The sequence below is a fragment of the Corapipo altera genome, unplaced genomic scaffold (assembly GCF_003945725.1).
Source record: "Corapipo altera isolate COAL_440 unplaced genomic scaffold, ASM394572v1 49, whole genome shotgun sequence".
Lineage (NCBI taxonomy): Eukaryota > Metazoa > Chordata > Aves > Passeriformes > Pipridae > Corapipo > Corapipo altera.
In genome coordinates, this window is record NW_020884879.1 from 10,719,503 (window position 1) to 10,778,553 (window position 59,051).

Below are 59,051 nucleotides of genomic sequence, written 5' to 3' on the forward strand. Positions count from 1 at the left end.
ATAATAATAATAATAATAATAATAATAATAATAATAATAATAATAATTTTCTGACTCCTGCACATTGTCTTCAGTTCAATTTTTAAGTGACTTGACATTGGTTTAACTGAATGTCTGGATTAATTTTGAACTGGGCACTATAATTGCATCTGATCTGGTAAAGGCTAGAGGGGTGGTTTTTCAGGAGTAGTTTTGTTTTGTTTTGTTTCACTTTCGGTATTTATTTTAAAATCACTGAACTGTTGCTTTATATCTGGGGACTGAAGCTTGCCATAGATTATTCTGCTAGCCTTCATCAGGCTGCCATAGAGAAAGAGGGGTGTTATTTCCTCCTAAAGTGTGTGTTCCAACATGTGGCATTAGACAACCCCTCCTTGTGTCCATCCTCACAAGTGTTCAGGTCCTGCCTGTTAAGATTTATACTGCAGTGATCTCCTGAGGAAAGCTGGAATCTGCTTCTAGGCACTGAGGCTGGAGCATGGAGGGAGCAGAACTTTCTCCAGCACTGAAGCATCATCTATTCACCTGCAGGTCACTAGGTGAAAATCCCTTACAGAGCAGCCTCAGGTTTTGCAGGAGGGATAAGGAGAAGTGTTTCTATCCCGTTTTCTTAGAAATCCTACAAAATCGGAGAAGGGCCCTACACCTTTGGAGGTCAGTGGAAAAACTTGCTCCTTCTCCATGTTCTGAGGCAGTCCTGCTGCTCAGTCTGAGGTGAGCACCCAGTGCAGAGCCCTTCCTGCAGCTCTTCATGCTGATGGCACACACAAGGGGCACTACACCAGCAGCATTTTTTCTTGGCCTGTTCTTTACTGAATTAATCCTTTTTATCTTTTGTACTGCTTACTTACTAGCCTTATTAGAGAAACTTCACTGATGTGTTGCCCGTCTTCCTTGAATATTACAAATTACTTTTCAGTTCATAAGTTAGTCTCCTCTAAGAGTATAAACAACCAGTTTTCTCCAACAATGCTGAATGCTGCACTGAAAAAAAAAACCAAACAAAACCTTACAGTTTTTCCTCTTTTAAAAATACCACAAAATACAGAAAGATAAGCAAATTAAAAAGAGCAATACTTAAGAAATTAAAATATTCATTAAAGCAAAGAATGGAAAGAAAAGCAGAGCTAAATTGTAAGGAACAGGGAGTTACACAACTCTGGGGTTCCTCCATTAAAAAGTTTGTCACCCATGGACTTGGAGCTGATGCCAAAATCCTCACAGCCAAGCAAAAAGTGACAGCCAAGGTCTAAAAAATAAACAGTGCTAGTTCTCACTGAAAATTTGTACCAGCAATGAAAATGACAGAGAGAATTTTGTACTGTTTTTCAAAAAAAAAAAAGAAAATATGTAGTATTTTATTGAATATACCTTTTTTGTTCTCCCAGTGCTGTTCTTAATTGGTGATTCCAAGCGGCAGAGAAATGAACATTACCAGCTGAAATGGCATCTGTGAAACAGAATGTCTGGCACAGTGGGCAGATAAAAATGTGTTTTGTCAAACCCCATGGTTGTTTCTAACACTGCTGAAGAAAGGGCTGTGGGGAGACAACAGCATAGTAAGGGAGGTAGTTCTGAAGAGTGCTCTCAGTTACATATCCTAAACTGGAAAATTCACTTCACTGTCTTCCTTTTCTGAGTCTAAGTGATTTCCTCTGTAAATGTGGAAAAGAGAAAAGAGTTATTCTTATAGATAGCATGTTGATCCTTCTGGGAAATAGTGTGATTACTAGACAGGTTTTGCTTAACATTGAACCAAAACCTGTGCTATCGAAGGACCAGAAACTGCTAATTATTGCTAAGCTTTCTGAAATCATTTCACAAATGAAAAGTAAGTGCTGAAGTGATGAAGGGCTAAAGTGGTATGAGAAGGAACACGGTACTGTGCTGTATCATCACTGGAGCATACCAGCAAGCTTCCAAATATTTTGACCAAGCATACATACAAATGTGTCTGTTTGAAATCACTGCATTAATGAAGCCCCTGGGCAAAGGTGACAGGTAATACTGAAGCAAAAATACTAATTAGTAACACTTTTATGCAGTAAACAAATACATATAAAACATTGCTATTTCTTCCAGTTCCAGAGCCACTCTTTTGCATTCTAACAATGGCAAAGTCACCTTTCTGGTACATCTAACTTGAAAAGGTGTAATAATATATTATTTATGGTAGGTAGATTAGATACCAAGGCCATTGTTTCCAACAGACATTCCATAGTCTCACATGGTATGGCATTTTTGTTTTAAAACACCCTTTTTCTAGGTGGACCATACATCTGATATATTACTACAATTATTAGGCTTCTAAATAAATAAGAAAGTAGGTGCTGATCACTACAGAAGCCTGTGATTCTCTTTCAGTTACAGTCATTATTTATTTAGCATTTCTGGTATTAGATGTTTAGATGTGTCTCTTTTTTTATAGTAAATATGTGAATTGAAGTTTTCTTTTGTACCCAAGCAAAGGAAACTGGGGGTGGAGACTCCTTGTCTTAATCCATGTCCTCCAGGAAAGTAAACAAGCTTATAAATTTCTCAGGCTGAATAAGGAATATCTCTCAGCACAAAGGTTCCTGTGATTCTCTTCTAGAGAATATGGATGATGAAGGTTTTTCCCTTTCTCTTTAAGCAGGCAGACCTGATTCCGTAGAATTTTTCTGAATTATGGGAATATGGGCAACATACAGCTGTTGGCAGTAGTCAGGCTGTAAGGACAATTCATTCTGGTTCATTTATAATGTTACATGGGGAATTAAACGGACTCCCTGATGTTCCTGGAAGTAGCTGGAGAGGTGGCAGAGACAGCACGGGCTTGCCAGGGTGCAGGTGTGGGTATGCACACAAGTATAGAAATGGTACAAGTCCCACTGCTCTCCCTGTATAAAGACATGGTGCCTGGCAGGGAAACTCATTTTTGTGGAGCTCTCCTTGTCCACAGATGAACAATTTCTGCACCCAACGGGAGCAGCAACATCAGTGCTATAACGCACACTGCCACAGAAATCCCCTTGAGAGAGGTGTGAACATGGGCCGAATGCACTCGTTACAGTAGTGGAAAGGGAGTCAGTTAGAGAGAACAAAAAAGGCAAACTTAACATCCCTGAGGCCTAAAGGTCAGCAACTAAGATGCCCACAGGTTTTCACTGAATGCTACAGTTCCATTTCACTCTTAGGATACCCTTGGGATTACAGGAGCAGATACTGCTCCCTACATCTGAGATGGAAAACCTCAATCCTGACCAGGTGCTCAGATCTGCCATCAGACCCTGTCCTGTATCCTGGTTGGGAAAAGAATCCAGCTCAAGTCAAGCACCTGGGTGGTACAGTCCTGGGAGGCTCAAAGGCTGCAGTACAGTTCATCTGCTGTCTCACTATAGCAGATACTGTGTTCTAACTCCTTTCTACGATTTGATATCAGTCAGGAAGAAGAAACAAAGTAATTAATGCCTTACCCAGATCAACATTTGGGTTTTTCTCATTAGCCTTCACCAGACTGCAAATTATGAAACAGAAGTTTCAGATAAAGCTTTTGATGCCTATTAGCAAACCCCACAGCAGCATGCCTGAATCAGAGGACAATGTCCTGCCATGTTAACATCTGTGCAAAAACCAGTCCCTTCCACTCACTTCAGTGGGGACAGTTTTCCCAATGCGATTTTCTTTGGGCTGCAGCATGGATTGTGTTATATTTATCTGAAAGCACATGACAGTCCCTACAGAGGCAGTGGGGCTATTATTAGCTTTCCGTGTCAATATACGTGTAATTCTAAAAGAATAATAATATTAATCTGATGATGTCAGTAAATCTGATGGCATTAGTAGGACCTAATTTCCAAATTCAGCTTCCTCCTAGCAGAGACTGCTTGAAATAACTCATGCCATTTTTATCTTTTCTATTCACCTCTCCTGTCATATACATATCTGTAGTCTCCTCTTCTTTGCAAAAGGCAAACGAGCTCCATGCAAACACTTTGCAACCTTCCAGACTGTTAACATCTCCGATGATTTTCAATCTCTCTGAAGCATGCACACAAACATTAGAAAGGAAGAGCAACAAGCTCACAAGTACCTAGTACCCAACACCGTTAAATACCCTTTGCACATCACCTAAGATACAGGAACTTTCAGGTTCCTCCAATATCTCAAAGATTTCCTCAAACAAAGCTCTGCATGGAGAGAGCTTGGTCTAGGTCATGTTCACCTCTGTAGATGACTGTTCTAGAAAATACTCACTCAAAGGTCTGACTATAAAAAAACATCATGCAATAATATAGTCACAGTTGTCAGCCTGTGTGACATTAATGATGCTTCTGTAACGCTGACATTAAACTTCTGCATTTCTTGTCAGCCATTTCAGTGAAAAGACACTTGCTTAACAACCAGTCATTATGTTCTAAAATAATTGTGTTCATTTTAAGACAGAATCCTGGCATCCTACCTCAAGGCTAGGGAGGTTTTTCTGAAGTGAAACAGTATATTACAGTCCAAAAAGGGTACCAACATGTGAGCATCCTCTTTGCAGGTAGTTTGTCATCATTCACAGCAAATAATAAGGAGAGAGACATTGCAAAATTTAAGATTTACAATGCAGAAGAGCAAAAATTTTATTTTCTTTCTTCTAAATTAAAAAAAAAAAAAAAAGGTTGGTGCAGGAAGAAGTTCAAAATTTCAGCTTTTACTAAGTGTTTTATCTCCATCAGAAAGCTGGAGCTGCTGCTTGCACCAGCATGGATTTACAATGATACTCTGCTTCCCCACTGTGGCAGAGTTTGGTAGCTCACCAGTCATGCAGCAACGTAGCAAAGAACGGAGGAGGTTTGTACCTCTGCTTATTAAAGAATTTGAATGAGAAAAAGAAAAAAAAAAAGGAAATTAGGAATAATTATCAGGAACAGTTTCAATGGTGTTCATCCTTTCACTACAGTCGTTCATTTTTATTCCCATATTCCGCCTTTTTCAAAACTATTTTTGTCACCATATATTCCACTTCGAGGCATTCTTTTGAAAATCTTCCTGTTACTGTACTTCCTGACTTCAGGCTCTCAGCTGTGTGCAAGAGGAAGAATGGCGGGGAGGAGGCTTTGCCCTGCGGGTGGGGGTCTTCAGTACCCCCATCTTGCACCTGGGCACGTGTAGGTCTGAAAGGGCACCCCTGCCATTGTGGGGCTTGTTGATTTGTGCACTGCTGTAACTGTGGGGCACTGCCGCGGAGCCCAGTGCAGTACATCCGTGAGACATCCCACTGCGACATGTTGCTGTGTCAGTACGATGGGACAGCTGGACCCGCGTGGTGGGACAGGGCCACTCAGGCCTCTGTGCCCTGTGGCAGCTGAGTGCAGCATATATGCTACTCAGCTTAGCTCTGTGCCCAAGTTATAAGGAAGAAAAAGTAGTAGGCAGCCCCAGGGATCCTCTCCAGGGTCTGTGCTGAAGTGTTTAATAGGAGGTCCATCCAGGTGTGCAATTTCCTTTTCATGTAAGGAAACCAGACACCAGAATTACAAGTCAGTGGAATCCAGGGACAGAGAGTCATAGTTAAATCTTTACAACAACAATTCTTCTCTATAAGAAAAACCCCAACAATCCACAGACAGAAGGTAGAATAAAACCTTATGACTAAAACTACTCTAATTAAGCAAGACTCCAAACAAACACATTTGCAACCACTGTCTCCTTATTGTATGTTGTTGTTGGAAGACAGTGTTAAACTTTAGGTAAATAAATGTTGTATTTGTATAACCTTTATTTATTTCTTTTACAGGCAAAAAATGGTATTTTAATTTATTGCTTTTTTCTGGCTCTGACTCTGTAACTCTTTTTGGAGAGGTAGATTCTCAAAATTTATTAAATCAAATTTGTCTTACTAATCTGAAAGCATTTTATGTCTCCAGACAATGTATATGACCATAGGCTAAAAGTTAATTATTACAATATCTGTACAAACATATCAGTATTTTAATAATGAAAGTACATAATTAAAAAATAACTGTGTCAGTTTTTAAATTAATGACCAGTGAATCAATGAAATTGTATTGCCTTTATTACAGTAATTTATAGAATGGTTTTGTTGCTCTATAGACCATTTCTTAATTTCTTACTCTTCTGTATCTTCCATTTACACACTTTTTTTTTTTTGGTCTTATCTGTACTAGACTCACTATTTCCAAAGTAAGATGTGTTGTTTCAGCTGTTATTGCTCACAATTTTCATTTCTTGCTTTAACCACAATGTAGACACAGATCTGAACAGGTGAAATGATAACCTGAGAACCCAGAATGGACCAGTCAGACTGGAACGGATCATGTTTCCATTGCCATTGCAACAGGCGTGGCAGCTGTCCTACCTGGCAAAGGAAATCATTAACTGGTGTGAAAGGTAAGGGGAAGAGTTTGATTTTTATCAGTATGTGGTGGGAAATGAGCTTGAGAAAATACAGTGGACATGTTTGTATAGCCTAATCAGAAATTAACAAATCTGGGACACCAGAAATACTCCGTTTTAATGATCTCTTAAATGAAAGGTGTCATTTGTGGATATTCCTGGCTACTCTCCTATGGCAAAGTTCCTTTTTGGATCCATGTGTATGTAAAGAGTGTGTTAGGATGGTACTCTGCACATTCTCAGTACATGGATGGATTTAAAACAAGTACTTAAAATTGACTGTCACAGAACAGAGGGATAAAAATTTGAACACATCAGCAATAGTAAAATGCAGAAAATATTCTGACAAAATGTGGGCAGCCTGATTGATGCAGTGTTGGGAGAGGTGAACAGGAAACTACTACTGTTCGTACTGAGTAGCAAACTTGCCCAAAGTCCAAAGTAGAGGTAGGAGTTTGAATCTCTAGAATTGCAACTCATTGCCTTCAAGTTTTTGATTTCTCTGTGAAAGTCAGAATTTTTGTCAGTACCCAGGATCATACTAGTATTACAGTTGAAGCTGAGAGAGGGGCAGTCTAAGCTCCTTTTTCTGATCCTTCAGAGGCCAATGCTGCCAAATCACCATAAAAAACTTGAAACAACAGAATGGCATGTTCATGGAGCAGACAGCGAGCCTGGGATTTTTCAAGATGAGCACTGTGTGAGGATTGCAGAAGCTTCCTCACACGATCATCTTCCATAAGTCTTTTTATGAGACTAGTTATGAAGCTATAAAGATGATCTATGATCCTTTCCTAAGTTTAGTATATTGAACTCTGCTGTCAAGCAATATATAAAGGTGAAACATTTTCCAAGACTGACATAACATAGGTGCCAGAATATACATTGCTTCTTCACTTCACTGGAAATAGAAAAGTAATATGATTGTACAATTGCAATGTAGGAGCTGTGTGCACAAAGTGACAGTGGGTCAGAGTTGTGCAGGTAGTTTTGTGTCAAGGAAATGCAATTCAGCTGGCTGCCTCCTGTCTGCTCCTTCTGAGTGACTGCCCAGCCCTGATCCGAAATGTTTCCCTACTTTTTTGCCAGGTGAGTTGTTGTGTTGCCTGAGAGAGATTAAATAGATCTGCACAGGGGCAGACCAGTGCTCAAGGCAGCAAGAAGGCAGAGAAGGGCAGTAGCAGCAGATGCAGTCAGATTGGTTTGTTCTGCTGTGACAACAACAGCAGAATCCACAGCAGAGCAGTGTTTGATACCAAGGTTAGGGTAATGGATAGAGGTGAGAAGTTGTAATAAGTGAAAGGAAAAGGAGGGTATGAAGCATCCTTTGCTCTAAGTGGTTAGGAGTTGACCTGAATCCTTCGGAGGTATCTCTGAGGATATTTTCCTGAAGGTTTTTTCTGTTACATCTGCCTCATAGAAATGGAAAAAGAATAAACAGAGCAAAAAATCCTGTGAACATTAGCCTTGCAGCTTCTCAACTGCAGGGACAACCACATTTTCCTTCATAAGCCTGTGCCTGAACAACTGGAGCTAATTCTGCCCAGGACGTATTCTCTGTATAACTCAAAAAGGTCTCTTAAATGTCATCCTTTTCCTCTAAGAAACAGCTGAATTTGGAAGTAGTCCCAATTTTGCCTATTCTCTTTTCTCAGTAATTTGTTAGCTGTGCTTGACTTGGCTTGGCTACAGTTTATGGAAGTAACTGGTGCTACAGAGACTGTAAGTAAAGGGTCTATCTCTGTAAAAGACTGAAGTTCATCTATACTGATCCCAGTCGTGGTTTTTATGAGTGCTTTAAATAACTGATGAGAAATTTGCATCAAACAATGGAAATAATAATCTAGTGAAAAATCACTAAAAAATCCTGGAATTCAGGTCTCCTCTGATGTTTTATTTCAGACCTCTTTTTTTTTTTTTGCCTTGCATTAAGGTATATCTACTTCCACAGTCATTCTCTGTTGATCCAGGTGTATACTACCACAGTAATCCTCTGCTGATCTAACCTTGATTCTCAGAAATGCTGAATCCTTATGGCTTTAAAGAGAGCAGTGAGATCTGTGCTTTAACTACATGAAATCACGTGTAATACTAGGGGATCCAAAACCCTGCCAGAGAGCTTTCCCCACAGCTAGCTGGAACTTCTCAAGCTTAATCTCACATGCTTAAGAAATGTAGGGAGGAAGGGACTTCTAAATGTTGTTAGCTCAACCTCCTCAGAGATTGCTCAAACACCATCGTAACCAGCTCTAGATCTGATTGCTTATGGGTTTGTCTAGCCTGATGTTGAAAACCTCCAAGTCTGGAAACTCCACTACCACATCCTACTCTCATAGTGAAGGAGTTTTTGTAGAAGCCTTTTGTTACACCATCTGCCACTTTCAAGAAGGGTGTAACCCTGATATCTCTGTAGATATGCTTCAACTGCACTTCTCTATGCTATAAGCCAAGTAACAGTAATAGTAAGAAGGACAGTAATAATTTCCCTTGATCTACTGGCCATGATACACCTTGCATGTGTTTTGCCTTTTTTGCAACGAGACAGTGATCCTGGCTCATATTAAGGGGTCCACCACAAGTGTACTTTTCCATAAAAGGGATCATTCTTTCACCTTTCAAGAAAAAAAGTATTGGAACATCGATTTTTTGAAACTTCTCCTTAGCACTCATTGAGTGACTGTGTGATACTTTAGCACTCTGAAAAAGAATGAATTGCAACAGGAAAAAATGTAGGTAAAGCTTAATCTCATTGCAAGGCAGTGGAATGAGCTTAGAAAATTGATAAAGGTATAAATTCATGCTCATTTTTAAAGGTGCCATTCTACTGCATTCTAAAAGTAATTTTCTAAACATAATTCAAAATTTTTGAAATCAAAATGCAGGCAGGGAAGAACAAATTGCTGTCTGAGCTCAGAAGCCAAGTCAGTCCCAGAGTCCAGGGATATAGCCTAAAGAGGAAAAGCTGCTAATTCCCTGCAATTTAGACCTTTCAGTGCTAAGTGGAGGACACACTGTAGCCTTAGATAAATGCACTCCTGACTCTGCTTCTACTGTCTATAGCACAGAGGGAAGGAGCTGAAAGTTTATTGAACTGCTCAAGTTCACTCAACATCAGCCCACTCCTTTCTCAATTAATTTTCCCCAGCACAAGTTTCTGCTTTACTAGCATGCAGGCATATACCTTGAACTGAGAACAAAAGAGAGGAAGTGGCAATTTGGAAAGGTTCTGATTTTTAGATAAGATATAAATCATTTAATGCCTTACAACAAGACAGAAATTGAAAACAGATTTTGTCTTCAAATCGATTTCCACCATCATAGAAATTGTTCCACAGACTTGTTCCTTTTGTTTTTTATGCACAAAGTATTTGAGTCAACCAAGGCCATCTAAAGAAAACAGAAAAGCAGGATTGTCTCTGAAGTTTCAGATGTCTAACAGCTTTATTAATAAAACAGACTCAGAAATATACCTATTATACCATTCACATAAAGAAGGGAAACTCAAAAATTACTCTTGCCAAAACCAGTCATAGATCTGAGACAAAAACTGGAACTTCATGATTTAGTCTTCCTTTAAATTCCTATCCTGAATTTTCTTCTGAGGAACTTCTTTGTGAATCCACCCTGGAAGGTTTCAAAGAGCTCAAGCATTTGCAGTTCTCATTAAACACTCACAAACCCTTCCCCTGTAGCAAACACCTGAATATCACAGTTTAGATTTAAGTCAGATTCCATCATAAAATGCTTTGGAGAGTCTTCAAGACATAAAAAAAACCCCACTACTGTCACCTGCATAAACATCAAGGGTTTCCATTTCTAGATACAAGGAAGAAACAGAGTCTGAGCTAACTGCATGTCTTTACACAGAGGATCATCTGAATTTCTACCTATAGCAATATAGTTACACCCTTTGGCTAATGCTCAGAACTTTCAGCAAAATGGCTGTACTGAGACAGTGGGAAACGGATGCAATTCACCATGTCCAGAGGCTCAGATGTTATGTCCACTCTGTAACCAAGGGTACCATAATCGTGACATAGGAAAGCTCAAGTCTCTCTGTCTTTACTGTCTGGGCAGAAGATTGTCAGCATCAAGATGTTGAGTCCCTATGTTTAAAATTATTTATTGTGAAGGCAGTATTTTAAAAGGATTACTACAATGAACCACTTACAACTAGAAGGTTATGATCACATTGTTCTCAGGTCGTCCCTTGCCCATTGTCATTCCATACTTGTTGAAGGCAGGAATGTTAACAAAAGGTACAGAATATATTTTTAATATTGTTCAGATCTTTGCATTTGAAAAGGTAAAGAAAACTCAAAATCCCTTAATCGCTAAAAAAAGGGAGGACATGAGAATATCTGTAATTGTCAAGAATTTTAATATTTAATAGAGTGAAATAAAAGATTTTTCCATGAAGAGAAAAATATTTCTAGAGGTGCTGCAAAGACTGCACTGTTGATCCTAAAAATCTTTATATTATTTGTTGCATTTTTTAATAGTGCCACTCGCAAACTAGGGCACGGCAGACAAATACAGACGAGTGGGTCCTCCAACACTGAAAACATCTTTGAAGCATTAATTGTTCATTACCATTTCAAGCAAATTCCCTGTGCTTTCTCTATTATGCATTTACAATATAATACTGAAGTACTGAAGCATACAAGAATTAATTTTCTATTTTTAAATAATTTCTGCGTGGATGTTAGTTCAAGTGAAAAAAAAAAAACAATAAACCAACCAATAAAAAACACAAACCAATGAAAACCTAAGTAACTCATCTATACAATTTTTCAGTTTTGGTTTAAAAGTTATATGAAATACCAATGACAGACATTTTCTTCTGGGCTGCCAATATGTCATAAACATGATTTTTCATCTCATCTTGATATGAAATTAGTAGACTAAATATTTGATCTGAATGACCTTTGACACATATCATCCTTCTCTCTAAGCTGGAGAAGTATGGAATTGATGGGTAGACTATTCAGTAGATGAGGAATTGGCTGGATGGTCCCATCCAGAGGGTAGAGGTCAATGACTCAACGTCCAGACAGAGCTCAGTGACAAGTGATGTCCCTCAGGGGCCCACGTTGAGACCAGTGCTGTTCAATATCTTCATCAATGGCACAGTGGGATCGAGTGCACCCTCAACGAGTTTGCAGACAACACCAGGCTGAGTGGTGGGGTTGACATGTCCAAAGGACAGGATGCCACCCAGAAGGACCAACAAGTGGGTCCACATGAATGTCAAGAAGGTTCCACCACACAAAAAGGCCAAGTGCAAGGTCCTTCACCTGGGTTGGGGCAACCCCTGATGTCATGGCTTGGGGATGAACAGATTGAGAGCAGCCCTGCCAAGAGGGACTTAGGGGTGCTGGTGGATGAAAATCTGGACGTGTGCTGACAAACCATGCTTGCAGTCCAGGAAGTCAACTGTATCCTGGGGCTGCATCCAAAGAACCATGGCCAGCAGGTCGAGGGAGGTGACTATCCCTCTCTACTCCACTCTGGTGAGACCCCATCTGGAGTGCTGCAACCAGCTCTGGGGTCCTCAGCACAGGTAGTGGATCTGTTGGAGCAGGTCCAGAGAAGGACCACAGAAACAATCATAGGGATAGAGCACCTTTCCTATGAGGAATGGTTGAGAGTTGTGGTTGTTCAGCCTGGAGAACAAAAGGCTCTGGGGACACCTTATTGCAGCTTTTCAATACTTAAAGTGGGCCTACAAGAATGATGGAGACAGAATTTTTAGCAGGGCCTGGTGCAATAGAACAAGGGATGATGGTTTTAAAGTGAGAGGGTAGATTTACACTAGATACAGGGAAGAAATTTTTTCATTATGAGAGTGGTAAGACATTACCACAGGTTGTCCAGAGAGGTGGTACATTCAAGGTCAGGCTGGACAGGGCTCTGAGCAACTGGTTCTTGTTGAAGTTGTCTTGCTCATTGCAGGAGGGTTGGACTAGATGATACTTTAAAGGTCCCTTCCAACACAAACAATTTTATGATTTTGTGACATAAAGTAACCTCAGTTTCATTTCCAGTTGGATCCCCCTCTGTTTCTCTCCTTTTCCCAGTGCCCTGGACATGTGACTTGAGCCATAGAAATTCAGATCACATTCCACAAGTGATTACAGTGATAGAGTTTAGGAATTATTCATGCACTTTTCCCACCTTGACTGCAATTTTATTAAGAAGGTTGAATCTCAGTGCAATTTCAAAAATGGGTAGCAATTCTTCTTATTTTTGTTTTTCAAGTGACCTAGCAGATGTGGATTGAGGAAAATCACTCCTCCCTTTCCCACAGAAATGGTGCTAAACTGGAGGCAGCAACACGCAGCATCCTAACAGGCTCCTCGCCATTTTTTCTAGGATATTTTTTGTCCTAATTCCATTTCTGCCTGTGAAAGTGTTAAACATGGAAACAGAAATCCGGAGGCTGTTACTCAGTAAGGACTTGCCTCTGATGACCCCAAGTTAATGTGTATGATGATGAACCACCTCCCTTAGCCCAATCCCACAGTTAGAAGACAGACACACAGCAAAGCTCAGCCTAGTCCCAATGTAGACAGTCAACACTGCAGGAAGTGCTTGTGATGGACATGGACCAAGAAAGATTCAGTGACTCAAAGCATTTCAATTTATATGGAGGACAGCTGTCCAAACAGGCAATCTTTCCTTTTCTAAAAAAAACCCCAAAGTTAACACTAGCTTTCTTTTCTTAATTTCTCTTAATCTCCCAAAGTAGCTAAAGAAGTTCATTTTCATGTTATAAGTATTGCACTTAAATAGGCAGTTATATATAATTAACAGAAGGAACTACTTGCATGCATAAATAGCAACTCCCAAATTAGCTCTCTCTTTAAAACGAGGATGCCTATCTCTCTCCAGCTCTTTTTTCTGCTGCTGTAGTTAGACCTTCTGGTATCTGTAGCACCCCTCTGGCAAGCAAAGACACATTTACATTAGCTTTCACAATGGGAGGAAGAATCCCTGCAGCAGAAGACTGAAGGTTGGATCATAGCAAACAGATGTTCTTCAGAACTCCTCATTTTCATTTTGCCTCAGGTTTGACTAAAGGGAAGCGTAGGGAGGCAGAGAGCAGCACACGCTTGCTTTGTCTGTGCAGCTGGAATGTTGGGGACATGGACATTTATATTTTTTTCTCTGCTCCACAGGCAGGAAGGTGGTAGTCACTAGAAGTCCATGTGGTGCAAATTAAAGGCAGTGCAAAGAAAACAATATATTACATTTTTAATACTGTACTGGAAGACAGTTGAGGAGAAAAGCACTGCAAGTTTCCTGCAAAAGGCTGAAAGAGAAAATCACTTTTTTTTTCTCCATGTGAGAACATGGAGAACAACTGCCAGTGACAGAAATAAGAGAAATAAACCACAAACAACTTCAGTAGCAAGAAGCTGATAAAATATTAGTGTGCTCTCTGTTCTTTGTGGCCTCTGCTTCAAGAGGTCCCAACACACTGCTGCAAGATGTAATATTTCACGTGCAAGAAAAGCTAAGACAGAAACTTGTTCTTTGCTATCTTGAAGGAAGATCAAATTATATCAAAATACATGTCAACTTATATTAGCTAGAATACAAGTCTTGATATTTTAACAGGAGTGCATTTTAATTGCCTAAGCAATACTAAAGGCTTTTTGATTTGTTAAACTAAACTGATAAAAATTTGTCTGGTGGTGGATCTACACTTTAAGAAAGAAAAGAAAGGGAGAGGGGCACATAACAGAGGGTCCTCAAGTCATGCTTATGGTGGGTGAGAATAAAGATATTATTTCCATGAGACTGAAATGTACAAGCTGTTGAGCTTATAGAAGTGGAGGAGTTGCTCCTCTAACAATATCAGTCATAAGCAATTAACTTGAAGTAGCAGGTGAAGTGGTTATGTACTTAAAAGCACACAAAATTTGAATGTGCAGTTGTCACAACTGACCTTATTCACATGACTTACAGAAGCAAAACGTCCACGAAATGAACACGCACAAAGACATCGGGAAGTTCACACCATGCCTTTCCAAGCTTGTTACAGATGTCCATGAATTCATGGGATAAATTTCAAGGAGTCTGAAAAGTGCTACTTAGCAGAAAGCATATTACCAGTAGCTTAAACCCATTGCACAGAAGCATGCAGTTTGACTGCAATGTTATATAAAATTAAAAATACAAGAGAAAGTGTGCATTAAAATAATAGAATCATTTAAGGTGGAAATGACCTATAGGATTGAGTCCAAAAAATTCAAGAGTGTTATAACAAGCTGTCAAATTGCACAGGAGCAACTAAGTGCAGCCCTCCAGACCAGACCCTAGAACTCCGTGGGTGCCCTCTTAACTAAAGACATATGGCACAACTGAGGAAAAAAAACGGTGAAAGACTTTCTTTGTGAAAAATGAAACAGGCATGTAAATTCAGTCACCAAGCTCTTTTTGGTTCTTCAGGGCATTCATGAAAAGACAGAGCCCTCTACTGGCCTCTGCTTCCCCCTGCCCCAGGCCCTTTAGTACTAGAGATCCAAGTGTCAATGCTAAAAGCTTTTCTGGCATATGCAGTGTTCTTGGTATAAATCTACTAGGATGAAGTGCAATTTAGGTTCTAAAATCCATTCTTGAACATGCATAAAACTATTTCTGCAAAAGAAGATTAGGAGCTTATCAGAATAGTAAACATATCTGGGTCAGTTCAGTCCAGTAGAAAAAATATATATACATATATAAGAAATACTTTATTTTTGGAAAATAAATTAGAATCTTTACTGCTGATACAAATATTTCCAAAAGATTTAGGTATTATTCCAGAAAATTATCGGAAGCAGGTTAAAGCACTTGCCTTTCCCCTGGTACAGATTTCTTACATATTTGATCCCTTTATTTTAGTTGAACGCTATCCCTTGGCTGAAGTAGAATGTGCGCTATGCTATTTGCCCTCTCCAAATACAAACACACCATACCCACACAGCCTGGGTGGAGTTCAGATGAGAGGAGTACAAACATGACACATTCTTAACGCTATAATAAATACATTCCTTTGGAAGAAAAATGAGTGGTTTTAAAACGCAAAAGCCAAACCTGTGAAGTTTCTTCTCTGTCCATTGCCTCTAACAGAATTATTTATTAGCACAATGTTTGCTATGTTTTTCATTTAAATCATAGCATTTAATTTGGAAGAATTCCTGTAATTTGGAGTCATTTTACTTAAGGTGTATGATGAGTAAAGGACCACCAAGCTTAGGCCTACAGCAGAAGTGATGGGCACCCACTTTGCAAGATGGGAAGAATCCCTGCTCCTCTCAGATGTGTCTTCCCCAAGACACTCTTCAGAGCATCACAACAGATAGCTCTCTCTGAATTCCTTTCCTGGTTAGATTACGTATGATAAGGGGTTTCAAAACACCTCTGTACAGCTCCTGTGGCATATATTGCTTAGAGTCCATACAAGTCATACCATTCTGAATGATCCTGAAATGTCCAGCACATCAGACAGTACTATGCATGATCCCCTGCCTGTTTTTTGGCCTAAGCAAACCAGACCATCCCAAACTATTTCCCAGGCACAGTTCAGTAGTCTGCACAATCCCAGGACAATTCTCAGTGAGCAGTCCACAAGCAGCTACTGGTTTAGAGTCTGAAAGTGTTTAGTAGTAGATACAGTGTTAGTGCCAGAGCACAATTCTAGGTAAGCTAAAACGTAGCTTGTGTGAATACTGACTGGACTATACTGACACAAAAGCTGCCTGGTAACTTTGGTTCCTACCTGGGAAAAGATGAGAATCAGCAAAGCACATCAAGGCCAGCATTACCAGGATGACACATGACTTCGCTGTACATCCAGCCCTGCACATATTAAAGCATCTTTCAACTTATTCCACGGTTTCACTTATGAAGAGTGGCACATTATTAGAAAAAGGGCTCACAATGGCACAGTTAGTACCCTACCACTACTATTCTCATGGAAACATGAGACTTGAACAGAATGAATTAACATAATTAGGAAGAGACCTGGAGATGATGCCGGAAAGAAAACTTCTTCAGATCCAAGGAATAATACTATACAGGAGATTTCTAAGCACTCATTTTCACAAACTGACCAACTTTCACAGTAACACACCTACAAAACCAAAACCAGTGAGAACTTGAATTATATTTATCACCTGTCAATAATAATCCCTCAGGCAGAAACTCTCACACACATGTGGACACAGCACAGCTGAAGCAACCTGACATGCATTACTGGAAAAAGAAAAAAAAATAGCTGGTGCACAAAGAAACAATAAATACCCAACAAAAAGACAAAATACAGAAAAACACCTTCACAGACCAGTAGTTTCAGAGAGTTTATTTATAGAATTATTTCAATTTGGCACACAATTGGAAAATGCTAATACAATTTGGTGGGACAACAGGAAAAATGCTAGTGTTGCCAGTACTTTGGAGAGAAAAAATGAAATGTGAATTACAAATAAGGAAAAATTGGGTTAGGAAATAAGATTATCTAAAAGTAGGCTCTATCAATTGTAGGCCATAAAAAAACCTGAAAGACTTAGAATCTCAAGACACTGGGATGATGTTTCCAAATGTAGATTGAAGCTGCCAGCGGCAAGTTTAACACAACCCAGGTCGTCTGCTCTATTGACAGAAGTTGAGCTTTTCAGAACTTACTTTACTGTTCCTGTTGTATCTGGCTTGTTTCTGCTCACAATGAGTTCACTGGGAATGCTGCTATTGAGTTCAACAAAATCAGGCCTTTCACAAAGGGCCAATGCACCCTCTTTCACAACCAATGAAGTTCTGCACCCAGGAGGCCACAAATGTCAAATGCTTGTAAGATTTCACTGAAAAGCTGTTTTGTTTTTGTGTGTTTAACTTCCCCTTAGTCCATTTGCATCTTCTCTGCATATTCAGTACCACTAATCACAAGAACACCTCTAGGTTACCATTATTTTGTTGGCAACTATTACCCTTCTGGTACAATCAGCCCATTAGATGTTGGTCCCAAACATTAACACCTTCAGGATAAACTGGATAGTTTACTGCTGGGGCCCTCCATATTGACTAAGAAAGGAGCAAGGATCAGAAAGGAACAGAGAGGAAGAGCAAAGAGGGAAAAGTGGCCACTAATTACTGGCTCCAGAGGGAGCTCCAGTAAGAAATCAGATGAGCACTTCTGAACTTCTCTCAGAAGAGCTGAAAGAGCTGATGTGGCATCTGAAGACCATGAAGTGTAAGGCTTCAACAGCTTCTCAACATGAACTGTGAGTGGCACGACCTGCTTGTAGGGTGGGGAGACACTTGCAGCAGGTGCCAGCACTTCATTGTAAGAGCTGCCAAACAGAAGCTGTGGTTCACAAATCAAGCAATTGAGTCCTGAGAGTTACCACATTCTTGTGAGTTACATTACAGCAAAGGGGCTATAGTGCAGTTTTATCATTAAGGATAGCAGATCAGAAGATAAGACCATCAGACATATTTTGGCAGAGTCAAATCTGTAACTGTTTGTGTGAAAGGGCCTAAACATCTAAAACAAAGCATTGAAGAAAGGCTCAGCATGAATGGCCTGACAGAAAATCATCCATTCAGGCTCACCTTGATTACGGGCAGTCCTTTGCACTCTCATCAAGCTTGGGTTTAACATCTCACAGGCATTTATTTGTGGTTCATTGAATCTTAACTGTATTATTATCTAACCCCTGAAAGACGAGGGAAATTAAATGATCAACGTAATTAAAAAATCAAGAAATAGAAATAAGTGTTTTGTGTTATAATTTCTTCAGCACAGTCATCTGCTTCTTTCCTCTCCACTTCTCTAGTTTGTTCAGGAAACAGATCTACGCAGAGGTTGGGCATAACTGGGGAGACAGTAGCCTAGAAAAGCAGTTTTGCTATGAGACAAACTGCAACTGGAATGACATCTTTGAGACAATGAAGCAGCCAGTCTCTCCTGGCATAACACAGCAGAAGTGCAGCACAACACTCAGTCACTTCTCACTGCACTGTTCTTGAGGGATATAGATTCCTGGTTTTACACTGCTAATCCAAGAGTACACAAAATTGCACCACTGTTGTACAACTCCAACAGACAACAGGATGCTACAAAGATGTTGGAATACACTTGTTTATGAACAAAGCAGCAGAGATAAATTCCAATGCTGACTCCGCTCTCCCCGCCCCTGAGCTCCAGCCACTCGTTATTTAAAAAAAATCAAAACTCTTCTCCACATCTGAAGCCAACTAGAAAATCTTCCTCCTCTAACAACCACGAAGTAAATGTACGAACCAACATCACTAGATGACTGCAGCTTCACCTATATGGTTAATTCACTATCCAAGTAAGCCATCTCTGCTAAGTATTTTCATTATTATTATGTGCTTTGTAGATTGGAACAGCTCTTATATAAGTCCAGCTGTAAAAGTCTGCCAAACAGGTTAATCTCAAAACCAGTTAAGTACAATATTCAACCCTTTTATTTCTATGTCCATTTATTTAGAAAACATTCATTCAAGGAGTGAAAGCTAGGACTCTTGGTACAGTATTAGGTATCATTTATCTACTGTACGCTCTTTTTAGCAGAATGAAAAAGAGAAAATACGTATGGTTTTAGAATAATTTCACTTTCAATTACTTTAACCATAATAGCCACTCAAAAAATCCATCACTGGAAAACCAGTACGAAAATAATACATTCTCTTACTTCTCTTATTTGGAACTAGGATGATACCATGATTTTTAGAAAATATATACTTGCGTAGGACCGACCTACACCATGCAATTGTTTTAAGTAGCATCCCTAAAAATGGTATGAGAGCTTTACGTGGAAAAGGTTAGGATGCAAAGAACAATGTTCTAGCCTAGCAGTGAAATACAGGTATGGTACGATTTCCTATCCCTCTGGGCGTAAGCTTACATCCACACTGCTGAGACTGAACAAATATTTAAGCTAAAACAGAAAAATGATTTAGAATGGAGTGTAAACATAGTCAAAGAAATAGGATATACTGAGCATTAACATCGTACAAACAACGCAGTGCACTGGCACACGTGCACTAAGCCAGCACTTTTGAGTATTTGCTGGTCTGTGTAACAGTTACATTTATTGCAAAATGACATCAGAAACTGATATTCATCAGCTGCTTACCTATTCTCATACCAAAGCAGCTACTTTTTAAACTAGAGTGGGAGACCCCAAGCACCATCTTAAGCCGCAGCTGTGAGAAAACTCTTTGAGCTCAGGCTCTGCTAGAAGTAATCAACTGGGCATTGCACTCTCACCTTTCCTTCTAGTTCACAGGAAGTGAGATTAGGCCAATAAGGGTCTCCTGTGACAGGTACTGAACACTGTGATCCATTGCAACAAAGCAATTCAGGATATAAATGGGTTCAAACAAGCACAAGTCTTACTAATGGAAGACTAGGCTCTTTAGCCAGCACATGGAGGGAAGGAGAGGGCTTTTTCTAAGGTATTTTGCTTTTCCCTCAACTAAGATGCAAGTAAGCCCTGATACATTACATAACACCTTACTTTTCATACAGAAGCTAAGTCTGATTACAGCTTATGCAAGGAAGTGACAGAAGCATACCCAAAATAAAAGCAGTCACATTTTCACAAGGTAAGTTTACACATGATTTCAGGCTGAATCTAAAATCACAACCTGCCACAGCCTTTGTCTTAATTGCCTATTTAAATGTTGTGCATTCAATCCCTGTGACACAATTGGGTTTTTACACTAGGCTAACTAGGGCTATTTCTCATATTTAAATTTTAATCTGTCTTCTTTAACAAATAAACAGAACAGCTGGGTTTTTTTTATTAGACTCTAAGACATTTAAATCAGCCTTAAAAAGCTGCAGTCTTCTTGTATATTACTAAAACCTTGATAAATATCTGGCTTTTTATTCTTCACTGTGGTTTAGAAACTAAACAAGTTTTTTGAAATAGATCAGATCCTTTTCAAAAGGGCATAATTGCTTATTTATCATAGCATATAGGAGTTTATTAAATTTAAGAACTGGAAGTAAAGTTGCTTTGTGTATTATCTACATACATAAAAGCTATTTTCAAAGAGCAGCAACAGTGTTAACGTTGGAAAAAACGCTCCCTAAACAAAACTACCCGTACCAAAAGGCTAGCAGGACTAAGCTTCAGTCTACTTTGCCAGTAAGACTGAGGAATAAGAGGCTGTATCCATAGTTCTGCAACATATGAAAAGATCTTCTGGAAATGTGAACTTCAGCTAGAAGTTAAAATCGATATCTAGCCATGCTCCACTACTGATCTAGGAAGAAAAACCTCTTTTGACCCAGAACTGCAGTTCTGATTAATAGCATGAAAGAAGTTAAAGTCACTAAGAACAAGGTTTAAACAACCTAAGCCTATACTGATTAAACTTCAAACAGAAAACACTTGTATTAACTATAAATTTTAGCTTTCCTGAGGAGAGAGGGGAAGCTTCTTTACGATAATTCAAACAACAGGTATATTTTAACCTTCTGAAACCCTTGAGGGGGTGCAGAGAACAACAGTGCAGATGGTTACATTTTTGCAGATAGAAGTCCACACATTTTAGAGGTACAACAAATTGTCATTTGATATGAAAGAACCCACATTCTGTTGTGTATATACTGGATTGGAAAGAACATTTTTCAGTAAAGTTTTGGAGACCCTGTTGTACTTCAAGTGCCACATGTTCTTCAAATTTGCTTAAACGATTGAAGTTCAAATGGTCTCTCTCTTTCTATGTACATTACCACAACCCACAAGCTGTTTGGGACGGCTCAAGAGCTTTCTGGAGAAAAGAGTGCACCTTAAGATAAAAAGACAAAGTTATTTCAAGGGCTGCAGAAAAATTGCTGGTTTATATCTCATGTTGTAAATGAAAATAACCAGTCAACTTACTGTTTCTGTTAAACCCATTCCCTATGACTCCGTTCAAACAAAAAAAAACCCGAAACAAACAAAATAACAGGTACTGAAGGAAGAGGCTGCTTCTATCGGCACTAACACCAAATGATGAACAAGTCCTACCTTAGAGAAAAATCTAGCATGCATCTTCAACACTGTACACAGAAAACAAGGACAAGAAGTAACTGCTAAAAACTATACAAGGAAACACTGCCTTCTTTTAAAAAGGTATATGGAAATAATTACACTGATTAATAAAACACCGATATTCACAACCCACCTGAACTAAAACTGGTTTACATCTTCAGAAAAGAAGTTAAAATAGTACAGAACATTTCTTCTCTTAAAAAGCAGGAGTGCCACCCTGTCAAAGGTAAACTGTTGCTGCATATAGATTTGAATCAACCTTTTTGTGCTTTCCATTCAGGGGATACAGAACATTAGGTCACGTTTCCTGACAAAACTGTTCACAGTTATCAGATGCCTATTCAAATCAAATTTTTTTAGTACCTAATTCATTATGGAGTTGCTACAACTACAGTAAGATGTAAAAGGTTTCAAGAAATTCCTGTGAGAAATACTTAAGTTATTTTATGAAAAAATTTGGATTTTTCTTTAGTTCACCTACAATCACTAATATATAGGGTATATGCACCTTAAGTATGAGAACTGCATGAAAATAGTTTGAAAAAAATAAAACATAGAAATTGATGTGTGAGGCCATCGGTCCCCTTCCTACTTCTGATTATTATTATTTTATTCTCTTTTAAATACCACCACTGACGAAAACCCAATGCAGGATATAGTCCTCAAACCCACACCAAACTGCTTTGCTTTGCTGTGCATCTTTCCCAGCAGGTTTTTCATACCTGCTTCTTCAGACAGAGCATCTGGAGGCTACAAAAGCACAACTTGTACTTCTCCATCAGTCATGTTTATTTGTGTGATGTTTTTTCCAGATCTGGAAGTTTTTCAATTAGTGCTTTATGGTTCATGTTGATACTGGCTATAAGTCCTCCCTCATTGCCATCTGAGCCAGTATAACTGATTTCTTCACCAGTCAGGGTAGTCATATGGCCACCCAATGCTCTCAACACTGCATTTCCAGCACATATGTCCCACTTCTTAATGTAGGTGACATGGATATACACGTCAGCTTCTTCTTGATTCTTCTCAGGCACATCAAGGAGGGCCAACACTTTATAACCTAGAAGAAATAGGCAGAAGTAAAAAAGAAAAAAAAAATAAACCAGGTTTTCCTGTAGAGACATATTAAAAGAACAAGACCAGAAACTCAAATATAGTTCTGCTCTTACATTTATACCCGTATGTCTCAATCCCTGTATCATGCTGAAGTCTACCTTTTTCTTCCTGGCTTTTTATTACAATTGAAATAATATGCATACACCACTCTAATAAAGCAACTTAGCACAGGGCATTCCCCTTTATCATTCATTATGCAGTACAAAGTCATTGTTCAAAACAGTACTCTTTCTTTTATGGAATTTTTTTAGTTTTTCAACTCTTTGACCGATATTCTTGTTTCATTAAACTGTTTCTTTCTTTATCTTATACAGAGTCAAACCCTGGAGAAGATTGGCTATGATCAAATACACTTACACTTTCCTTGTCATAAGAAGTTCAGATTAAGTATCAAGGACCAAGGCAGGATATTCTTGACTAAACAATCTCTAGGGCAGCTATGGCTTTCCACATTAAAGACACAGAAAGATACATTTCTGTAAAATTCAAACTTTGCATGGCTTTTCTCAGACTTTAAAACTGCTAATGCCTCACACTAGTGCCTCACATATTTGCATTCTGTGAGTAACATGCACAAGGATATTGTATAAGTAAAAAGTATGCTAAAAACCTCTTTGAATTGAGTATGAGGCAGATAAAAATGGACTATAGTGACACTAGTTTTCTCTTTTGACATAAATGCAAGAAACAGTACCAAACTTTCACAGCTTTTTTCTTAATACTTTTTTAATCAAATATACAGTTAACTAACAACCAACAGATTCTCCTCCATGATTCTGTCTGTGGTCACACAACCCTTTTTCTCCCATTGAGGCATCATTGACTTCAAAGAACACACATTAGTCTGTTCAATGAAAGGACCACAACAACATTGCTGGTCCAGCCTAAGAGTCACTAACATACTGACTTGTGAATAGCCTGAAGCCTGAACTAAGGTTGCATCTACGTCCCTAGACACAGCAAAAACTGTGTTCCTATTGTCAAGTGCTTGCTTTTAAGGATGTGAAGATCAAAAAGCAAGAGGAAAAAGAGAAGATGCCACAGATACATTCTTTTGTCTGATAAAAGCTACACTGTTAAAACATTCAAAAGCAATAAAATGGACAGGATGCCTAAAGAACCAAACCTGCTCCACCAGCGGGGATTATCACAGTTTTATTTCCAAATGTCTGCCGTGCAACCTGTTCAACTTTTCCTGCATGGGAGCGGGATACAATAATCCTTGGAGTTTTCTCATTGTAGGAGGAACGAGCTTTTATGTTCGACCCACCATCCACCATTGCCCAAGCTACAAAAGAAACACAAATTCTGCTAAGATTTACAAAAGAGAATCTCTGTTAGGTGTGGAGATAAAAGGATACTTATCCAAAAAAATGTAATTGATACCTCTGACTTAGTATCTCTCCCTACTGTAAAAGAGAAAGTTAGGGCTGACAGAGGAAGGGGTACATACCCACATTTGCACACAGGTAGAAGAGAAACAGACTTCCCCCACATTTATGCATATGACACTACACCATGTCTGCTTTTCTTATGTGATACTTTCAAAAAAACAGACTAAGATGGAAAAATCACAAGTAGTAATATTTAGAACTTGCAATTGGAAAGCCATAGAAGTTAAAAGGATGGCCCCTAGTCAGAAATAGTTCCAATATTTCCTCAAATAACATTTTTATACAAGAAAAAAAAGCCCCACTACCCTTCAAAGTAGATACCAAAAATGTTATTGAGTCGTTCTGCTCAGAAGGATAGTGATGCTAAGGAAGGAAACAGCTCAGGAGGATAGCAATACAAAGAAAAGCATTCAGTGTTGTGTTTCAGAGAACTGAATTTAGAATACACAACTTCCCACGTGTTTCACTGTGAGGTTCAAAGCCAAGCCTGGTAGGTGGCCTCCCCTAACCATTAATCTGACACTTACTCAGCAAAGTAACCAGCAATTTCATCTCATTAGAGGATGAGATTGTATGGCAACAGACTGAGCTATGTGTGATAACAATGCCGACTGCCCTTTATCACTTTGTATTTGTGTGGTACTATTAGGAACAATCCTACGCATAACATATTGGTATTTCCAGCTTGGAAAATGAATACTTGTCACACAGAATGACAGAATTCATTGCATCTCATCTGGTGCTGTGTCTGAGTATTTCACACTTCACTATTTTTAAAGGAGATAAATTTTTAACATTACAATGCTAAACCCCCATTTCTTCAGATAGATATTGATACACAGAAAAATGTTCCAAACCCTCTATGATTCTTGAAGCATACTGGAATATAGCACATACGTTAAAGACTAGAAATTAATTTCATATTTAAAGACAGTAAAATATTAGGACAAAATATTGAGTGTTCAGTAGGCCCAAAAAAGAAAACAAATATAAAATACATTTATTTATTTAGTTTTTATGCTAGACCTACTGCATAACTTCAGAACTCTAGAGGTCAGTATTGTCTAAGGGAAATTGTAAACAGAACTTCTTGTTCCAAAGACATAGTAAGACATGAATACTTAAACTACTTTGAAGCCTTCAGAAGTGCACACACATTGCCAAACTTGCAGCAATGCTCGCTGATACATCATTAATACTAAAGAATTAATTACTTCACAGTTGTGATATTAAAAGCATGGCAGATAATCAATAAGGCTATGCTAGACAGTCTTGCCTGTAACATACAAACAGTTGCCATTAAGATCTTTAATCAATCTTTGTTATTCACACTGAATAAACATCAACTCCTGGGTATAATATTACAGACCCAAGTTATTCTGCTGAATGAACAAAGAACTCTTTTCTGCTAAAGACTAAAAGCAAACATAAGACTGGTCAGTATTTGTAGGTTTAACTTTTTTTGGTTTGCTATAAGCACTCTGAAGGGCTCTTAATTCCTAAACATATTTTCAGTTAGTATGTATTAAATGCATCATTTTTTTGTTAAACAAGGACAGCCATTTCATTTGTTCTGGGCACAGAACACATCTGCAGCCCTGATTGTGAGGTCTGCAGCAGTGATCTTTTACCCCAGGTACTATTTTCTCACTGATACCTAGAGATGTTGTCTGAGACATCACATTTTAATTAACACTATGACTGATGATGATGGAAATATGTGAAGGTATGAAAGTACCTGTATATGATGAGAATGGCTTGTGTATCACTCCTATTACTGGTTTACCATTTACTGCCACACAAACCATTGTGGTGACATACTGTCGAAGATCCTCTGTGGGGAAAACAAGAAAGTGAGCAAGTTTACAATCAGATGCCAAGAACAGAAAAAGAAAAAAGACATGAAATGTTCTCTGAAGACTAGTCTACATTCTGCCTCTTGCAATTAAGTAACTGATGTATTTTCAAATAACCTTGCAGTTTTCAAAAGACTTTAAAGGCTGTTCAGTTTACCAGTAATTTTTCCTGTTCAGTAGAAGTAACCTATACTACCAGATCTAATACTAACAGCTGTGTCTTATGCAGCACGTATTTTCATGGAAATCTGTGCCCCTACATTCTCCTTTCTCTGCCTCACCTCCTATCATCTATTGGTTCAAAAGTGATATTCAAATACCAAGGAACATTCACAGGAAAAGATGATTGCATCAATGAAATATTCACAAAAAAATTCTATTTTTTCTGCAGTACTTATCGGCATGAATTTTAGTTTAGATTACCTTGAACTTCTTACATGACATCCTAAGACTGAATTATGCATGCCTTTTTTTTAAAAAAGTATAACAAAAATTTTCTTTTATCAAGTTAAATGGAGTATTCACTTAGTATTCCCCTTAAATAAACAAAACCCAAAGTCTGATATACTTAGTGTTGCCACAGTAATAACTGAAATAAAGAAATGTGTAATTCCAGTAGAATCCATAACTGAGTTACCATTTATTATAGCAATTACTTAGTTGTGAGAAATACCAAAGTAATTTCAGAGCTGGAATATATAAAAGTAAACGCTGTGATCTGGGAACTATAGAAATTTCATTATGCAATTTGTTCAATTAAAATCACACTAGCTTTGACATAACACAATTTAACAAGAGATGTCATTTTAAATACTTACTATTTTGTTTCCAGTATAAAAGGTAGACATCAGAATTACACACATGATTTGTCAACAAGAATCAGCTACCTGTGTATTCTTGTGTAGCATCTAACGGATCGATCCAGACAGTAACACTTTCTGCTGGAACCTCTTTAGACTGTATTTTTTGCTTTATTTCTTCAGGAATACTGCGATCCCAAGGGACTGTCTCCTGATCAGCTGTATCAACACGCTCCTCAGAATTTATCTGTGATAAGACAACAAAAGTAGTTGCATTAACTTATCAGACACGGTAACTGTAGTACTTGGGAAAATTACAGGTTTGCTCACATTTTCTCCTTCTTCCTTCACCTCTAGCTCAAAGTGCATGAATTACTCATTTTTTCAGCAACTCACAAGCTATTACCATCATGTTGCAAGCAATGGAAAACCACAATCGAGAATTTTACTATGAACCAGACCACAGCTAGACACTGCTGCTTTGGCTGCAACTCTCCCTACTGAAAACTCTCACAGTATGAATTGCATTTTTTAAAAAAATCAATATTTAAATGCAGTTGCTTCAAAGACTACCAGCAGAACATTTGACTATGGAGAATCATACAGTATTCAGACAGTAGGGGTATAATATTCAATTTATACAGATCAGTAGCTGCATATTGAAATGTGCAGATACACAGGTATTTTGCAGACTGTGTATGACTTGGACAAGTAGGTATCTTAGTATATATTTATTCCTGCTGCCAGCATTGAGTTACAACCAAAAATCTAAGCAGCTCAACTGAATTGTAACCATTACACAAACACAAATTAGTAACATCCCATATTTGTCTTTAGGGCAGGTTGGGATAAGGTCCTAAGATGGTCCATGAAGAACAGTTATAAACAACAGTCAAAGGTCACATTTAAGCCTATTGTCACCTGCTGCCTAGCTTAATGAATTTTATTCCACACCAGAAGGCATTTCAGTATGCCAAATAGAGTTTAGTCCAGTAGTGGAGCACACAGCATCAACTTGTTGAATAGAATAATGTTCTGTAAAACCCAATATAATGTCATTGTGACTAGAGCAGCACTACATTTTTGGATCACAAGAGATGTAGTTGTCACAAAATATTGTATGTAATGATCTCTCATGTTACCAAAATATGGCATAACCTGGCAGGAAGAACCACCATTCCACTAATTACTCAGCAGGATGATGACGCTTATGGCTTAGATGTACAGGTTAGATGTCTGAAGCCGAGTGTAACCAATTTGGACTTTTAGGCTATTTTAGAATATGAGAACACAAGCTTTTTTATTCTTGCTAAATTTAAAGGTGTCTTCCTCTAATATAATTCTAAAGGGTTGCCAAACTGATTAGTTCCCAAGTCCAGTCAAGGCAAAATAGTAGGTGCACATAGTATGCAATGTATCTACAACCTGGAACCACCAATTTCCCTTTACTTGCTACAGACAGTCAAGATGATAGTTCAGATTCAAGTATCTGACTGCAGGAGCAGATAAGTCCCTTCCGACTAAAACAGCTTATTACAGATGTTGTAGGCAAGTGACACTGAAAGACAATTAAAATGAAGCAGCTACAAGACTACGTTTGAATGTCACAGACTTTGTAAGAGCAAGATTTTTACATAATTCACATCATGACAAGAAAAGATATCACACACACCTCAACTGTAACAGATATTTAGCAAAGAGTTTAGTCACCTTCTCCAAAAGAATTCAAAAGAAAAAGCAAGCAGGACTGCAGCTACTGCAGCCATACATCATAGCTGTCTTCTCACATAAAACCAGTATCTGAAGCATTGTATGCCAGACACACAGCCCTTGAAGTTGCCATGACATTTACAAATTAAACATCTGTCACTGTACAATAAACCTGATGATTGTGTTTTCCCCTAGGGAAAATGGTGCTGCAAAGTCAAGATGAGTAGTTTCACAGACTTGGCAGTCTCAACACAGCCCCTGGGCAGTTTAGGTTCCACTACAGAACATTACATACCACTATAAAAGAAACATTTCCTCAACAGAAGAAAGAGGCCTCCAAAAAGTTAAAGGGTTGAAACCAATGCTCAAAAGGAAAAGTATCTTGTTAAACCTGTTGTTACAGTACACTAAAAGTCAGAAACTATCTGAAAGGTATTGTTTTCAGAGAAAGATCTCCTAAGTAGTCTAAATTTTGCAGTGGTGGCCATGACACTGTAGTATTTATAATGCTTGTGAGGAGTCTCTTTCAACAGCCATAATTATTCTGTCAGGAAAAAAACAACGGGGAAATACTGATAAGGTTGCAGAGCCATCTGGAGAAAATAAATTAAAAAAAATAATCAACTGGGTCACTAGTTCTTCCATTCATATGACTATTTACTCTGTAGCTGTGGCTAAATGCTCCACAAATAACAGATCAAATAGAAATGCGCAGCCATTCCAAAATATGCAGCTATTAAAATTATTGTTAGAAAGTTACAAGTATAGGTTTTGCAAGACATGGTCACCTGAGAGAAAATCACCAACCCTTAACACTGGGAACTTCTTTAATTTTTTTTTTTCCCAATATTTTTTTTTTAATGCAGGAGAATATACCCAGAAACATGTCTTTATGTTATACGATGTCCCTTCTTACATGTCATTCTCATTTGCTGGATGCCTCCAGAAGCCATGACCTTATACTTGAAACTTTTCTGAAGTGATATGAATATGTAGTTGACTGCATTCCCAAATCTTCACTCACAAATTAGGAGCAGCTATGGTAGAAAGAAAATCAAAACACCAAACATTTTAGACAACAGAGCTTGTTTCAGCCAGATGCTCTGAGTCAATTAACCTGATACACTAGTGTAAATAAAGTTTACATGCATGCTATCGTACAGAGAACTTTGCCTACTCCTAAGAGTCACATTTAGACAGTAACCCATCATGCAAGAACTTGAGATAGCAAGCACAAGACAGGAACAAATTGTTATTTGGAGTTACCCACCTAACAGCTGTAATGTGTAAAAGCCCATTTTGGCAAGTTCTGGAAGCTGCCCACTGACATCAAGCTTAACTACATTTCAGCAATCTTCCCCAGTTATGCTTAAAGCAAAAGCCCTCCTCACAAAGAACTGCATCAAACCCAGAGGTTTAATATAATATATGTAAATCAGTGCATGGAATACTGCCAAAAAGTTAAAAAAAAAATTCATAAACAAGGCAGTCTGGTTGCACCTTGACAGCACAGAGCTTCCTCAAACTGAGCCTGTGAGGTGCAGGAATTCCATAAGGAACAAGAGATGCCGCTTATGGGAGCCAGCAGCTGATGTCCAATGGCAACACCAGGATCAGCCCACAGTGCATCTTCCAAAACATCCAGGTGTTTCCAGCCTTCAGGAAACTCTTGCACAGAGAACACTCCCCTCCAGCACATTGGTGGCTGGAATATAGACCTGCTCAGGGACACAGGAAGCAACTCCAGTGTACTATGAACCTGTCTGGATAAATGCAGTACTCTTAATAAAGAGCCAACAGTCCTGACCACGTAAAGACTTCAGAGAACCTCACAGTGGCTCTTTGTCCTGTGTGGGGATACTCCCTACCAGCACTTCATGATGTCTTTGTGGCAGCTCATCACCCAAAAAGCCTGCTTGAATACTAGCTAGGTGTCCGTGGCATGGTGCACAACCTCAGGCTTTTTCCTCGTTTAAAAGAGGAGGACACAACTGCAGTTTTGCCTTTGAATTCACCCATTAAAGATAAATTAAACTGAAAAAATATATGCTAAAAAAATAAATAGAAGCTTCTTTCAAATACATAGGTGATTTTTTAAAAACATGCATAAGTACATGAAAATGCAACGCTTTTCTTAGAAAGTGTTTGGTGGTACGTGAATTTGTTTTAAATTTAGTACTCCCCCTTCTTCCCCACATACTTTATACAGCCCAACATTCATTTTGTATTTTAATATACAAATAATCCAGCATCTTGAAAAAGCTACCCAGTCCTGAGAGCGTCAACATCCCCATTTGACAATTAAGTCCTCTCAAATCCAAATCTTAGTGCTGTTTTATTAGAAAATAAAACAACACAAATACTATCACACCTCTATTATAAAGAAGAAATACTCATTAAGATACTTAAACTAACAAAAATAAAACAGACACAAAACAACACCCCCCCAAACAGAGTACAGGTAACAACAAAAGACAACATTCACCTGTCAGAATATTGTAAGAGTATTCCAGGTATTACGCTTCAATAACAGAGACTGAAACCTGTTGCCTAGAGAGGTAGTAGATGCCCCATTCCTGAAAGAGTTCAAGGTCAGGTTGGACAGGGCTCTGAGCAACCCGATCGAGTTGAAGATGTCCCAGTTTTTCTTCTGGGACAGAGTGCCAGGAGGTTGGACTAGATGGCCTTTTAAGGTCTCTTCCAACCCCAAATTTTCTATGATTCAATAGATAAGTCTATTGATTTGAATGCGACCACGAAAATGAAAAGCCTGGAGGCCTAGACAAAATAGCATGCACAGGGGAGCATAAGTAAAACATTAATAGATGTTTGTCTGTTTTGTTAGTGCACTAATGCTGCATGACCTACACAGTCACTTCACTAGTGATGATGCAGTGTAAGCATTATGCATACCCAAGACTCAAACTTAACTTTGCCATCTGTATTCACCTGAGTGGAGATGGAGGAAAGAAGTGGAGAGACAGAAGTAAATGCAAACATTTACAAACAATAAGGCAACAATGATTCCAATACCTTCTTTCTGGCTGACTGAGAGATGTCCTCTGTGGACAGGAGAAGATATTTTACATTACATATATCCTCTGGACTAATGTCCAGAGCAACTAGTAAGAGTTCAGGTTCATGTCTATCCAATCTGGTGGCCTTCTATGATGGAGTGACTGCAACAGTTGACAAGGGAAGATCAACTGGTGTCATCTAACTAGACTTCTGTAAGGCCTTTGACATGGTCCCACATGACATCATTATCTCCAAATCGGAGAGACATGGATTTGAAGGGTAGACTACTTAGTGAATAAGGAATTGGATGGATGGTTGCTGCCAGAATGTTGTGCTCCATGGCTCTATGCCCATGTGGAAGCCAGTGACGAATGGTGTCCCTCATGGCTGTGTTTTGGGACTCATCCTCTTTAAAATCTTCATCAATTATATAATAAGATCAAACGCAAGTGCACCCTCAGCAAGTTTGCAGAAGCTGAGCAGTGCAGTTGACACAACAGAAGGGACACCATTCGGAGAAACCTACACGAACTTGAGAAGTTGGCTCACGAGAACCTCATGAAGTTCAACAAGTCCAAGTGCAAGGTGCTGTATCTGGGTTGGGGCAATACCAGGCATGAGTACAGACTGGGAGATGAACTCATTGAGAGCAGCATAATGGAGAAGGACTCGGGGTTCTTGTGGATGAAAAGCTGGACATGAGCTAACAGTGTGTGCTCACAGCCCAAAAGGCCAACCACCTCCTGGGATGCATGGCCAGCAGGTGGAGGGAGGTGATTCTCCCCCTCTACTCTGTCCTCATGAGACTCCACCTGCAGTATTGCAACCATTCCTCAAAGTGCTCAAGGCCAGATTGGATGGGTCTTTGAGCAGCTTGGTCTAGTGGAAGCTGTCCTTGCTCACGGCAGGGAGGTTGGAAGAAGATGATCTTTAAAGTCCCTTCCAACCCAAACCATTCTACAACTCTAGGATACCCACAACTACACACCTTGAAAAGTGTACCGACATATTAGGTGGCTCCATGGAACTGTACTTGATTTGCTCTTGACTGTGCTTCAGAGATGTCACAACTCAGGGGAGAGAGGTTCAACAAGCAGTCTTTGGGCCTTCTCACACTTACAGACCAAGCCTCACCCCTTCATCTGCTGTTGTTGCACTGCACCAAAGAGCAACATGCCCTTATACCCACTGCACTACAAGTCAGATTGTTTTACCTCCATTGGCTCTGCTTCTCTGTTTTTCTCCCCAAATGTATCAGAGGTGAAAGCTGTCTCAGCTTCTCAGGGCATCTGTACATACACAAATTGCGTGAAGGAACCAGATGCCAAAACCTCTGAATGTAAACACCCACTTGACAAGTCAGGACATAAATATGCACAACAGCACAGCACTCTCCAGGAAAGCAAAAAGCAGTCAGAGCACTGTATTTCCAGTATCTGAGGAAAGTATCTAACCTACCATGGTTATGAAACAGGGCTCCAGAACCTGTTACAGAAGGAAGGATGTGCATTCACACCAATACCTAGCTCACATGCAGCTAGGACCACTCGTGATCCCTCCTTTCCAACTTTTTGAACGGGTGGCGAGTAGCAGTTTTCACTATGAATGAAAGCTGCTTCTTGAAAGCTTATGCTACTTGACTTCAAAATGAATGCAAACTTGGAAATCAAAATAACACGTTTTAAGTTTAAAATGCCTTTAAGCTTTAAACAATTTGAGTAGTTGCATCAAACACCAGTGCCTGATTCCAGCATTATCATGCACAAACTTGAAATGAGTTTTAACTGGGAAAGAGATAGAAAAGTTTGAATTCAGGACAGCAGGAAGACTCATAAAAAGATGCTCAAAGAGAAAGACTGGGACAGAGGAAGACTTGACTTCCATCACAGTCACAATAAAAAAAAAAAAGGAACAAATAAGATGAAACTTCATTCAGTATTTACACTAGAAAATAAGACATATAGCTGGTGCAACTATAGAACATAATTTAATGCACTGGTCAAAAATAAGCCAAAACAGCTCAAAAAGAGAGTGTAGGACAGAATTAAATCAGACAAATAAGACTGAAGTCTTCATCCTGTGAAAATAATGATAGTACAGTGCAGAAGCAAAATTGTCACTTTAAAACTGGCTTTTTCACAGTCAGAGCACAGAGATAATGTGGTCGAAATGCAAGTTTAAGGAACACATTTTCCTCTGTCAATCACTCCTGCCTTTGTGACCAAGTAGGGCTGCTCCTTCAGATGTGTTGAAGATGGTCCATAATAGGAAATGAACCAGGGTATTCCTAAATAACCTTTATTTTAAATTTTTACCTTGGATACATTCAGTTATCAAGCTCCTGACACTGACTCTGAGACAAGCCATGTAAGAGCCTGAGGCACGGTGCTGAGAGAGATCTTTTACCAGGTAATGCTGCTGAAACCCCAGTATCATGAGATCATTTCTTCACAGAAGCTCTTCTGAGCAAAACATACTAGTGTTTCTGGCCAGTGTCTAATTGAATTTGGAAAGACTACCTCCCCAGTCCTCTCTCCTCCCAGCAGCAAGGCTGGCTCAATCATGTCCTTAATCTCCTCACCTAAATCCCATCCCACTCCTTATTGTACCACCACTGTAGTGTAGCACAAGAAATAGATACGGTTGCATGGAGAACCAACCAGGAGAGCAGAGAAGCAACCCAGAAAAGATAAACAAGATGAATAAAAAATGAAAAGGAGCAGAGGGGATGACTGCAGCTGGATCAGAGCTTTAACTCATTCTCAGCATAACAAATAGATGAGGAGAACATACTGGTGCAGTGAACACCTCAAGCCTGTAACTGCAGTTAAGAAGAGAAACCGCTGCATATATTTTAGCATTAAGTATATTTTAAAATCAACTGTACGGACAGACCTCAGGGAATACACATGCAAATATTCATTGTTGGATGTTGAGAGTGATCAGACAACACTGCATAACACCCAAGTTACCCAACCGACTTGCCCCTTCCTCCCTTATCTTTCTCACCCCTGTTCCTGAGGGATATAAAAACAAGGCTCAACACCACTCAATCTACTGCACAGTGATAAAACAGTATTGATCTGCTTCTCTTTGGTCTTACCTAACATAACTTTGAAAAGTCTTGAACTGCATCTATTTATATCAAACAGAGCAAATGATGTAAGCAGTTGAGTTGTTCTTCCCCTGTACAGACAACTTTACATAAAAGAACAAAGTCAAAATATTTCCTGTGTGGGTTTTTTTCCCCTCAGATTTTTAAAGTTTTTTTATAAATCCTAGTATTGTAAGACTTTTTCTAGATTTATTCCAGCTTCTGCAAGTGAGCAGCCTAATTCATCTATCTTCTTTTAACAACCAGACCTTAAGAGAAGATCTGCTTCAGACAGACTGTTTACCTGCTTTCCTTTTTTATGTCCAGCAGCACAAAATAGGGAACCCAAGGCTGCTCACTGACAAGTTTATTTCAGCCAAATGCCTTCTCCCCTTGGTTATTTTGAAACATTGGAAAACCATGGTTATTCTTAAGAATCACAGAATAATAGAATGGTTTGGGCTGGAAGGGACCTTCAAGATAATCTTGTTCGAACTCTCCTGCCATGGGCTGGGACATCTTCCACTAGACCAAGTTGCTCAAAGCCTTATCCTGAATAACTCTGAACAGTTTCACGGAGGGTCACCCACAGCTTCTCTGGGTAACTGGTTCCAGTGCCTCACCACTCTCACAGTAAAGAATTTTTTCTTAATATCCAATCTAAACTTGCCCTCCTTCAGTTTAAAGCCATTCCTCCTTGTCCTGTCAGTATATGCTCTTCTAAAAAGTACCCCTCCAGCTCTCCTGTAGCCCCCTTCAGGTACTGAAAGGCCACTATAATGTCTCCCCAGAGCCTTCTTTTCTCCAGACTGAACAAACCCATTTCCTTTACTTTACAGGCATATTTTAGCACCTAGCTTTTCAGCTGGTTCGTCTTCTTCCTGGTTACAGCATTTGGCACCACTTTAAATACTGAGGTACCTCTGTTAGGCTCAAGGATTTCATTACCTGAGAAAATCAGCATTTAGCATAAACTTACTTTTGGAATTATTTCAGGTTTTGTTTGACAGCTTTTATTAGCAAGGAGAAAAGAGGGGATTTATTTGACTTCAACGTCTTTTATTCTAGAATGTCACTCTGTATAGGGGGATAAGGCTACAGATATAAAGTAAGATTCTTCTTATGAGATGCAATTTTATACTGCCCTAGAAAATCCTCTGTAATTCTTATATTAACATCAAAACTGCAGCAGGTCTGTTCTATGAAAGAGCTGAAGTTTTAGATGAGTTGTTCTGAAGTTATTACATGCAGGATTTGCAGATGGAGCTTTTATTTTGGTTTGGGCAAATGTTTATGAATACATCTTCATCACAGACTTCAAGGGACAGAATGTCTTATTAGTATATACAGCTCAGTGAATATTTTTAAACACCGATGAGATAAGCTGTTGTTATCCACATCATGGACTTAGAATACTAAACATCCCAGAACTGATCTGTCAGATTGAATAACTCCTGATCACCTGAAAAATCTGTCAAACGCATTCTTCCTGGACATCCTCAATGCTCAAGCTCAGTCAGTCTGAGGAGTGGGGAAAAGGGAAAGACATTTGCCTGGTATTTACCAGTTCCACAGACCTACACACACATTTTTGTCTTCATACTGGTTTTGAGAACACATCTGCATTTTATACAGTACCGTCTATTCTTAAACACTAGCAGCACGAGTCAACTGTAAGAAAAATGAAAAACAGTACTGAAGTTCTTTAAAAGTAGATGTTTGAAGACAGCACCCTCTAAGAGAAAGACACACAAGTCAGGCTGTCACTGCTAAGAATCCCAGGCACCACAGTGGAGTTCACACATGTGACCACAGACACAGAACAGTTCACTGAGTTCTTCAAGCCCAGACCAAAATCCAGTCTTCTCTAGAAGCACAGGTAACTCTTATATCTAGATTAATGAAGTCACTCTGTCTGTGAAAGGGGAGAAAGCAAAGAGGTTTCAGGCTGTGACCCAGGTAAGCTGTAATGCCAAGCTCCATGAGGACACTGAATAATAAAAGAGAACAGGGGACAACACTTTTTCCTCCTTTAACGTAGAGTCTGTGAAGTTGGTTTTTCCCTGACATACAGAACCTTCATGATTTTTCTGTACTGGAAGATTCGTCACATATCAAGTTTATTTCAAACACTGAAGAATTTTTCGTTTCTTTAGATTTCATATTCAACAGGTTCTTTACAACACTTTAAAACCCCTCCAAATCCAAACAAACAAAAAAGTCAACAAACAAAAAATGATACACTACCCTGAGGAACTTCCAAAACTGAAAACTCACTGTGTAGTAACTAAACAATCAAAACATAAACATAACTACTTTTTCTCTCAACCTGTCCAGGAGAAGCATGCAATCACCACCTTTTAAATCCAAATTTAGGAGTTTCTAGCCATTCCAAATGACTGTGAAAAACTAAGGAATTTAACATCAAGACAGCATTTCCCATTTACTGAAGCAAAAGCAGAAACAATGCCAATAAAACCCAAAAAGCCTCAAAGTATAGTTCTGGTTTGGGTGTGACTTGAAGCATTAGACCCAGATTTCAGAAGCGAAGGAGAGCAGGGAGGGGTGCGTACACCTCTGAAAACAAAGTAAACTCATTTTGCCCACGTAGGCAGTGCTCCACAGCTTGACACAGCTGTTAACTTATCTGCTGTCCCACAGTCGCGAGAGATAAACACTGTTATTGCGGCGCTATGTTCCTAAACCTCAGATTCTAAACCGCTTCTCCCCGTTCCCTGGCTCTTCCTCTAACTGAAGGCAGGAAAGACAATTACGAAAATAACAGCATTCCTAATCTCAGTATATTAAGCATACGCGGAATTTGCGCTGCGAAATTACTTGTATCCTTAACCAGAGAACACGTAATCCACAACGGTGAGACTCGGTGTTTCCCGCACCCCTCCAAGCCCGTATTATTTCGTACTCTATCACCTCGCGTGGCTTCGCTTACAACACGCACCAACTCCTTCCCCTGCAACCCAACACCCACGGCAACAAGCATGAGGTGGCACTGCCACAAATTCAGCGTGAGGGGAAGGAAAACACGCAAATCGAAGGCAGTGCTTCCCGCCAGCGGTTACAGACCGGAGAGGCCCCGGTGAGGAGTAGCCCAGCCGGGGCTCCACACCCGTACTGGTAGCGGGGTCAACCAGCCCCGGCCTTCGGCAGCCGCCCGGCCCCGCAGCGGGAGCTGGGCACCCACCTGCACGGCGGGGAAGGCGCTCTTCAGCAGGTAGAACATCCTGCGGTTGGAGAGGAGGTCGCCGGTCGTCAGCTGCTCCTCGGCCCCCTCCCGCGTCTTCCCCTTCGCCTTGGCGTTGAGGACGTTCCCCTCGCGGACCCGCTTCACCTCCTCCCCGCCCCTGGTGGCGGCCAGGACGGACACGGCCAGCAGCTCCCGCAGGTCCACGGCGCCGCCGGCCGCGGAGCCGTGGGGCGTCTCGGGCCCGGCGGCCGCCGGCTCGCTCAGCATGAAGAAGGCGAAGCGGCCGGCCAGAAAGCCGGAGTAGAGGTGGTAGAGGACGCCCAGCCCCAGCAGGCAGAACACGGCCATGCCGAGCGGTGAGAGGCGGATGCCCATGGGGGCCATGGCCGCGGGGCAGGGGGGCGCCGCGGGACGGGCGGGCGGCGGGGCCGGGCGCTCAGCACAGCCCCATGGCACCGCCGGGGCGATCCGCTCCCTCTGCTGCGGCGGGGCCGGACCGGCTCCACGCTCCCCGGCGGAGCGGCAGCGCCGTCTGTATCCGGGTCAGGAGAAGGCGGAGCCCGCGGCTCGCACTGAGCATGTCCCGCTGCCCGCGGGTGGGACCGTCCGCGCCCGCTGCTGGGGCCCGGCGGGAGGCAACGGGATACCTGTGTTACCTGCTGTGGGCATTCCTGGCAGCACACACTGGTGCTCCTGAACGGTGCAGTTTGGGGTGATTTTTTTTCCCCTCATCTCCTTCTAGGCAGCAGGCGCGTCAGGAGCGCACAGCGGCGGAGCGGAGGGAGCTGCCCCGGCACGCTGGGAAGGAGTTTTCTGCTGGAAGTCGCTGATGGCATAAATTGCCGCTAAATTTCTGGAGACGTGCTGTTAGCGGTGCTGAGCATCAGTGCCGAGCATCTCCTGTTACTGTCATAGTGGTTCGGGAAGTTTGAGAGTCTCGGCCCGGTTGGAAAAAGGGAGGGCCACGAAGTTGACAATTCCTCTCATTCAGTAAAATGAAGCAAATCCAACTGTTTCCTCAGCCAAGTGGTGTGCTAAAGGCCTGCCTGTCTTAATTTATATTTTTTCTTTGCACTTCAGTTTGGAGTAGTGTGAAACTATGTTTGTAGCCAGGATGGGCAAACTGGGAAGAGTCTGATTTCTGTCTGTTCTCATTCCTAATTCTTTGTAGTACTTTAGAGTAAGTTAGAAACAAAAGAATTAATTCAGCATTATTTGAATTAATTACTTATTGTTTACTCAAGCAATATTAATGTCTGTTGAAATTCAGTTTGTGGGAAGAGACCTCGATAGTAACTCTGGGAAGAAGTAATTACTTGGGATTGTGCATTATAACTGTTTTCTCGTGATCTTGTGTTTTGGTTTTTGTGTGTTTTTGGTTTTTTGGTTGGTTGGTTGGTTGGTTGGTTTGGGTTTTTTTGTTTTTAAGTATTAAACTTATATAATCAAAAATGTGAAAACTAGGAAAGACCAAAATTAAGACTGGCTTTTCAAATTGAAGTTGCCATATCATCACCTATGTGTTTCCATTTTATTAGCATCTGCAATTATATGGTTACGTACCAAATATCCTGCAGGATCACACCAAATCAGAAGTGTACCTGAATGTGCAGGGAGTGAAAATTAAAGAAAGAATATTAAAACAAGAAAGCATTCAATTTGAAATAGGATTCAAGAGTTGAGTTTTACTCTTAGCTATGCTGGGATTAAAGTTTATGTGTTAATAGGCAACAACTGGAATGTCCATGTTTTTCAGCTTCTCATTCTTTTTAAGGTACAAGTTTTTGATGTTTTCCTATGTAGTTGCTTCTCTGGCAGAAAAGGGGCTTGAAAGCTTGAAAGTTCACTTTCCTTAATATTGATTTCATAATTCAGCATTTCACATAATAATAATTAATGGTAAGAAACTATGCAGCAATACAGGGTTGGTATTAGACAGAGCTCACTTGTGTCAGTAATGAGCTATAAATACAAGACTTTACAAGCACGCATAGTTTTTGTATCCCCTTTTAAAAAATACTGGGCAAAATAGTCAACAGCTGTGCTGCCTGATGCTATCAGTAACAGTTTATGTGTGTTCAGTAAACTGGAATTTTAAACTGCTGTTGGAGAAAACCCAGGAGAAGGAAGAAAACCTGCAACTTTATGAACTGATTTCTTACTTAATGGAAAGAAAGTAAAATACTAGGCTTTTTGTACCACTGACGTTTGCAGAGACCTTACAGAGGTACAGAAAATTAATGGATTTATTACTCGCTGCTTACATTTTTATGCCTGCAATAAACATAGACAGAAAATACTAACAGTAATGTAAGCTGTGAAGAGAACGGTGCACAGAGGGCTCCTTATTTCCGTGATACTGTATGTACCATCTGTGCCATGTTTCAGAATAAATAGTGTTCCTTACTGAGTGCAATCATACCAGTAGACAATATGCTGACATCTTGCTTCTATGTAGCACTCTTATTCTGTAATTAGTGATATAATTTTTAAAGGTCTCAGCCTGGCACCTCCCATGCTGTTTTCCCTAAATCCCTAGATCAAGTTCCTCTTGTTTATCCAGGGTGCTGTTGACTTCACGTGGACTCCGGAATGCCACAGAGACCTTTGCAAAGTAATCCTGGCAGATGGTATAAAGGGAGTTTATGCAAGGTTTCTTTATTGCTGCAACCTGTAAGATGGGTTTCCAGGCACCACGGTGTAGGAATAAAATGAAATCAGCTTGGAAAAAAAAAAGTGTCTGTTCGCTCTTAGGCAAAGAAGATTTATCTCTTTACTTGAGGGGTGAGGTAAAAATCTCAGTGTTCCGTTGGAAAATATATAATTATTCTTTTGGACACTTTAGCTAATTGTCGGCCAGATAATTTGATATATTTGAAAAAAAAAGTCTGAAACAAACCAAGTTTTTAAGCTTATTTGTATTTTTGACAGAAAAATTATAACCATCTCTAATACTGAAGTGATCCTTAACTGGACAAAAAAAGGGTGCTCCAACATGGATTGAAGCTGGGGATGCAGATCTGATGTTACATATGTTCCTATTGGATCTGTGTCAGCAGCCATTCTAGGAGTCAGCTTTATATGAAAGCAGCCTTGAGGACCTGAACAACAGGGTGATGTGCTGAAAGTAATGTGCCCCTTTAGCTTCCCAGAGAAACTGTCACTGTGGAATGTCTTGGCAGAGTTTCTCAGGTGAGTTGCAGTGTGGTGGGAGTGAAATGCCTTGCTTTCCATTAGGTTCATCTAGCAGAGACTGTGCGTGACAGAGGCAACATATTACACTCTGGTTCCCTCCTGGAACTTACCAAGAGAGATGCTTCTACTGTTCACTGCAGAACATTTGTGAGATGAATGGTGGTGACTTCGTCAGAAGAATTATACTTTGAGTTCGGGAAGTTGACAAATGAAGTTGACACTTGCTCGTAGGGAAAAGGCATTAACATGTCCTGAGCACTAGGTGCTGATCCCCAAGAAGCACAGTGAGGAAGACTGTGTAGGTACTGGTAACCTCTGGCTATTGTCAGGGAAGTCAGTGCTGGAGAGGAGAAAGCCATGGCCTTGCACAGAAACTTTGCTTGTACTCTATGTGTGTGGGGAGAGTGCCAGGGCACAGGGAGTTTGGTGTCACTGACTTGTAGAGTCTGTGCCAAGAATGTATAAACTAGTGAGCTCTCATCTTTGTCCCGGCTAGTAGTTTTTTGTCAGCAGTGCTTTATAGTGTAGTGTATTACTGTGGCTGCTTTGCCAGCATCATTGCTAACTCATGGAAAAACAGGACATCTTCCATGTGAGTCAGTTAGCAGGGTCTGCCAGCAGCCACAGAAGTGTTGCTGGTTGTTTCTCTGTGACTCCTTCCTAACCCTGATGGTTTATGAAGCCATTCACAGGCAACCTTCCTGAGTGCTCAGTTTTTGTCTGCAGCTGCAGTGTGTCTGTGGAAAAGACGGGGAGCCCCTCAGGGTAAGAGCTGAGTTTGATCTGCAACACATGAAAAAGATCTGCTGTGTCTGTGCTTCTGAGAGGCCAAGAAAGAGCAGATGGCTATCGGATGGGACCAGAGAACCTGGGGAGAACCTGCTATGAAAGTGCCAGCACCAGCTGCAGCCACTATATTTCCCTGTCAGTGCTGGTAAGGTAGTCCATGAGGGAGTCCCATACAAGATCTTTCATAATATGGACTAGCTTTTCCTTGCATAGAGCTTTTGATTGGTGCAGTATGTGTGTATGGGCAGCTATGAATAGTTGGTTTTTGCAGTCAGGTTCTTCCTCCTTTCTCTCTCTTTTCTCCTTTTATTTTCTGTCCTTTCCTGGTGATTTTGCTTTTAACACTGCCTTGCCCAATCCTGTTTGCCGCAGCAGTTCCAGTTATAGCTGTCTCTTTCTTATATCTTGACTTGACTCTTCAGGGCTGAGAGCCTTGGGAGGGTTGTGCAGAGACATATCGAATTTAAGGGTATTTTTTAAGGGCTTTATTTAAATTAGTTTGTAAAATAAAAGCAGAATGCTGCAAAATAGGTGAAGTATGAAGGTGGACCAAACAGGACAGAAAAAGGTGGATGAACGTCTCTGTTTTAGAGAGTATATCTGACAAGTTCCTAGGTACCTGTAGTCCATGTTTTCTCAAAGGTTTCCACCCCATAACAGTATGCTTGTTGGCCATACTTGCTTGCTTTTCCTTTGTGGAGAAGAAATGGAGCCAAATACACCTGAAGGCTGTGCTGCCATTCAGTGGAAACTCGATAGGCTGGAGAATTGTGCAGAGAGAAAGCTAATGATGTTCAACAAGGACAAGTGTAGGGTCCTGCACTTGTGGAAGAATAATGCCAAGTATCAATACAGGTTGGGGGCTGACCTACTAAAGAGCAGTTCTGCAGAGAAAGACCTGAGAGTCTTGGTGGATGACAAGTTGATCATGAGCTGGCAGTGTGCCCTTGCTGCCAGGAGGGCTAATAGTATCCAGGAAGAGTGTGGCCAACAGGTTGAGGAAGATGATCCTCCCCCTCTCCTGGGCCCTAGTGGGGCCACATCTGGAATATTGTGTTCAGTTCGGATCTCCACAGTTCAAGAAAGACAAGGAGCTACTGGAGAGGTCCAACTGAAGGCTGCAAAGATGATGAAGCATCTCTCTTATGAGGAGAGAGTGTGGGAGCTGGGCCTGTTTAGTCTAGAGAAGACTGAGAGAGAATCTCATTAAAGCATATAAATATCTCAAAGGCAGGTGTCAAGAGGTTGGTGCCAGACTTTTCAGTGGTGCCCAGTGACAGGACCATAAACTGGACCATAAACAGGAGCAATGGCCATAAACTAAAACACAACATCAACATGAGGAAGAACTTCTTTACATTGAGTGGGGCAGAGCACTGGAACAGGCTACCCGGGGAGCTTGTGGAGTCTTCCTGTCTGGAGACATTCAAAATCCACTGGGACACGTTCCTGTGTAACCTGCTCTAGGCTACTCTGCCTTGGTGGGAGGGTTGGACTAGATGATGTCCAGAGGTACCTTTCAACCCTAAGAACTGTGTGATTCTGTGAAATATAAATATAGGAATGGGCTATACTCTGCAGTCTATGTGGAAAATACATCTGTATTCCTCACCAGGACAAGATCCAGCTCCTGGATCCCACTGTCAGAACCAGAGCTGTCATGAGTATTCATGAGCTGTGCAGAGCCTGTCTCCTGCATTGCTCTGCTTAGTGCTGATACTGAGATGTTCAGCCAGCAGCAATGCAGCGAAGCTCCTCACTGATTGCCAGGAGAGATTGCTTTGCCTCCCTACCTACTCTCTCCCATGAGTTTCTCAGTGCACTAGGCTGCATCCAGGGAATGCTACCTATGGCAAGTCTGGCTCTGTGTCAGGGCTTGGTTCTGGCTTAGTGGCAATGCCAAGATTATAATGAATCTCCTGTGATTCAGGAGAAGGCCTAAGGGAAAATGGAAGAACCCAATCCAAGAGAGGGGTATCCAAGGTGAAGGACACATGCAAAGTGTTAAAGAAAGAGAGCTGACTATGGTGAGACTCCAGAAAGAAAGAGCATGGTCCAAGCCTGCATTAGCAGAAGAACATCTGCAGTCAGGTCCTGTGAGCTCAGGAGTCAAGCAGTGGGAAGGGACCTGAAAGCATCTGTGGGGTGGTCTGGGGAATTCTGATACAGGTACCTTCTGTTCAATCTGATACAAAACTCGTTAGCCAAATGTTTGGAACAAATTTTAATGGACACAGTCTTTATAAATCAGATCAGAACTTATCTAACTCCAAAATTTTAGTGTGCTCCTTCAAGATCTTATGCCATCTTATGGGTACAGCCAAGCCTTGTTTAGGATGATGGGAAATGCTACCTTTTTGAGTCACAGATTTGTTAATAGGCCAGTTAGGTACAGAGCTTAACAGCTATTCTGAAAAAAAAAAAAAGTATCTCCAAGGAAATTAAAAAGTCTTTAAGAAGTCAAGTTGAGAAATATCTTCTGAATAAGTAAGAAATTAAGAAGTTTAGAAGGGAAAAGGCTGAATTTGTATGCAACCCTTAGAGGATTAGAAGAGCGAGCTTATCTGTAAAAGCTTATATGATATATAAAAAGAGGCTCTGTAGATACACTAAGCTATATGGTATGCAGAAGACTACAACCAAAGGAAATATGAGGAGGGATTTTTTTTTATGTTTGATCTTGGTACGAAAAGCTTAAGTGCTTGTAACTTTGTCAGTTTTGGACGCTGTACAGAGAAATCCTTTTGTTTGAATTATAAACAGCTTAGGAGTTAAATGTAATTTCACTGGTAACTGAAATCCAAGGCTGTGGAGATTCTGAACCCCGCAGCTTAGGAAATGCCCAGCACTCTGGCACAGGTGAAGTGCATTGAAGCTGTACAGAGCTGTTTGACAGAGTGTTACAAAAATCAGGGAAAGCAGAAAAATTTGCTGGTGACAGCAAGGAAACTGCTGTGTTGACAATAAAGCAGTGGGGAAGACATTGAAGTGCAGGAATATTAAGGAATTTTGTGGCAGCTGTCAAGTATAACCTACACTTTGATCAAATAAATTACTTAGCTTAGTATGGAGTAAAGTGTAGGGGTCCAACATAAAGAGATTATAGTAAATGACCTGATAGTCATTTCTGGTCCTCCATGCAAGAGTGCAAGTCTTTAAAGTGAGTAAAAATGCTATCAAATTAGAACAACATTTACATATGAATTGAAAATATCCATTAGTGTGAAATACTCATTCAATTTTTGAAGTAATAGATGACATATAAGTACAAGCCAGTGAAATATCAGATTTTACAGCTTTATGGAGAATCTTCTTTAAAAGTCTAGTATATATCGCCTGAGGGGTTTCGTTGCTGATGGATTCTGACAGAGCCTTCCGGAAAGGGTTGTGATGTTAAGATCCTCTCAGCTAGGCAGAACTTAATTTTAGCACCATGCTGGTTTACAGAGACACCTCTCAGAGTGGTCACAATTATTCGCAGATTTTCTGTCTACTCAAAACAAGGCAGCATGTTCTCTTGCTTCTAGCACAGCAGAAAGTTTCAGAATTGACACTGAATGCTATCAGTTCATCAGGAGTTGGGTGGCAATCACAGCTGAAGAGGGTTTTTGCTCCTCTTTCAATTCATGACTGCTCATTTCTGGCCCCACACTCTTCTATCCCTAGTTGTACCAGCACAGCTATTCATGGAACTCTCCTTCAAACAGAGCCAGAGTTAAATCAGTTTTATGTCCCTGTGTAGTGCTGCCCACCTGAGCTCTTTATCTTGGTATGAGCTCAAACCTGCCTGCTCTCCCTGTAACAAGCTGTCCTCAGCTGTGTGTTTCCACGGCTTCCATGCAGAGTAGTGTAAATGAAGCCACATGGAGAGATGGACCAGAGAACTTGTCCATCTGAAAACAAACCCAGCAAAGTGAATAGAAAATATTGGGCATAGTGTTGTCCCTGAAGTCCTGCATTATGAAACTGCCTCCTGTGCTTCCTGTTGTAGCTGCAATATAGTTTTGCAAAAGAGTGTGAATACCCTCAATAAAAGTCCTTGTCCTCATTGAATATCTGAGGATGGTTACTTCAAAAGGAAGTAATAAAACCTGGGTCTTCCCATAGACAATGCCTTTGAAGGAGGCAATCTTAAAGTCTAGGCCGGTTGAGTGCTGCTGGCCACAACCCTCAAAATTTACACTGGTGTAGTGCTGTGATCCCCTTGGCATGCCTTTTGCAGCCCCAGTGTCCCTGGAGCTGTAGGCTTTGTGGTTCTCTGAACCCTAACCCTAATAACAGCTTGGGGTTGAGGCTGAAGGTGCTCACTGCCATGGATGGCCACGAACAGAAAGGTGTGGAGGCAGCAATGTTGGTGCACTGCTGTGCTGCTCTCAGCATGTCTTTTACAGCCCCAGTGTCCCTGGAGCTGTAGGCTTTATGGCTTTCTGAACTCCTACTCTTTTCTCTTCTTGAAACAAGTGGTAATTAGTTGCTTTTGGCTTTTTCCTTTCTGCCATACCTGTATCTTGGTTTTTATCTTCTATGCTCCCTTAGTTAAGTTTCATTGGTTTACCTTGTTTTTAATAATACTAATAATGCTAGTTTTTGTCCTGACTGTGTGAAATATTTAAAGAATTACAGAATCATAAAATCACAGAATCATTAAGGATGGAAAAGACCTCTAAAATCATTGAATCCAACCACTAACCCAGCACCACCATGTTCAGCAGTAAACTGTGTCCCCAAGTGCTGCATTCACATGTTTTTTAAACACTTCCAGAGATGGTGATTCCAGCACTTCCCTGGACAGTCTGTTCCAATGCCTGTCAACCCTTTCAGTAAAGAAATTTTTCATAATATCTAATCTAAACCTCCCCTGGCAGAACTTAAGGCCGTTTCCTCATCCTGTTGCATGTGAACTGTGTAAAGAGACCAACCTAAAACTCACTACAACCTCCTTTCAGGTAGCTGTAGAGAGCGATAAGGTCTTCCCTGACCTGTGTTTTCTCCTGGCTAAACAACCCCAGTTCTGTCATGTGTTCCTCATAAGATTTCTGCTCTAGATCCTTCACCATCTCTGTTGCCCTTCTCTGGACAGCTCCAGCACCTCAAATGTCTTTGCTATAGTGAGAGGCCCAAAACTGAACACAGGATTTGAGGTGCAGCCTCACCAGTACCAAGTACTGGGGGACAATCACTGCCCTGGTCCTGCTGGCGACACTATTTCTGATCCAAGCCAGGATGCCATTGGCTCTTTTGGCCACCTGGGCACACTGCTGGCTCATGTTTAGTCATCTGTCAAACAGCACCCCCAGTTCCTTTTCCGCCAGCCAGCTTTCCAGCCACTCCTCCCAGCCTGTAGCGCTGCATGGGGTTATTGTGTCCCAAGTGCACAACCTGGAACTTTGCCTTGTTGAACTTCATACAGTTGGCCTCAGCCCATCAATCCAGCCTGTCCAGATTCCACTGCAGAGCCTTCCTCCCCTCCAGCAGATCCATACTCCCACCTGACTTGGTGTCATTGGACTAAGGGTACCCTTGATCCCCTTATCCAAATCATCTATAAAGATATTAAAACAGGACTGGCCCCAATACTGAGCTCTGGGGAATGCCACTAGTGATGCCAACTGGACTTAACCCCACCCACCACCACTCTCTGGGCATGTCCATCCAGTCAGTTTTTTGTCCAGTGAACAGTACACCTGTCCAAGCCATGAGGAGCCAGTCCCTTCAGGAGAATGTTGTGGGAGACAGTGCCAAAGGCTCTACTGAAGTCCAGGTAGACAACATTCACAGCCTTTCCCTCATCCACTAAGCAGGGTCTCCTTGTCACATGAGATGAGGTTGGTCAAGCCAGGACCTGTCTTTCATAAACTCATGCTGGCTGGGCCTGATCCTCTAATTGTTTTGCACGTGTCGTGTGATGGCACTTGAGATGATCTGCTCCATAACCTTTCTTGGCAACGATGTCATGCTTTACAGGCCTGTAGTTCCCCAGGTCCTCCTTCTGGGCCCTTGTAGATGGGCATCACATTTGCTAACCTCTAGTCACCTGAGACATCCCCCATTAGCCAGGATAGCTGAAATGATTGAGCACTTCTGCCAGCTCCTGCCGTACTCTTGTGTGGATCCCTTCTGGCCCCATAGACTTGTGTGTGTCTAAGCAACATAGCAGGTCACTGACCATTTTCCGTTTGGATTACAAGGGCTTCTTTCTTCTCCCTGCCTCTGATTCCGAGGTCTGGGGTCTAGGTACCCTGGTTTTTTACTATTAAAGACTGAAACAAAGAAGTCATTAAGTAGCTCAGTCTTCCTCATCCTTTGCCACTATGTTTCCCCCTGAATACAATAAAGGATGGAGATTCTCTCTAGCCCTCCTTTGTTGTTGATGTATTTGTAAAAACATTTTTTGTTGTCTTTTACTGACTTAATAGATTTAGTTCCAGTTAGGCTTTGGCCCTTTTAATTGTCTCCCTGCATAACCTCACAATATCTTTCTAGTCTTCCTGAGTAGCCTGACCTTTCTTCCAAAGGTGATAGAAAATGTTTATCACCCTCTGTTTATAATACTTAATTTTAAAAGATGAGGGTTTAATAACAATTTTTTACTACTTCATTTAGGAAAATTAGGATATTACAAGTGAGATTTATGGACTACTCAGGAAGAATAGCTGAAAGAATAATTGCTGTTTTGTCCTTTTAGCACTTTTCTAGATGTCAGACTAGGCAGATGAAAATGAGCAGTGGAAACAGAGGAGAATGTTGGCTGAAGGATGATGGGTGTAAAGTAGCAGTGTGTGCTGTTCTCAAGTATTTGTGGGAAACTTTTTATCTCTGTAGTTATCATTAGAAGTTGCAACAAACAGTTTTCCTGAGACATTCATAAGTAAGATCCACTCTGTTAAAAATGCCATCCTTCTGCGTGTATAATATTGTTATGCGTGTGTGATTATGGAACTCTTTAGAATGGTGTCCTTTAGTTTTTTACTAGTGTTGTGTAGGCAATGCCTTGTTCCCCATTTCTAAAAGAAAATTGTGCACTATCATAGTATCTTCACATCAATGAAATATTTGTAAACAGTGAGGTTCTTGTTTGTCTTTGCCTCAAAAAGAGTCAGACTGTTGACTGCCTTCCTTTGTCATTTTTTGAATGTGACCATGTTGTTCCATGATAATGTTTGGAAATAGTAGGCTAAGGAGAGGAGCTGCGCAAACTCAGACTCTTTCCCCACAGATGCACAAAATGTGCTCTTAGACATCAGGCAATGTTCTCATGCTCATAAAAAAACATATTTGTGTATTCAAATAAAATTTCTGTTAAGCAGAGTAGAACTACATGCAGCGATTGCATCAGTCAAGTGGCTGTTTTTTCAAAGTATCTTTCGATATTAATCAGAAAATTGTTCCAAAACAACTGTATTTTATTTGAACATTGTAGACTGGCATTTTGTCTTTACATATAGTTATGAGCCTCACAAAATATTCTAGAATAGAAATATGAATTTTTATTATTAATATTCTTCTGGGCAGTAAGAGTAATAACATTTTTTTAGAGAGACAAAAATTTGATGCCTTAAACATTTTTCCTGGTTAGTCAAAGAAAATGTTGTTGACTGATACATGTATTTTGACATTAAAGAGCTTGAAAAGTATATTTAAAATTTTTTTCCTCATAAAATTTTTTTCCTTATTTTACTTTTGCCTTAGTTATTTTCTGCAATCAACCCATGTTAATCTGACTTTTACACCTAAGAATAGCTGCAAAAAAAATTTGGCTAATTTTCTCTTAATGACAGTGTTTCTCTAGAATAAAATAAATGTCTTCCAAGACACTTAATCCCTCAAGCTCATTGAATCCAATGAAGTAAGGATTTCCCCTCCAAATCCCACCTCTTGCTTCCTGTTTTCTTGCAAGAAATGAAGAATGAGCAAGACAGTTCTTGAAAAGTAAAACTCTTTACACAAACACCCCTGTTCTTCAATGTGTAGTCTCAGGAAGACCATGAATACATTTAATTCAGAACTCCAGTTGTAAAATGTTTCCAGTTCCCTGACCAGGAAGGCCTCTTGTGATTACTCTTCAGTCACAGTGTGCAAATGTTGAGTTTTGAAGCAAGTTAAAAGCCAGGGAGGCATGATATGTGTGTCATGGTTTGAGAAGGAAAGAGACAAGTTTTCATGTGGCTGATGTGGCTCTAGTTTCCATATAAGTTTGCTGTGGTCAGTTAGTGCACACTCAGCAAGTCTCTAACCAGCCAGATTCTTGCATTAACATCAGACATGTGTGGTGGTGGTGTTCAAAGTCGCACAAAAATGTTAGGCTGTGTTAGAACTGAGTACAACCAAATATGTGGGTCCTAGTTCTAGATGTATCTGGAATATCTGAACAATAACAGATGGACACAGACTGCAAGTGCTGTTCAGATATTAAAAGTGCATTATAGTGTTTGAAAAAGTGTTTGAAAAAGAATCTGTCAGCCTGGAATCAATACTTGGGTGCTTTGTTTTTTTCCTATCATGTGTATATGAGACAGTGCCACTCATAGATACTGTTCAGCTTTCTTCCTTACAACTTGTAAATAGGGACTGCAGAACTGGGCTCTCAATGCATACCTTGCAGCATAACGTTGAACATTTGGATACTGATGACAAAGTGGTAGGGAAAAAGCTTTTTTTTAAAGCAGGACCCTAAAGGCAAGCTTATATATGTAAGCTATATATATTTTTTTTAATGCTAAACATTTAGATTGACGTCTAGGAACAAACAGTTAAAATAGGTCATACTATTATCCCATTTAACTTTATCGGTGCCTTTCCACATAGTAAGATATAACCTGACAGGATGAGCCAGTAATATCAGAAGTAAATGAAACTATATGCTTGGTTTCTAATCTTTGCTTAAGCACAAAATATTTGTGTATATGTATACATACCTGTATGTACATATATATATATGTATGTAAAAAAATGCTGTCTTCCGAACAATTCAAATAATACTTTGCCAAATGTGACTGTGGTCTTACTGCCCCATAAGTATAATCTCACACAAAGTTTATGTCTCTTCTTTGTAGCCTAAGTAGTATATCATTTCCAGGAACACTTAATTTCTTGCTGATTCATTTTAAGATATTGAGCTGTATTTCATCAAGCTGCAGGTTACCTTGTTATTGTTGATACCTATTTCAGGACACTAAAACCCTTAGGTTGCAAACTTACCAGTTTGCCAAAGAGCTATGTGTTACTGGTGCTATATTGTATACACATATACAGCAGCATTATTCAGACCCTTTCTGGGTTGATTGCTCCCAGAGCTGTTGCTTTGTAACGCACAGCACTAAATAAATTGATATTCCATACCCCAAAAGGCAGTAGAGTAGAAAGTTAAACTGGGATGTCATCATTTTATTAATTTCCCAGGGAGGAAACAGTGAACTTAGTTGAATCAGACTGTCTGCTGTTGCTAAGATACTGGCATATGAACAAAACTTCATGGTCAGAAAAATAAAGCTAACACATGTGAGAGAATCAGCCCTAGGCGCTCAATCTCTTTCCACAGCAGAAAGCTATCATCCATCAACACAATCACCAGAGGGCTACATGCAATCTGAACAAACACTTTAACGTACTGGTAATGCAGCTCAACAGAGGTGAATTTGTCAAGAAAGTGTTTAAAGCAAATGTCCATGTGTAAATTTGTCACACTACATTGCCTGAGCCAAAACTGGTTGAGGTGGTGCTCCAAGGATCTGTCTCTCCCTCTTCCTGTCTCTTTCTCTGTACATGTGTATCTACGTATGTATATATTACACAGACTGTCACTGATGCTTCCATTCGTTGTGTATTCAGATTTGTTCCACAGGGCAGGCAAGAGGTGCTGGAGCAAGTTAGAGTCCAAAGAGCTGACTGAAAATCCTTTATCTTGTACCATTCAGAATTCTCCAAGATTCTTAATAATTAAAAGCTTGTAATTATTAGGCAACAAAAAACACAGTTCATCAAAAAAAGATTCAATAATCTGTGAAATAAAAAACCTTACAAAGCTTTCTCTTTGCAATACAAGCAAAGGCAATAATTGTTCAAGCAAACACATGATTAAATCTGACAGTGCACATTAAACGTTTGGTACGGGCAACAGTCAATACTAAATGGAATCCGCTAGTGGAGATGTTCTCTGAAGCATTTCGTAGGTGAGGTGGATTGAAAACAGTGAAAAGATGGATACATTAACAATCTGGTACTGTGTTGAATTCTAAATCCCTTCACAACAGCAGGAAGGATTAACAAAAATAAAAGAATCACAGGCTGTGAATGAATAGGACTTCAGCAAAGATAGCTGCTAAAATGACTAAAGAGGTAAACTGTTTTGGGGTTTTTTGTTACTGTTGTTCAATAAATTTGTTTCTTTCCTCATGCAACATATCTAGCCCTGTGTTGTTAATGGTGTGTGTAAGAGCTCTATTTGATGGGCAATTGAATTGACAGAGAAATCCAGTCACAGAAATAAGTCTGTGTTGAATAAATATACGTCACATCAGAAAACAAAGAAAAGAAGATATAACATTCTGACATTCTATAATGATGGTCTGAACATTCTAACATTCTCTGAAGGATGATCTGAACATTGAGTGGTGCGTTTGACACACGGGAAAGGATGGGATGCCATCCAGAGGGACCTAGACATGCTGGAGAAGTGGGCCCATGCAAATCTCATGAGGTTTAACAAGACCAAGTGCAGAGTGCTGACCCAATATCAACAGAGGCTGGGGGACAAACAGATTGAGAAGAGCCCTGCCAAGAATGACTTGGGTGTGCTGGGGGATAAGAGGCTGGACATGAGCTGGCAATGTGCGCTCGCAGCCCAGAAAGCCAATTGTGTCCTGGGCTCGTCAAAAGAAGACTGTTCAGCAGGTCAAGGGAAGTGATTTTGCCCCTCTACTCCACTCTCATGAGACTGGAGTACTGCATCCTGCTCTGGGGTCTCCAGCACAGGAAGGACATTGACCTATCAGAGCAAGCCCGGAGGAGGGCCACCAAGATGGCTGGAGGCATACAGCACCTCTCCTACAAGGAAAGGCTGACGGAGTTGGGATTTTTCATCCTGGAGAAGAGAAGGCTTCGGGGTGACCCAATTGCAGCCTTCCAGCACCTGAAGGGAGCCCACAGGAAAGATGGAGAGGGTCTATTTACAAGGGCATGTAGACCAGACAAGCGGGAATGGCTTCAAACTGGCAGAGGTTTGGATTAGATATTAGGAAAAAATTCTTTATTCAGTGTGGTGAGGCATGAGAACAGATTGACCAGAGAAGCTGTGGATGCCCCATCCCTGGCAGTGTTCAAGGCCAGGTTGGATGGGGGTCTAAGCAACCTTGTCTAGTGGAAAGTGTCCCTGCCAATGGCAGAGGGGCTGGAACTAGATGGTCTTGAGGGTGCCTTTTAACCCAAGCCATTCTATGATTCTGTGACTCTATGATAAACTATTTGTAGTAGCATATCATTAAATCTGCTTCAAATAGCATTCCGCAGTGAAGACACTATGCTGCACTAGACAAAATTTAATATTACTTCCAAGAATGGGCTGAAATACATACAAAAGTTCAGTGGTTTTGAAAACTACCTGTCAGAGAAGTGGAACAGATTAGTTTATGCATTGCAATAGCTCTGTGTTACCAATTATTAGAATATCCCAGACATTCATACTCAAGGGCATGCTGATGCTGTGCATCCTTAAAGTCTAATCCTTTCCTGTTTCTGTGGCACTAAGGAACTATATCCTGCAAGAGAGGCTAGCTGACAGATACCCCTTGCACAGAGGAATTCTGCTGGTGGAAGCATAAGTCTTCCCTTTTTTTTTGCAGCTGTGTCTATTGTCAGGTACAAACACTTTGCAAGCCTTAGAGCATGCGTGGTATAGCTTCTAGCTGCAGAAATCCATACTTTATATAATTTGTGTTAGTAGCTGGTCGTGTTCAAACATTTCTGACTTTTTGAGAAAATCTCTTCCTGCGTTCCAGCCCAAGTTCTCATTGTGTTCTTGTTTGTGAGGTGTGTTTCATGGGTCTGAAATCAGTCACTGGAACATTGTGACCGTAACTGATGCTCTTTGTATTTCCCAACTGACTTAATGTACTTTATTTCCTGAGCCCTTACAGGATATCACTTGTTTGCGAGAGGTATACAAATGTTCAGATGGCATATAGAATACACATTTAATGAAATCTGGATGTCAATATATCACTGTTGGGAGCTATGATAAGTTATATTCACAAAGGAAAGTTACTTTTCCTGTTTTGATATTGCTGGTAATTCTAACTATTGGTGAAGTATCATTGAAATGCAGATGTCTCTCTGCATATCCCTTGCCGTGGGCACCATGCAAATTTAGCATCACTCTAGAATGTTACTTAGGTAATGCTGCCATCTGGACACTTTGGAGAAGCTTACTTCAGAGAAAAGAGTTATTCGCTCCAGAGAAAACAGTTCTTACTTGTGGAGGTTCAGCTCATCACCTTTGCTGAGATGAAGGAGGCTCCTAGCTCAGTAGCTGATATGTCTCAGAGCTGTGGGCTGCAAAGTCAGGCATATCTCAAAGCACTTGATATGCTCAATCTTTGTTTACTATTTTAAGTTTTTATTTTTTTTTTAAGTTTTGATGGAATTATGAGATTCCAGGATTGATGGTCAAGCCTTAACTCGGCCCCTTGGAAGCCTCTTTTGAATGGGCTTGTCCTGATGGTCTCTCTTGGACTGGTTGTTCAACAGTTTACTCAATAAAGGAAAAGATTAATCACACTAAAGTCACCCATTTAGTAATGTTTAATCATGCTTTGCATATTATTCAGTTCTGTGGAGTTGCTAGGTTTTTCCTGTCTTTAGAATAGATAAAAGGAGGTGTGAGTAACATTTGTATTATACACTTTTTAATTATCTTTTAAAACTGTATAAGGCCTATATTCCAAGTTATCCTGGTGAATATCTGGAATAATTTCTTTGGGGCTAATGAAATTAAAGTAGTGAAAACAAAATGTGGTATTAGAATCTAGCACAACAAGCTTAAAAAATATTGGAATAATTAATCACAATAAAGAAGAATCAAGTGTTAATTTTCTTTCGCAGTCACTAAAATGGTATTCTAATCAACGTTAGCTAAAATTAGAAAAATAACCCCATTCTGGATGAGTGGTTGCATTGCTTGCAAGCTGCTTCACAAGGAGCCATTATATATATATTCATTTGAAAGTGACTTGTTTCCACATTCTTGCTCCATCTTCCTCTCTAAGTTACATTAGTTAAAATTCTCCATAAAATTAAAATGTGGTGTTAAAGTGAGGACTAGCAGTGCTTACTGGAATGTATTTTATTCCCTATTACACTGCCTTGAACCTAGAATAATTGTAGCAATGAAATAACTTCAGATTTATGGTTTATTTTATGCCACCTTCAGTCAGAACACATTCTGAATTTAGAAAGTGTGATTCTGATGTGTCCAACTTTCTCATTCATATTAAGAGACACTGATGTGTCTCCAACAGAGAAAATCCAACTCAGGCAAGACTTTGCTGTTATGGAAAGTCACTTGTGTTTAATATGCTTTTGAGATGTAATATTGTCTTCCTGAAATATTTTCTACTTAGAGACCCCCAAGCTGCTGGAATTCTTTGTGTATGGTTCAGCCAGGTCTCTAGTTTTTGTCTTTCCAAAGCAACTGGGAAGTGGATCATTGGGAGGAGGGTCTCCCCTGCCAGGGGAAGTTGTTTGGCACAGGACTCTGCCAGCGCTGCCACTAATAGCGAACGAAATTTGTGGTGGGATAGCTGAAGGATGAGAAAAGCACACGGAAGAAGAGCATAGTGGTATCTGGGTAGAAATTATAAAGGGAATGGGAAGAACTGTTCCGAAAATTGCTCTTGGGTTATTCTGCTTTAAAGCATTATGACTGATTGCAGCTCTGAGGAGTGCTTTTTGGTATTTTTCACACATCTCCCAAATTGCCTAGCACTAGTTCCAAGGGCCATCACTGCTTTGTGGGAATGGAAGGGTGTTTCAGAGACAAATGGCACTTTTTTGCTTTATCATAATGACAAGAATTTTGGGGATAGGAAGAGACTGAGAGCTTCATGTATTACTGGGGAAGTTAAGCATATACATTTTATAACAGGCAAGAATCTTCCCCTCAGTTTTCTAGGAAGTGCAACTGTGTATTTCTAAAAAATGCAGAAACATGACTACATTCACCACCCTGCAGCCTGATTTTAAGGCGTCTCCTGATGCATCTTAGATTTTGGAGAGCTGTACAGAATCCATGCGTGTTTTTCATGCTGAGACGGATTGTGTGGGATTCATCTCACCTACCTTTGTAAATTCCAATAATTAGGTTCTGTCTGTAGTCAGTGGAAGCAGAGTGAAACCACTGGATTGCATTTATCTGCTCATAAGATAAAGTGAATTGTTTTCTCAAGCAACTTGTTTTTCTCTATTGACCAGACAGGCAACACAGAGGACAAGCTAGCTCTTACATAGCTAAACTCAGTTGAAAAGTAGTCTGCTGACATTATACCACATCCCAAAAGAAAAATGTACCCACCCACTGCCTTAATGTCTTCCCTTCATAATATTGAGTAAAAAGTATTTAAAATATGAGGAATCTTGCATTTGCCAGAACCTTGAGGTAGAACTGCACTACTACTTCTATGAAGTGTTGGCCAAAGGGTTCTTAGTCTCCATGGGCTGAATTTTAGGACATAAAGTCTAAACTAGAACAAAACCCCTCCCATCTGCTTGGTGAAGCATTCTAAGTGTAAAGATGCAAAAATAAATTTTTCCCTTCCTCAGTAGATTTGTGCAGATGGGATCTGTTTACTTCAGTTTTGTTTTCTCTTTTCTACACCTCTAACCCCCAGAGAAAGAGCAAAACTAAACTAAGTTCAGGGTAATTCAGGCTAACATGGCTGGAAACCCTGGAGCCCTTTTCTCCCATGAAACTCATAGAAGTGACTGCTGAAGTGACAGACCCTGAACGTGCCCCTGACTCCAGCCTCCCTGCTTTCCCACAGCCGACCTGCCTCCCCCTGCCCACTAGGTGTGCCTGCCTGCTACCCCCCAGCCCAGACAGCACAGCAGGAACAAGCATCATTCACATCCCAGATGAGAATAAGAAAGTAGGATTTCTTGAGAGAGCTAGCACACATACCTGAGAATATTTTCCTGTCAATTACATTCACTTACATGCTATCTAGCATGTGTTGCTGACCTGTGGCCTGGCAAGTTTGTTAGCTGTGGAAAATGTCACCATTATAACTGCCTTCAGTATATCATCTTTGTTCCTGGGTTCAGCAGAGAAACCAAGATCACAAGAATTTTCCTTACAAAATCTGTCCAGATTAAAAACAGAAGAGTCAGTCAAAATGGTGTAGCAAGCTTATTTATTTGGTTTTTTAGGTGCTTGATATCTGACTAAGGAGCATATGTAAACCTTCTGTATTCTATGGCCATTGAAATGCAAATACTTCTTTTATTCTTTCTCGGACCAATATTTTCCCGGCTTAAAGACAGGAACAATCTGCATAGATAATGTTTGTGCATAGGTAATGAATGAAATGAAGTCAGAGATTGCTATAAATGAATGATGTTGTCATTATTCATTGTGTTTAGATTTTCTGTTCTATTGTATGTGAAATCTCTATCTCCCTGCAGAGGGAGTTCAAAGTGTGAAAGCAGCTAGCTAATGTTTAGCAATTAAAAAAAGAATTGTCGGTAAATAGAACTCTGAAAATCATAAACAGATATTTGAAGATTTAACTGTTAGTAGAATTGCTTGCTATGTAGAAGTATATGTATAAACATATACTTCTGTCTATATTACCTTGTGCTGAGATCACAAATAACCTCTCAGTTATTAAATAACTCTTACAGCATAGAGTCAATCACAGAATCAATTAAAGGATCAATCACAGAATTGTAGAATGGCTTGAGCTGGAAGGCACCTTCAAGATCATCAAGTTCTAAGTCCCCCTCCACAGGCAGGGACACCTTCCACTAGACCAGGGTGCTCAAATCCTCATCCGTCCTGGCCCTGAACACTTCCAAGGATGGGGTATTCACAATTCTTTAGGAAAACTGTTCCAGTGCCTCGCCACCCTCAGAGTAAAGAATTTCTTCCTAATATCTAATCTAAACATCCTCTCTTTCAATTTAAAGCTGGTGATATTTTTGGTAAAAAAAAAAATAAATTACAATTTAAATGCACATTTTTCTACTCCAACAGTAAAACTACTGGAGAGAGTAATGGACAGATCAAGGCATTTAACATGCTCAAACACTTGTAAAGAAAGGAACAAATGCAGTAGAAAGCATTAGGACAGTGTCTTTTTCCAGGACTTCCACTTGCCATCATGACAGACATTTTGATCTTCTTGTGAAACTTGACACGTTAGTCATGATCAGAAGTGCTGCTGCCAGCAGTATCTCCATATACAATGTGGAGGTAGTTGCTACAGGTACAAATGCATAGGCATTCAGCTTTAGGGGAAAAAAATGTTTCTTCAGTACTTCAGCAACATGGAATGGGCAGAAAAATCCATTTTTAAACATATAGCATCTTTTGCTTGGAACAAAAATTTGTATTGTCAAGTGGCCATACTCACACCCATACTCACACTGGATATCTACCAGCTGAAGTTGGCAACTCAGACAGTAGAAAGGTTTAGCACTTACTGGAATACCAATCTAGTGTCCAATACTTGAACCTAGTCAGTAAACATTAGGGTGAACCATGCTAGTCACCAACAGTTTCAGAAGGGCAGACAGGAAGAAGTTTATCTTATGGCTCACCCAGTCATCCATGTAAAGGTTGGCTTCTTACTGTCTCAATGAGTACAACTTTTACCAGAAAGTGATTTTTCAAGGTGGGTTTTCTTGGTCTTGGTTTTCTTTGTTATTGTTGTTGTTTCTTCATTAGGGGGGTTTTGGTAGGTTTTTTTTAATTTTTATTTTTATCTCAACATTCTTATGAATAGCTATCCGGAGCTGTCTGGACTTCCTGCAACAGTAGAATTTCATCTTCAGTATGCATTTCATCTTCAAAAAAGAGCTGTTAGTCAGAATCCAAATCTTGAATCTTATTATATCCAAATTCCTTTGGAACCTCTTGTCAAATATTTGTTTCATCTTGTTGTGTCCTGAGAGGGCTATCCTGGACAGTTTGTTCTGAGGTAGCTGATGTTGGAGATACCCTTAAACCTTATGATAGGCTGAATGGTCCATAAAAAGGAGGGAGAGGAAGGAAGAAGGAAAGGAAGAGGTAAAGGAAAGAAGGAAGGAGGGAGCAAAGGAAGGAAGGAAGGGGAGAAGGGGAGAGAAAGAGAAAGAGAGAAAGAAAGAAAAGAAAGAAAGAAAGAAAGAAAGAAAGAAAGAAAGAAAGAAAGAAAGAAAGAAAGAGAAAGAAAGAAAGAAA

The 59,051-nt window shown here is 40.2% G+C and overlaps 1 protein-coding gene across 1 annotated transcript; it reads right to left on the reverse strand.

Annotated features, from left to right (window-relative positions):
- Positions 1–17,441: 17,441 nt before the first annotated feature.
- On the reverse strand, positions 17,442–38,142 carry IMPAD1 (inositol monophosphatase domain containing 1). Its single transcript, XM_027638672.1, has 5 exons — positions 37,634–38,142; positions 26,697–26,856; positions 25,692–25,787; positions 23,686–23,847; positions 17,442–22,503 (listed from the first exon to the last, which is right to left on the reverse strand). Exons 1-5 carry the CDS (start codon positions 38,018–38,020, stop codon positions 22,232–22,234), a joined length of 1,077 nt encoding a protein of 358 aa, XP_027494473.1. The 5' UTR covers positions 38,021–38,142; the 3' UTR covers positions 17,442–22,231.
- Between the last annotated feature and the right edge of the window lie 20,909 nt (positions 38,143–59,051).

Bases quoted from the DNA above. Each gene is read 5' to 3' on its own strand.
- IMPAD1 (XM_027638672.1), bottom strand. From the start codon at position 38,020: ATGGCCCCCATGGGCATCCGCCTCTCACCGCTCGGCATGGCCGTGTTC. The intron at 26,857-37,633 runs GTGGGTGCCCAG...GTCTTATCACAG, and splicing joins GCGCCTTCCCCGCCGTGCAG to ATAAATTCTGAGGAGCGTGT. The intron at 23,848-25,691 runs GTACTTTCATAC...TTTCTTTTGTAG, and splicing joins GCCATTCTCATCATATACAG to CTTGGGCAATGGTGGATGGT.